Below are 71,377 nucleotides of genomic sequence, written 5' to 3'. Positions count from 1 at the left end.
TTTCAAAACATAACAAAATGGACATGGCAGAGACTGCCAGTTAGGGACTGGCATCAAGCTATTGGAGCCAGCAACAGCTCTGCCAGAGATCTGGGTATGAATAAGGAACATTCCAGATGTACTGACATGTTCCTATCACCATGGCCTTCAGCTGATATTAATTTCATCCTACATCAGCTGTCAGCCAGCAGAAGGGGCCCTTTCCTGCAGGGATGACAGCTTTGTGGCAACTAAACACTGAAAGTGACTTCAAGAATTCATCCAGGCCACTCTTCCACTCTTTGCATCAAAGTATATCACTTTAGGTGATCTTAGGTGAATGGATGTTTCTTCCAACTTGCACATCCACTACACAAGTCCTGATATTTCCTTCATACCTTTACTTGGTACCACCTTAAGAGAGTGTGTTTCTAACATCTACCCTAAATCTTGCTGGAATTTTAAGTGGTTCATAGAATCATAGAATCATTTTAGTTGGAAGGTACCCTTATAGGTTATCTAGCTCAACATCCTTGCAATGATCAAATACACTGACAGCTCAGTTGGGTTGCTTAAAGACCCATCCATCCTGTCTGTTGTCCCTCTACTGTCCTTTTTTTGCTTCCAACTTAAACAGTGTCATGTCTTTCACCCTTCAGTTCCCTCAATCAACTTTATCCCACAGATTCTTTCCTGTCTCCCAGTCCAAGGGCAGCCAAGCTCCCTAATATGTCCAGCAGCTTGCTAAAATAGTAGGCTAAGAGCTGAAAGACAAGTGTCTTGGAAATACAAGCAGGGAGGGACAAAATACTCTGGTAATGAGTTGCAGTGTGAAAGGGTGTGATCCCTATGAAGTCTAGGATTCCTGCAAAAATCTGAAAATCTGGGGCAGCAGTTCCAGTGAGTGACTCAGTGAGCGTGATTTCTCTGTAGCTGGGAATCTGGATTATTCAGAAGCCTTTAGGCAAGTAAATGGTGATGTGATATAGCCCAACTATGAGAAACAAACAATTCAAGAGCAAGATTCTGCCCATTTCTGCTTAAAACATCTCCTTTCAAATCCCTTAAATGAACATCTTTGGCAAGAAACAGCATTGCCACACACGTCATACAGACATTTTCATCCATATGAATGATACAAATGTGTCTGCACTAAGTTTAACTTTTCCCTTCCTCATTAGGATGATGGAAATACCACAAACACACAGTTTTACCAGTGGGGAATGGAATCAGTCCTGCATGTTATCCATAAGTGTGTATAGAATCAGATCTGAATTAACTCAGCTTGATTTTCAAACCTAGACCCAGGGAACATGTGGTTTGTGTTTTGGAGAAGTGAGGTCTGGGCAATAATTTCATTCTTCTCTAATGTTTTCGTATGTTCCCAACGCCAATTGCTCATAGTTCTGTCTTTCCAAAAAGCATGATGAGAACAAATTCACAAAGTTAATTTCAGCCTTTCCCCACTCTGTTGAACTCCTTAGGTAAGATTTCATGCTGATACTAGTGAGGTCCCAAGCAATCAAAATTGATCACAGAAAGTAATAAAACAAGGGCTTTAATGTGTTATAAGACTGGAAAAGTTCCAAAATGCAAAACCTCATAGATACTCAGAGTATGAATGGATTGACGTCTCCCTAATACTCAAGTCCATTAGGAACATGTCATGTTGCCAAGACAGAGGTTACAGCCTACCTAAAAACTGACCTTTGCTGCGTACCTCACAAATCTGCACAAGCACAGATAATACTGAATTTTAGCAAGAGTGACATTCTGCACTTAGCACACAAGTGTCAGGTTAACATCTCTGTTACTATGTGAGTTATAGTTTCTTTCTGTGGGGGAAGAAATTCAGTAGACAGTATGATAAGACTTTTGGTAACTCAAATTTAACTTTGAATAATACCATACAGTTCCTAGAAACCTCATTCTTCAAGGAAGGCAAAGATGGAGCTGACCTGCAAGAGGGGAAGAATCTGGTGTGTGTTGTATGTATGTTTATTTAATTGTGCTGGTTAACATTTATACATTTTATTTAAATATAGGATAGAGCAGAGTTCAGAAACAGCTGCCAGCTTTTCCTAGGTGAGAAGGAAACAAAAACCCAGAGCATTGATATGGAAGGCTTTGAGAGCAGGATAGGGCACACACAAACAGAACATGGGCCAATAATGAATGGGTTTGACTCGAGGAGGTCTCTGTAAAGCTACTGTCCTAAGAAAATGGGATGAAGCGTAGAAGCAAGTAGAGAAAATAAACTGCAGACAGTGCATGTAAAAATTCCATTGTCTTGTTTAGATGGGAGTTATGTGTCTATGCTCCAATACTGCTATAAAATCTCAGAGGGAGCAGGGCAGGTCACTCTGGGTTTTATCTCAAAGAAAACTACTTGTTTTTCTATTGATTTGGGGAGGGGGAAAAAAAAGGCTTGACATGAATCTTCCCTTTTGGATATACACCTTTATTTTGAGTATTAATCTAAGTCACTGAGTAATGGTTCAGTCTCATTTCATATTTCCATTGATGTTAATCCCATTGAGTGCTACCCAGAAAACAACAACAACGACAACAAAACAACAACAACAAATGGTAATATCATTTTTTGAGCAAAATCCAGCAGAGACAGCAACACCTCTAGCAAAGCCAGAGGAAGGAGAACAAGGATCCCTGATGTGGAAAATAAATACATAAATAAATAAATAAGCCACCTAAACTTGCACGTTTCAAAGGTTCTTTTAATCACACACAACAACTTTCCCTTTCCAAATCCAGCTTTGCTCAGATGTGGAAATGCTGAGAAGTGATGCTGGGGTAACCTGCTCCTGTGGCTCTCCCAGCGCAAGAAAATCCAGGCAGAAATCGGCAGCCTTTTCCGCTAAGCTCAATTCATGTCTGGGAAGAGTAAAGGCGCACTGAATTAAAAGCCGTGTGCACTGCCCTAATTCAAGAAATGTCCCTGGAGGAGATGAGCTTCCCAGGATGCCCGCCTTGCTGCTGCGCACACCCGCTGCCTCCCGCACACCTCCCAGGAGGACACCTGCTCTGGCAAACCCAGCCAAAAAAATGTCAATAAAATAAAAATAAAATAAGGAAAAACGAATTACTAGGAACAATTCCCTTCGGGAGGGTTCTGCAAAGCTCCCCTCGCACTTCATCTCGTGGGATCTGCGCTCGTTTTCAAAACTGGTCACTGTTTTAGGAGGGATAGGAAGTGATCGAATGAACAGGCTCCGGATGCTACTTTCCCCCAGAAGCCCGAGAACCTGTCCCGGTTGGGGCGGAAGAGAACGGGGGAAGTGGACGGGCGGTAGGGCCGGCCGGGGTGGGGGAAGCTGAACGAATTCCGCTCCGAGACGGTCTCAGAAGCTGCTCTGGGGCGACAGAAATGTGCTTCCCTGTGTGTCAGCATCTCTTCAATTCCCCCCTCGCCCCCGTCCGGTTCCTTCACTGAACAGCCTGTGCCCATGTCCTGGCTGCAGTTTTTGAGGGCAGTGCAGGGCTGCACTGGTCCCTATTTGCCACTGGGAAAAAGGAAAGGATAGGAAAGGATGAGAAAGGGAGGGAAAAAGAAAGGGAAAGGGAAAAGGATAGGGAAAGGAAAAGGGATAGGAAAAGGAAAAGGAAAAGGAAAAAGGAAAAGGAAAAGGAAAAGGAAAAGGAAAAGGAAAAGGAAAAGGAAAAGGAAAAGGAAAAGGAAAAGGAAAAGGAAAAGGAAAAGGAAAAGGAAAAGGAAAAGGAAAAGGGGAGAAGGAAAAAATGAAAACCTTTTAGCTCTTGATTATTTCCAGAGGTGTAAATGAGTGCTAGGCTCAGCGTCCCAGCTCCAAGGGATGAGGAGGGACGGCGGGCACAGACACTCCCGGAAAGGGCTTTTTTGCCCCGACAAACCCCAGACAAGCTCTGTCTGGGCCGGGAGAACCCAGGTCTGGTCCCGAGGATGGGGTCATCCTCTGCCCCCAGCCAGGCTACGACCCGCCTACATCCTGGTGCCAGCCCTAGGCGCAGAGGACTTATTGTAGGACTGTGGGACGTGGGACTGACCGACGGAGTGGGCAGTGAGCCACAGCAGAGTCCCAGGAATTCGGCAGTTCCCTTCTCCGTAAGACGGGGCGGTTTGGGGCTGGGCCAAGCATCTGTCTGCTGATGGGTGGGGTAAAGTGGAGTCTGCTTTGCCCTTGATGACAAAGAGGGTGCCCAGATGCTTTCCCAGCCTTCCCCTCCCCTCCCGGTCCCTTATAGAAGCCTCTTCCGTCTTAAATTAAACCACAAAGGCTATCTCTGCCACAAAAGTAGGGCACAGGAAACGTGGAAAAGTGGGTGAGGGGGAGTTCGGGGAATTTTGTCATTGGCTCTAAGGCATCGAAAAGTCCCTTCATTATTTACGGCTCAGCTCCCCTTTAGGGGACCCGCAGGAACTCCGGGATTCTGCCCTAGGCGCACCCAATTCCTTCCCCGCCCCCCTGGCACAAACAGGGAGAGGCATCATCCAGACCCGTTCCCCGAGGCTCCTCGCCCGGCCTCGTCCCGGCTTGGCAATGCTGGGCATGGAGCTTCTCCCTAAGGATAAACATCATCCTTCTTTTTACATGGCTACTGAGCACAGATTTATCTGTAAGCGTCTTTGCTGTTGGTTTGTCTATTGTCTACAGGAAAAGAAAAAAAAAAGAAAGAGAATAAAGAAACAATCTAAATGACATTTATTTCGGGGAAATAACAGTAGGTGGTTACGATGACCTTATAAAGTGTACTGAGTGTTTCTCGTTGTGTTTTCATTTGATCATAACACTCACCAAGACCAGATTTATGCCTGGTTTACAAATGAGACAAAGACAACTGCTAGAACCTATTAATTTGTGCATTTCCTTTGACTTAGCTAGATTTTTCTTGTACTATAAACTTATATTCAAGTCAAGTAGATAATAAAGAAAATTGATCTAGAGATCTCCTGATTTCTCTTTTAGATTTAAAAAACATGGACCTGAGATATGCTGGTGATCATATCAATGAACACAGACTAGGTTGTGAATCCCATAAATTTCGCTGGGGAGACTGAAAAAGCAAAAATGCAGAAAGAATTGAAACTAAGAGTGTGGAACAGATCAATCAGTGAAACATTATAAGGACCATTTAAAAGTTCTTCTTTGGAAAGTTCTGATCACAAACAGTGTAAGTGGAAGTAGGTTGTAGCATCTTATTTTGACAGTGTATTTTGGCAAGTGTCAAGACAGAAAGACAGTAACCAAGAGAAATAATAGTGGTAGGAACTCAATTTCAGTGTGAGAAAAAGCCACGTTCCCAATATGAGGAATGACCAAGTCGAGGTGGGGAGATGGAGACACAGCATCCCAAATTGTTTAGTAATTATCATATGTTTTGTTCTACTTTCTGTCTCTATATTTTCTACCTGCAAAGTTAGAAAAACTGGCAGCTACAAAAGAGAGGAGAGCCGTTTGTTCCTGAGAGGTTTGAAGTCTTGCCTGAAGATGGTGCTGTTTAGATGGCAGAAGCAACGTCTCAGAATGCTACAGTAAAATGGCATATGTTGGGAAAAAAAATAATAAATTGTTCACTTAAAGCTGAATCACAGCACAGTGATCAAGCACCAGTTCCAAAGCAGAGGTGCACTGAGAGAGGGCTAAGCAAACAAGTCAGTTTTGGAATAACTCCATGGTGATAAAATGACTTCTGGTAAGGAGAAATGCTGGTCCCAGCGCTGGTCTGTGCACCGAGTGCCCTAAAGAAAACAGAAGGAAAATACTACCCGTGGCATTATTTTTATTTAACAGATGGGGAAGGAATTCAGAGAGAAATTAACCACCGTGCAAGCTTTAATGTTATTAAGCTTTGATTTCATGTGAATGCAAAACGATCTGCTATAGTTTATGACAGTTAATTCTACTCTCTTGGCCAAACTGGGAACAAGACTTTCTTCTGATGGTATTAATAGGAGCATTTTCTTAAAGGAGCTCTGGGACATCAACAAGTAGATCCAAAAAGAAGCACACCAACATTTTTAAGGCACTTCCCTGCAATTAGCAGTAAGTAATCTGAGGAGAAAGACAGCTTTCTGGCAAAGGAAAGTTTTTGTGGAATTTATGTTTTCCCCTAAATTGCACAATGATTTTTAACACCATATGCCAATCTGGGAACCTCAAGCGTAGTAATTAGCTTAGAGTTTTTGGAACACTTAATAAGGCTTGGATTAGTCCCAACAACTGTATTATCTGGTGAGAGTTACTTTAAGATGGAGACATGGCATACCAAATTACCAGCCACTGAATTGTGCAGTGCTGACCCTATGCTGTGTGCTATTCTGTGTCTTTTCTTTATATATTCTATATTCTATATTCTATATTCATATGTATTTATATATTCTTTACCTGTAAGCTGCACTTGATCCGGTTAAGGGCAAAGTCATGTTTGTTCCTGGTGCAAAGCAAAGCATGCTGTTTTTTGCATAAGGCTGATGTGCCTCAAATGCAGACGTTAAGTTAACCCCCCACTGGACCATTTTAATGAAAGACATCTTGCTTTTAAGAACTTTAAATTAACTCCTTCTTGAGAAAATGATTTCCCTAGATCTACGTAAGGACCAGCCATGGGACCTTAACAACCTGCAGTGTCGCAGTCTTGAATGGAAGTGCAACTCTATCACAGGATAGGGATTAAGGCACCAGTATGCTTCCCCTTGTCATCCCCTGTCTTCCCTCACCAGAAGAGCTTTAGCTTTACTTCACCCATTAAAGTCCTTGATCTGTGCTGCCATTTGTGAGTATTCCACAGAGCCATAGAAGACTCCACTTGAAGAGTTAAGAGCATCTGAGAGACATGCACAGGAGCTTGCTTGTGCCATCTAATGGGAATTACAATACCTTCCTTACACTTGCCCCCAAACCAAGTCCAAGATATCAGTGTCACTTGTAAACTGAAATCTCATGTCCATGACAATTGGTTGCCCTCTTGATCCACGACTACATGCCAGGGAAATGCTGGCAGAACCAAATCTAGAGAGAACACTTGTGTGGGATTTGATTAATCACTTTGTTATTTAGAGTGTCATTTGACATTAATGATAATATTTGTCTCATTGGTCTTGCAGGTGAGAGTTAGAAGAAGGTTCTACATTGTCATCACCTGTGTCTCTCCCAGAGGTTCTGTGGCATATATTTGAAGTCCATATATTGGAATATCAAAGGGTACTAAGTCACTATGTTTAAGCAACCCAACTGTGTTCTGGTCATGAATTGGAAAGAACCTTTAAAGGCCATCTAGTCCAATGCCCCTGCAATGAACAGGGGCACCTACAGCTCCATCTAGCCTGGCTTTGAACATCTCCAGGGACAGAGCATCATCCACCTCTCTGCATAACCTGTCCCAGTGCCTCACCACTCTTACCGTAAAAAACTTTCTCCTTATATCCAATCTATTCTATTAAGATTAGGACATCTAAGCTAGCTGTATTATAAATTATACATGATTTCCACTCCAAATAACCCAGGTTCAATTTTTCTGCTTTGTGAAGTACTAAAAATGAAGGGGATGCTGGAAGACGAAGAACATCTCTGATTCTCATCCTCCAAAGATTCTGTATGGGAGGGAGAAATCAGTTTTTCAGAAGTTATAAGAATGTTTTCTGAGAATGTTATGATGTACCCAAAGCATTAAAAAGGGGAAAAAATATATATAAAATGAAGGATGAACATAGACTTGTTCTTTCTGAAGAAGAAAGTCAGCAGTGTGGTGTCCATATAAAGCAGTTTACTCTGTGTTGTAGTGTGGCTTCTGTATTAGTTCTCCTGTTAAGCACTCAGTAAGACAAAATCCTGTCAGAATTATGATGACTTAAATTAAAACAACCATGAATGAGAGAAACATACAATATTTGGATTATAAACAGAGATGGAGAAGGACAGGCAAAGTTTGTATTACCCCAGAATCAGAGTTCATTCAAGGTGGGGTCAGAACTTAGCACAGGATTCCTCTGTTCAACCATGGTCTGTTTTTTTCTGGCCAACAGATTTGTCTTCATTATTGTTGGAACACAGGCTTTTAGCAATATGCCATGTTGGATTTTTCAGCTAGATGTGAAATTTTAAGCAAGCTTTAAAGCCAGATACTGTACTTACCACCACCATCACCCCTTTTCATATTTTTCTTTCTTTCTTTCTTTCTTTCTTTCTTTCTTTCTTTCTTTCTTTCTTTCTTTCTTTCTTTCTTTCTTTCTTTCTTTCTTTCTTTCTTTCTTTCTTTCTTTCTTTCTTTCTTTCTTTCTTTCTTTCTTTCTTTCTTTCTTTCTTTCTTTCTTTCTTTCTTTCTTTCTTTCTTTCTTTCTTTCTTTCTTCCTTTCTTCCTTTCTTCCTTTCTTCCTTTCTTCCTTTCTTCCTTTCTTCCTTTCTTCCTTTCTTTCTTTCTTTCTTTCTTTCTTTCTTTCTTTCTTTCTTTCTTTCTTTCTTTCTTTCTTTCTTTCTTTCTTTCTTTCTTTCTTTCTTTCTTTCTTTCTTTCTTTTTTAATAAGCAGAAAGACCATGTGAAGAAATCATCACTTGGAAACACTCTTGCTTGAGTTCAGTTGTTAATTTCTAAATCATTTTAAAACCAGCTCTGCTTCCTATTTTTTCCATCTCCAGATATAAAATATGTCACTGCTTTGTCTTGTGTGTTAAGATGTTAGATCAATATCTGAATAATTAAATGCAGCAGGACAATGAACTGTTTAATTAGCCTTGAGGTTTTCAGAGTATTAGCTAAATAACTAAATAGGAAAATTGGCTTGCGCTGAACCTCTTTATTTATAAATTGCAATTTGGCAAAAGCACAGATCTAAGTTTATTATGCATTTGAATTGTGAAATACAGAACTGCTAGGAAAAATTTTAATCCATCTAGACCACAGCAATCATTTTTGCTTGAGATCTATTACAAGCACCATGCTCTAGCAACATCTGTAAACATCCCAATGAATTCCCAAGTACAAAGGCTGTTTTGGAGCTGTTTAACACTACGGACCTGACCCATGTTTCACCTCCAACTTGTAGCAAGAGAAGTGAGAAAACCCGTTGTTGTGGGTGGAAGGCTCTTTGCAGATATCTGTGCTCGGATGGGCTGTGATTTGTCCTGGAGGTGGCACTGATAAGGGACATTTGCTCTGCAGCAACACTGGCTTACCGCAGGAGCTCCCTGCCCTGGTGATGTTCAGATATTCTGTGTCATAGACATGCTGTTTCACACGTAGAAAGTCTGGCTAAATGTGTACCAAGGAGAAACCTCAGACAACGCTGTAGAATAGGAATAAATCAGGTCTAGAAGAGAGAAACAAAGACCGTGCTGCCTGTAGTCGAACTGGGTTGATGTATTAAAATAGGTCAGCTCCAGACAGTGGCTCAGAAAGTTAAGGATTTTGCATTGATTTCCTCAAAACTCGTCAAAAATCAAACTATTCTTGCAAAATGAAAGCCATATAAACTCAAGTACCAATTAATAATTTCCCCATATTTATCCACTGTGAAAGAAATGTTTGTATTTCTTTTCTGAAATATGTTGGTTACAAGTTTAAATAGTTCATGTCTACATATCTGATTTAACCTCTGGTTATGTACCAATCATACCTTTAGGATTCTTTAGATTATTAGTCTAAATTTAAGTTGAATCTCCAGAGTTTGTAGGTCCCCTTCAGGTGTCAGCAGGGCTCCCACAGTTCTCAGGTCTACACTGGGGGTCATTTAGGCTCAATGAGTTGCAAGTACTTCTTAAATCTCAACTAATCCTTTTTGTGCTTCATGGAAGCTGCAGTTAGTCCTTCAGTCTTGTTCCTTACATAAAGTTCATATTATCCAAACTCAAGCTTCTCAAGGATAATCCAAGCTTAAAGTGTGTTCCTCCTTAAGCTAAGGTAGCTATTTGTGTGCCAAATCTTTATGAATTTCACATTTTGGAAACTGCCTTAGCAGATGTACCACAAGGGCAAACACTTTACAGTATCAATACAGATCAGAAAGCAACAAACCAACATCACATAAGAGATGCTGCTGTTTTCAACTCAGAATGAATTCTCCTTTTGATCCCTGAGGTGCCCACAAAACTTCACTGACCATGATAAGATCTAAGGGAACACTTCATTGTCCCTTCATCCTTTTCTTTCTGAACTGAAATTGAGGTTAAGATATACAAAACAAGAATAGTTAATTCAGAATAATCATTGAATCATACAATTATTTGAGTTGGAATAGACCTTTAAAAGTCGTCTTGTCCATCTCCCCTGCAGCGAACCGGGAAATATACACTTGTTGTATAATAATATAATAACTGCTTAATGAAGCAATTAAAATTATGGTGGGAAATACAAGTTACAGAATAATCAATTGTTTTTTGTCCCTGTGGACTAAAATAATGACAAATCTAAGACAACACTGTATTTTTATCATCAGTTGAATTTGGATTTGAATTCAGTAGACAGTGTAAGAATTTGGTCACAAACAATCAAAATTTGCCATTTTATGCAAGGGAATGGCTGCTGTGCATCTTTGTATGGCACAGTATTTAGGCTGTATGCATAACTTTTTAAGGGTAAGCAAAAGATGGGATGGTGAGCCAGGTCTTTGGTCTACTGCTGTACTTCACTCTTAAACACACAAATGGAGGGAGAGGAAGAAGAAGGGATTATTGTAGACAAGTTAGAAACAGACAGAAAATCAAGAAAAAAAAAAAAGTTATATCTTCAGTTTAATGTCATTGTCGCTTATGGTGTGTTTCTTTCTCACTAAATGCAAGAGGACAGCTTCCTAGGCCTATCCAAACCTGGATGACCTGCTGGGCTGCTGAGGGGATTGGAGCTCCCACACCCTAAGCAGGGAGCAAGGCAGGGTCAGGGAAGCTCTGTGAAAGGTGGAGACAGGGCACATAACATTTCAGCAGCTCAGAGATATACAACAGGGTGTGTTACCTGCTGACAGCTCCAGAGCATGGGGATACGCAAAGACCCTGCTCCAAGGGGTGCTAAAAAAAAAACAGTTTGCTGGCATGGTTCTGAATATTTCCCCTCTGCTCTTTTTCCTGCTAAACAGTGAGACAGTAGATGTGAATGAGAGAAAGACTTCTTAGCATGTTAGGTTTTGTTTGTTTTGTTTGTTGGTTTTGACAAAGTAGAGAAATTCCTTCCATTTGCTGCATAGGAACATTCAGCCCAGGGAGGGAACACAATTTCTAATCACCTTGAGTAAAATTCCCAAGGGTTCCCTTCAAGCATCTCAACTTCACAGCTGACATGAAGAAGAAATGCAGATATTTATGCTCCCTAAAAGCAGCTCTTGGTTGTGAAAGATGTAGCTGCCAGCCTCCCACCCCAACTTGCCAGAAGTTTTCTTTTCCTACACAGCAGCCCCATTCGTGCACAAGCCTTGTTTGCTTATTTATTAAGTACATATGTTTTATGGAGCCTATGATCTGCAGAAAACATTCCAGCTTTTGCACCCAAGGGCAAAATCCTTCTTTCAAATCTGCACAGCCGATCTTTATGGTGATATTTCGCTTTTCCTTGGGGATTTCCATGCAATGAGGGAAAGCAAAATATCAGAGCTCAAATCCACCAGGTGTATCTGAAAGGAAAAATTGCTTTGTTGTCCCACTCCTTAAGTCCCTCAGCAAAATGCAAAATGCAGATATTGAAATGCAATAGAAGAGATGATGGCAAATATTGCTTTATGTATTTATACTTAATAAACTGACTGTTTCAAACTAAATCTAGTGGCTTTTTTGCAATAAGTCATCAGTTCCACCAGCATTAGTAGGACTTCAACAAAGGAACTGAGATATTTGTCTCACACTCAACTTAGGTGTTTTCTGTTAAAAGATTAACACTTTGGATAAGTCTTCCTTTCCACTCTTTAGATGTGTGTGATCTTGAATCACTCCTCTAGTTTCTCTTCCCTTTTATTTTTTTTCAGCAAGTGCAGTCATTTCTAATAAGGTTCATGAAGGGTTTCTGCTTTTGAAGGTCCCAAATGGCTTAAATCACTCCTAGCACAAATGCACTCTCTATTGTGGAAACTGAAACCTGCCACACCATAAGGTGATCTGTATATTAGAACCAGATATCCCTTCACATCTGCATTTCCAAGCAGCAATGTGGTATGTTTTGAGTTAGCCTACTTTTAAAGAGTGGCTCATCAGATAGAGATATAGCTATAAATACTGCTAAAGGGCCTCTGTTTGCCAGGGCTGTGCTTTTGCAGGGATGGTGGCTGGGAAGAGGAGGACAAGTAGACCAAGGCTCTGCTCCATTGCAAAACACACACTGCCTACCCAAACTCCTGTGCCTCCATGCCACAACTATAGGTCACATTGTCTCCCTACTGGTTTTGGAAGACATTTTCCCTTCCCAGAAGAATGACAGTGATATGGATGTGTTGGGTTGAGCCTGTGCTGTCCTGACCCTGAGGTCAAGCGTCATGGCATACCTTGTGTCCCCAGACTACATCCTCTGCTCCTCCAAAACAGCATCCTGATATCTACCAGGAATAGTCCCCAGTCTTTGCTATCTTCATGAGTACTCATTCTGCTAGAAAGTGAGCTGACAGAACTACAAACAAGCATTTGCCTAAGCCAGTCTGTTTGACCTTGCTAATATACACAAGGCCAAGAGTGCCAAGCCATGGGGAGCATCTGTTCTGGACAAGGGAGTGCCACAAGCTATCTGTGATCTGGTGCTGAGAAGCTTGCAGAAGAGAACAGTCCCACCTCCCACTGGTTGTCTTCCCTTACAATATCCAGTTAGCTGTGTCCTCTTTGCTTCCCTGTAGGTCTGTCCTTTACCTGCCTGTACCACTGTGACGTGAAACAGCAAAAAAGCCCTTCCAAGATCAGACAGTTGGAAGAAGACACGGGCGATGGATCATCTGACCTACCTGATATGACAGTTATCCCCTGAATGCATGGATATTGTAGAGTTGATATGTAATGTCTTTAAGGGGACCGTGGGATACAAAGGCTTGCCATAGATGTCTCTACTTAGTTTGATGAATCCCTCCCAAGCAAATGTGAGAGGGGAATCTTGCAGGAGAGGAGATAAAAAGAGCACTGAGACATTCGGCTGTGACTCACCTCAGGGCTACCCCTTTAGCTCTTTTAGCCCAGCTCTCCAGTAACCTCTCAAATTAAATCAAGACTTCAGCTTCCTCTGGGTTTACATGGATTTGCTAAGTGTGATATGGAAATTTTCCTGCAGCAAGTCCACTTATCGCTCCAATTTCAGTTAACTGCAGTTTAGATTTTATTATTCATAGCCAGAGGCCTGCGTACATTTCTAGGTTGACTTCTTATGTCTTCATGAGGGCAGAATGTGGGCTGCAGTGTTCAGGTTTCACAAAGAATTACTGTGGGAACTGGCTTGCACCCTCGTAACACAACTTAGGGAGTTCACTAAGTCAAAGGGGGATCTCATGAGAAGGAATTGATATGGCTGCATTTCCTGCCAAGCCCCACTGAGATCCCGAGGAAGATAGTACATCTCCGTGCTGCATGCTGAGAGAAAGCGAACAGAGCTCTACCACCGAGTTCACTCCATGTCTGATACAGTCTTCCTGCTGCTTCAGGGTTTACTAGGGCTAATTGGACTTGATAACAAAATGATTCCGAGCAAAAAAAATGAATGCATTTGGGGTTTTCATAGATTTACATTAGGATCTGTGTTCACTACATGATTCATTTTGACTAGGTCCAGTCCTTTCTAAAGACATTTCAACACTATTTTCATGCTATGTGCAAATGCAATTTGTGTGTACCATAATAAACATACTCATATGTATGTAACTGTATATATCTCCAGATATGTATCTCCACATATGCTGCAACATTGCGAAACCATTTATAATACATCACAGAACCATTTGAAAATTGTATTCATCCCCGGATTTTAATGACTCACATGAAGTCTTACTACTCACTGATTTCTATAAAGATTATTTCTGAGCTGATTCAAAAATTCATGTGCTTACATATGTATATACATCATGGGTGACAGAGTTTTTTGGGGGGTGAGGGGGAAATATATGTTTCATTCAAATACCATTAGCAGACGTATAGTTTTCGCATGACAGTGAAAAATACTCTCCTTGATCTAACAGCAGGTTTAAAGTTTGGTTTGTTGTCCTCTGATATGATGGATGAATTACAGGTCAGTGGGAAGTGGATGTTTTCTGCTTCCTATCCGTGGAGAGCTCACTTGCTTGCTTCTTATTAATGTAACTCTCAAATATGGGAGAATTTATGTAGAATAGGTGTCCATGTAATTTTCACAAGTTTTCCTAAAACTTTACCTTACAGTACACACACTTTTAAACATTTTATTGTCAAAATGTAAAAGCTAATATGACTTTTAGCAGTACTGGGGGGATAACATTGATCTGTGCATCAATTTTCCTTTTACAGCAGTGTAAAAATACAAAGAATGTTTTGCGCTGTACAGCTCTTAATACTTGCTTTGGTTGAATTTGTCTCCTTCCTGGAATTAAATCTGAAACTCTTGAGATGGTCAGATTTGAGAAGGTGGGAGCTCTTGCGGAATCCATTGAGTTCCATTAGCTGTTGAAGCTGGGTCTAAGAATCCAACCTATCGATGCATGGAGGAAGTTCACTGCAGTCCTTGAAAATGATTTATCATTCTACTAGAATCATTCAAGATTGGGTGACAGGAGGAGAATAATATTTCCTCTACATTGATGGGAAATATTCAGTTTCAAGCTGTAGGTAGACACAAACCGCATCTGAAGGCTGCCCTGGCAATTAAAAATAGTTCAGTCTTCTCACACTGCGTAACACAAACACAGCACAAAAATGGCTTCAGAATGGAAACAGCTACATTTTGTTGTGACAGTGCAATATTTTTCCCCTTCATCTTTTGTTTTGGGCAACATCAAAAGTCATGTCGTCTTTCATTTCAGGAGACATCCGTTTTATAAGGGAATTTAATTCTAAAAGTTTTAGGATAATAGGTTAATGCCCAATGGCTCTGCAAAGTCCCTTTTTTTTTTCTTAGCTGTGTCTCTCTGTTTTCTGACTTGATTGTTAACAGAGCAAAATATCCATGTTTAGGTCTGGTAAGGATCCCTTTCCATCGTGTTCTTTTGTCTGTATAACAATAATAAAAGCTTTATTGGCACCTATTTCACATGACCTCCATAATTCTTCTGTGGCTGACCCTGACAAGTACCAATAAAACCATGCATTCTTATACTGTACATAGGAAAAAAAAAAATAAACCAAAACACCCTCATGTTAAAATTTTATAGTGAAATCAATGCCAATGATCTGTCTGGAAAAATCATGTTTGAACAATTGTTATCTCTTTTCAGTAGGGACTATTTTATTTATTTATCTATTTATTTTTAATATATCACATGATTTGTGGATGATCCATTTTCTTCCAACCCCCAGTCAAGAAATCAATACATATTTTGGAATTTTAACATGAGGATACATATCCCCACAAATCATTCCCAAACTTCCTTCCTCATTTATTTATTCACCCTGCCAGGGACGTTCCCCCTCTTTGATCATTTATTGTGGATTAAAATTTCCTTCACTTAAGAAGGAAACAGCGCTAAAACCATGAGATTCGTGCTCCCAGTGGCACGCCATCCGTAACGAACACTTAACAGGCAACAGTGAGAGTCAGGACATGCGATGGACTGGAAGTTTCCACACAGAGCACTTAGTGACTCTGTGTGAATAATGAATACATTCATGGGAGTCAGAACGAGTTATGCAGAGGTCTTGAAATAGGAAAACTTCTCTGCCAGTGTCACTAACAGTGAAGAAATCAGTAAGGGAGGGGTTTATACAGTTAAAATTCTGTTAATAAAAAAAGACCATAATTATAATTCATCTCACCTCTGGAAATCCCTTATTGTGTTTGTCACTGCGAAAGGAAAGGCACACAGTGTTACCGAACTCAAGCACTGTTTAATCCACATTTGAAGGGTTTTAGGGCTCTCAGGTCTGTACCTACCTATAGATTAAAGCTGTATTTCCTATAGCTTGGGGGCTACAAAACCTGCGGGCAGAGCAACTCGGGGTTCCAACGAGGCAGGATCGGGGCTTCCCGCACAGCGTGGGGCAGTGTCTGATCCTCGTCCTGCCACCCAAAATGAGACACCGTCGTAAGATGCCCTCAGGATCCTCACCCCGACGGGGCGGGGCCGAGGAGGCATCTCTTGCAATAGCCGTGGGGACGTGAGCCCCGTCCCTCAGATCCTGCTCTGCAACCACCGCTTATGGGGGACAACACAGCCGGAGCTGCACTGTCGGGGAGGTGGGAGCATCGCACAGAGGCCGGGCAACCAATTTCAGGTCGATCATTTGTTTTATTTTATACTTCCTTTAAAGCGAGGCATCCGAAAGTTTGCACCACCTTCACTTTTCTAAGGGACCACCGAGCACGGAAAAAAAAACTCGGGAAAAAAAAAAAGGCTTCCAAGTATTTCTCGTAGAATTGTTAGTGGTTGACTGAGGATGCATACAGGGTTTTTCACTAACTTTATTTTTATAGTTTAAGTGAACTGTCTGAAAACTTTGCATAAAAAGATGTTTTTGCATTCATACGTACATCTCTATCAACCAGAGGCGGGTGCTGGCCCAAAACCCTTCCCCGCTGCCGGGAGGACAGTAGGCAAGGAGACCTTCTGTGGGTACGGAGGAGGGAGAGCCCTTTCCCACTCCCGCCGCAGCTCTCATGCAAAGCTTAGGACTCTAAACCCATCGCGAGCTCCTAAAAGCGGAGCGGAGCAGAGGTTAGGGAGCGAACGCTCAAGGCTGCCTTTCATTTCGCTTCTGTTTTACGACTTACCGAGGCAGCGCTGATGGAGGGAGAGTAAGGGAAGGGCATCAAACGCAGGCGGGGTAATTGCATTCATATTGCAGGCCCCCTCCGCTCCATGGGGCCGGTATCCCGCGCTGGAGATGTCGCTTGTGGAGCCTATTATCACCCTTTCCACCCCAAAACCTGCTCTGCGTCCTCCGGTTCTTCTCGAAGCTCGATCCCTCGCTCCTCCCATCCCCTCGCTTAGTGCGTTGAGCTTGAGAAGGCTCAGGAGCCGACAGAAGTAGAGAGGGAACGAGAGAGGGTGGCCCTGAGAGACTGTCACCTGCCGGCACCCCACCCAGTGCCCGGCTGCGGACCAGGATGGAGATGCTCAAAGGGGCGGCCCCGGCAGTCTCCAGCTCCAGAACACACAGGAGAAACACTTAGACCTGCAAAATAAAGAGAAATATTTTCTCGTGCACAGAGACCGGAGAGTGTGGAACTTGGGAAAGGGAATTTGAAGGGTCCTGTTGTAGCCCTGTAGCCGGGGCACAAGGGACACTCCCATCCGCGGTACCCCGGGCTGTACAGGGAGGAGCGTGGCATCTGCGGGGCTTCACCTCCGGGTTTCTTTCTAAAAGTGAGTGTTGAATATCTCTGGGTGTTTTTCCTGCACTCTGTACAGAGCCCTGTCAGTGGTTGCAGTGAGCGCACACTTTCTTTTCCTTCTTCTGTCATTACAAGAAGTGAAAAGATTATTCAGAACGTAGTGGCAGTGGTCGTGTTGCTACAGCTGTGCTAAAGGTGCATAAACACATCAGCAAGCTTAAAAGATGCTTCATACTCACGGACATGTCTGTGCAAGCACTTTATTTGCAGGCATAGAATTGTACACCATATGAGTTTGGATGTGTCAGGGTACCTGACTCCACAAACACAGGTCAGGGTTGTGGCACACCAGACTGTCTTAAAGAAAAAGAAGAAAAGAAGAAAGAGTGGATTTATTTCTATTGATTTTATTACAGTTTTTCTAAATGGAAAGCAAGCAATATTACGTAAGTTACATGACTACACTGTAGGAACACATTATAAAATATGGGCACGGGCTGCATGCATATTGTTTGCACATTGGATATAAAACATATAGGAGTAACCAGCATCCACATTCTTCTCTTTATTCCTGTAAGCTCTCATATATTTTCAGAGCCTGACAGTGAAACAGAGCAGACGGTTTATAGATTCTTAAGACATATTGGTCAGACCCATAGTTCCTATATATAGGAAAGTATGGGGAGAGCGTAAGGGTGATGCCCACAAGCATCACTTCTGTGCAACAAGTGACCAGTGTGCTCTTGCCTGGTTTTGCTCTTCAGTCTGTGTCAGTAGGACAATAATCTAAACATGGCACTGTATGCTGCCGCTCTTCCAGATGTCAGTTCAGAGCTCTGCATTTGGTTGCAATCTTCAGAAGAAGAAATCTTCATTTTCTTTCCTCCTTCCCATCTTTCTTTCTTTCCTTCTTTTTCTCCCTCTTTCTTCCTCTCTTTCCCTCTCTCCCCTCTTTCTGTCTCTTTTCTCCAGATAGGCCTTGAACTCAGAGCTCTCCCACCGTCCCCCAGGATGGGATCAGGCCTCCGTCCCCAAACAACAACGTGGAAACGGGCGGAGCTGGCCCGGGGTTGCCGGGGAACTGGCGGCAGGTGAGCACCGCCTCCGAGACAAATTTGCACCCACAGCCCCTGCAGAAGCAGAGGGCAGAGACGTGAATGAGGATGTTCAGGGCATCGGTGTATTCATCCCACCCTCGGTCCCCGTCGTGTCCTGTCCCGTCTCGAGAAAAAAGGCAGAGGGTCACCGTTCTGCCCCGCTCTGAGGTTTACTGGGAATCCCTGCCCCATCCGGAAAGCCTGGGAGAAGGGTACAGGCAGAGGGGAGATTTAGGGCTTTCCGCTGTAGCTCTAACAATTAAAAAGTCGTAATGCCCAGAGACTGGGGCAGGAAAGGTGGGATCAGAGCGGGGAGCTCCTCAGGCAGGGGGCAAAAGGCTCCGGGGAGCAGTGAGCATGGCTGTGCCTCTGCGTGAAGTCATGTCTGAACACCTCGAGGTTTCATGAACACACACACATATATATAAGGAGTAAATAAATAAATAAATGTGTATAATAAATAAATAAATATGCCCACATATGCTAAATAAATACACAAGTGTATAACAAATTTGGCTAGAATAATCTCTATATATCTATAGATATAGATATATGTACATATATATAGATAGATATATCTATATATATACACACACGTGCAAAAAGGAATAGGTTAAACAGGACTCAGCACTCACCGTGCTATGAACACTCAGGCGTCCTCGGGAGACCTCGCAGACAAAGGTTTCCCTCTCTCCGGTTCTCGGCCTCGCACATTCGGGTGCTCTCCAGGGCAGAACACCCCGCGCCCGCACCCCGGTGCCCACCGCCCCGTCAGGTGATGGCTGTAGAGCCCGGCTGCGGAGGTCGCGTCTCGTCCTTCTCTTCCATCCATCTCCGCAGACATGAAAGCTCGGTGGCTGCCGCGCTCGTAGGCCGGGGGGGGAGAGGGGGCTGGTTGATTATTATTAATGATATTAATATAACCTCGATGTTCGCCGAGCCTATTGGCTGTCCAGGCTGCCCGCTCAGCCTTCTGCACCCAATGGCAAGGCCGGGACTAGCAGTGCCCCCCCCCTCGGCCGCTGCCCGTGTGCCGGGGCCGGCACCGCCGCTCCCCCCGCTCCGGGATTTGCTCCCTAATTGACCTAAATAAGGAGCTCGTGAGTGGCAGCCCCGGGGCGGCGCACACACGGACACACGCACGCACACACACACACACACACACACACACATCAGCGCCCGACCCCGGCTCCGCTCAGCCATCGCCCTGCTCTTCCCCCTGCGGAAATCCCATTTGCCGCCGCTCTCCTCCAATCGCAGGATCCCCCCCTTCTCGTGTACAGCGTTTAACTCGCATGACATTTTTATTTCGTTATTATCGTTTTCGCGCAGAATCTGGCGCCTCCGATGGGTTGTCGGGTTGCTTTTTTTTTTTCTTTTTCTTTTTTTTTTTTTCTTTTCTTTTTTTTCATCCCCATTCCCTTCCCTTCCTCCTCCTCCCCCCTCCCCTCTTAGCTTGCAGGAAATGATGGCAAACCGCGATCTGAAATGATTACTCCGGAAAAAAAACCTTTTATACCAGGAGAGCATCCACGGGACTAAGCAGAGGCAGGAGGCGGCCGCGGGGCAGCGGGGAGCCGAGGAGCCATCCTCCGGTGGAACCGGGACCTCCCCCCCCCACCTCCTCCTGCAGCTGTTTTACCGACGATGCCGGACGAAGCGACGGAAAACGCCGGCTCCACATCTGCCCGCGTCTCGTCCTTTTTCATCGAGGACCTGCTGGGCACCGAGGGCGGCGGAGGGGCGCGGAGGGCGGCGGTAGGAGGCGGAGGTGGGCGCGGAGCTCCGCGCTGCGGCCCCCACTCCCCGCTGCGCCTCGGAGCCTCGGGCTGCCCGCTCCGCGACGCCGCCGTTGGTTGGTACCGCCGAGCTTTCTTGGGTTGCACCAGCCCCGACAGTAAGTTCCCTTTCCCTACGGGGCCCTGAAAGAGATGGGGGGTGCTGCTGTCCCCTCCCCAGGGGGTCCGGGGTCCCGTCTCGGTCCCGAGTGGGGAGGGAGAGTGGTGCTGCGGGGGTGTCCTTCACAGCTTTCATCCATCTTCTGTCCGGAGATTTCGGCTGCCCAAATTTCCGGAAATGCTCTCAGGGTGTTGGACACCTGGAGAGCCTCCGCCCCGCCTGCTGCTCGGCCCGAAATATCAACAGCGGGGGCTGTTCTCTCTCTTGGATATTTTTCCTTTATTTCCTCCTATCCTTTTTTTCTTCTTTTTTTACTGCTTGACGCTTCCCAGTAACCTCGAAAGCCGGGAGCACCGACCCTGTAGAAGAGTTCCGAAGCAGCCCTCTATAGTACCGGCCCTATAGCACCGGTCCTATAGCACCGGCCCTTCGGTGCAACCGAGGCCCCGCAGCTCCTTCCCCGACGCTCTCCGCTCACTGCGGGGCTCTGCAGGGAGAGACTTCTCCTCCCACCCGAGCTGCGGGGCACAAATTAACATCTGAAAAAGTTTACGGGCTGCGATCAGCGGTTATTTTTATCCTGATAGAAAAAATATTGTCCCTCTGCGCATCCCTTTGATTCCGTGCTAGTCTATAGGGTTCACACGCTTACTCAGTTCTGAGTAGAGGCGTGATTTATAATCCAGAGGTTTTCTTTTATAGGGATGGGTTTATTAATACTCTTAATTTCTCTCTAAAATACGTCTAGAATACGAAAATGACCACCAAAACAGCTGCTTGGTTTTCCTCGCTTCTTTTCCTGTCTTATTTTCTGCCCTCTATTCTACAAATACTAGGATTTTTTTCCCTTTAGAACTCTAACTGGAAAGCACACTATGGGCAACCACGGAGACATGCTGGAGGCGATGTCCCGGTATTAGAGCAGCTGATCCCATCGATGTGGTTCATGCAGCTGAGAATAACACGAAGCGAAAGCATTTGTTTCCCCCCTCTCTTCATACACACACACTCACTTATACACTTACCTCATCTATACACACCCCAGCATACTTACATATGTTCTCGTAAATGTATATGTACATAGGTGTGTAAATAAGTTGCTATAAGTGTGTAAATATATATACGTGTATAAATGTGCAAGCACAGAAGTGCATACATTTAAATATATATATAGTTATATGAATATATACGTGTGTTTATAAATGAACGTGTGTATGCTGTATATACTTGTGTACATATGAAGTGTACAGATGTTATATACATGCATAGATTTAAGCATATATGGATGTTATATACATACATACATATGAAGACAGGTATATGCGTATAGGTATATGCATGCATGTAGATATGTGTGCACACATATATGAGTATGCACTCACACGTGTGTATATGCATGACATATATTTGATGTATTTACATGTCACTATATGGGAGTCCTTCACAACGCAAGGAGCACTAGCAGCGGCCTCAGCCCCAGGCTCGCTGCCTCGGCACCGCGTTGTTTCCTCTCCCAGTGCCCGGGCGGGGGGAATCGCTCCTCTGAGCTCTCCCCAACCCCAGCGCTGTGCCTCTCTCCGCAGCCAGCGACCGAGACTCGCCGGAGCTGCCGGAGGACACGGAGCGGGCGGGCGGCGGCGAGCGGGCGGCGGCGAGGGGCCCCGTGGGCGGGCGGCAGAGCTCCGGAGGCCGCGAGGAAGAGGAGGAACGCGGCGAGGAAGCGGGCGAAGCAGAGCAGCGAGCAGCCGGCCGCAAGAAGAAGACGCGCACGGTGTTCAGCCGCAGCCAGGTCTTCCAGCTGGAGTCCACGTTCGACGTGAAGCGCTACCTGAGCAGCTCGGAGCGGGCCGGCCTGGCAGCCTCGTTGCATCTCACCGAGACGCAGGTGAAGATCTGGTTCCAGAACCGCCGCAACAAGTGGAAGCGGCAGCTCGCCGCCGACTTGGAGGCGGCCAACCTCTCCCACGCCGCCCAAAGGATTGTGCGGGTCCCCATTTTGTACCACGAGAACTCGCCGGCCAGCGCCTTGGGCTTCGGCCTGCCCCACATGTCCCCCCCCTTGGTGGGCTTCTCCGGAGGCGTCAGCTACCCCCTGGGCACCTTCCCCGCCGCCTCCCTCCCCTTCCTCCGCTCGCAGATGACGGGACTCGTCTGAGCGCCCACCTGTGTCGGGACCGCGGCCCCGAGCTTCCAACTTCACCCTCGGACTTTTTCTTTCCACTTTCACCATTTTCCGCTTTTCGACTTTTATTTTTTTTAAAAAAAAAAAAAAAAGAAAACGTGCAATAAACTTACCGCTGGGGTTAACGCGGAGCGGCGTGGGGCAGCCGGACGAAACCCAGAGGAGAGCAGCCATGAGCCGGGGGCCATTCAGCAGCCCCCCCTCTCACCCCCGCCACGCAGCCAAAGAAAACCCGGCCTCGGCCCCGCTCTGACGCGGAGCGGCGTTTTCCCGGGGGGCCGCAGCCCCTCAGCTTCCCCCCGAGTGTGAGACGAATGTACGGCAGCGTCAGGCCCGGGGGCTCCTCCCGACCCCTCCACTCCCTCCCGCCCCACGGACGGCGAAGCCTCGGGGTCCCCCACCGCGACCTCCGGACCCCTTTCCCCGCTGCTCCGCTCAGGGCTCGGCGGACCCCCGCCTCCAGCAGCTCCTCCAGGGCCCTTTGTTTCAGGCCACTTAATTGGTACAGATTGGGGTTTTTTTTGCCTCTCTCCATTGTTACTCATTTTCATCCGATCGATACCCTCGAGCATGTGCGGTTCTTTTTTTGGTTTGAAGCAAATCGAAGGCAAATTGTTGGAGGGAATGTCGCCCCGCCGAAGTCAGAGCTGTGAGGATTTGTTTTCTATGGTTTCGGTTTATTTGCCTGATAAAGCAGCCCCTTAAAATACTCGGTGGGAAAAATAAAGAATAAAAGAAAAAAAAAAAAAAAGATAGGGAAAAATAAAGGGGGGGGGGGGGTGGAATGGGGGGGAAGAATAAAAAAGCAGAAGGTGGTTTAATAGCTGGGTTTGCCTCCTGTTTGGGTCTCCTAATAGAGGCTGAGGAAAACATACCTCCACTTTCCAATCTCTTACGGGCTCTGTTTGTTTAATTGATTAATACTTCTCACTGGCAATTAAAAAAAAAAAAACAAAAAACAAGGAAAGAAGGAATTCAGATGGCAGCAGACCGGGGAGCTGTACGGCTAGTTATGCAAGCTGGACTGTAATGTGATATTATATGAAGTATTATGCATGCCAAGCTTATTTTTTTCTTTTAATAACTGTTTTGTTTTCCCCTCTCCGAGCTGCTAAAATGAATTTTGGGTCCCTTATTGTTTCCAAAGGTTGGATGTATATATATTTTTCTTTTCAGAATATTAAGGGGAAAATGACCTTGCAAAACTCAGCCTTGACGAAAGGTCAGGCTTTGATCCCACGTTTTAGGGCACAATCAGCCGCAATGTAAGCGGACAACACTCGGGGTACCAGTGAGAGCAGCCGAGTCCGGGCTCCATAGGGGTCCGCTCCCCGGAGAAGGAACGGCGATCCGATTCTCACTGTTCCCTCCGCTTTGCAATGCATTGGGGGCGATCTCACGCTTTCTTGTTGTGAAATCGATCGGCGGAGCTTCGGCTTTGATACGAAACCCGAGAAGGGTCAGGGGCGGATTACAACCTCACCACCGTTACTTTTTTTTTTTCCCTTTCTTTCTTCCCCCCCCTTCCCCCATTCCCTTTTGGCTTGTTACACGGCTCTGGACATCAGCACTGTTAAAGTAGGGACGCTAAAAACCTCAAAAGCACTCGAGAATGAAAACAAATGTAATAAAAGTTAAAGCATACCGCGGATTCCTGCCGGGATGCTCGCTCTCACCGGAGCCCCGTTTTTAGGAGCTGTTTCTCCACTGCTACGAAACCCTTCGTCTCACTCCGGGAGAGCTTCGCCACGCTGTTTTCTTTGCATATCTGTGAAACACTTGGGGTGAAATGACCCCAAAGCGGTGATGTGACCGCGCGGAGAGGAGGAGGACGGGCGCGGCGGTGCCCCCACGGGACGCAGAGCCTCGGGGACTTCGGCCTTTTGGAGGTGACTTTGGGTGACGCTCCTTCCTCTGGGCTCAATACTTGGGTTCGGTGCCGCTCGGAGCCCGGATCTCCTTGAGGACAGAGGGCAGCACGTCAACACCCCCGTCGGACTCAGCTCCCGCCGGGTTAAAACCGGACTCATCGCGCTTCTACGAATGAGAGCAGATTGTAACCCAGCGAGCAACGTAACGCCCTCCTCTCTCCACATGCCTTCTCTTTGGAGTAACATATGAGATTATTATACTTCTGATTCTACTAAATATTATTATTTTTTTTCTTGAAGTTAAGGGACTGGCAGGGCTCCACGATCAATCGGATTTTTAAACTGTGTTTTGACATTAGTTTTTTTGGGGTTTTTTGTTTGTTTGTTTGTTGTTGTTTCTTTTTAAGACTCGCTGATTATATCAATAAACCGATTTTTTTTCTTTTTTTTTTTCATACACTGTATTTGTAACTTATGATCATAGTAAAATATTAAAAGGTGCAAGACGTGAATTCGTCTAAGAGCAAAGTGCTTCCTTATGCCTTATTCTGTACGCGCAGGAAGTGCTTTAGAGTGGATTATTAGAAGTGTGTACTGAAAGTGGGAACGTAGGCACCTCAGGATCCTTTACCCCGTAGACTTTTAATGACTCCCTTCACTGCACCGATGGCACGAGTATTTTGCAGCATGTAGGCAAACAGTAGTCATAAATCGGCCATATTCAGCAGGCCAAAAATACTAAAAGCTCACCCCTAAAATAACAGCAGCAGATTCTCCGCAGTTTTCTTCCTTCCGCATATCTTTATTAAGCAAATTAAAGAGGTAAGAGCCATGTTTAGTGCTTCAGCAGACAGAATGGTCTAAGAAATACGTTGGTGGACTCTACAGCTCCAAGCAGTTTTGCGAAGGCTGTTTGCGACACATAGAGACATACGTTGCTGCTTTATAGATCAAAGCAATCTCAGAATAGCTTCAAAATAAATCCAGTTATACTACAGCTGTAATATTATTATGCAGCATAAATCCTCGTCTGTTGACATTTGCTTAATGAATGCTGCTACAACAGCTTAGCTAGATGGCACTCCAGAGGCGAGGAGGGGGAGAACCTTGCCAGGCTGCTCACAAAGGTACCTTGTATTTATTGAGTGCTAATAGAAATAATTAGCGGAAAGGTGGCCTTTTTAGTATTTTTTTAAGCAAAGCAAAAGAATATCAGCACATGATACGAAGTTACCCTCTGAAATAAACTAGCTTAGCCGCTGTAAGATGTTATTATTAATTACACTTCAAATGAAGGTGATCGATATGCTGAAAAGCACCTTCTTACATGGCTGCACTGCAAATGGTACATCGCTCACCCCCCGAAGATGGCCTATAACTTTTCTCGTAGGCATGGGTCTAAAATATTCATGCAAATCAATACTTAATAAATCTCATAGGTGCGCGCTGGCTCCACTGTTGAACAATATATTTAGATCGATCCTTTTTTTTTCTTTTATGCTGCATTACCTTGGGAGAGGCTGTCTGCACCCCTGCAATGTGTCGGGCCGGGGTTGCGCACCCTGCGCTGTGCATCAATTAGGGCCGCGCTCCTGCAATAGCGCTGCAGGGCTCCGTTACCTCCGGCTACAGCCGGGCAACGCCACTGCTTCCCCCAGCCCAAAGAGCCCAACTGCACTGCGGAATTCTTAGCGCTTCATTTAACCGGCCTGAGGTTCTCAACTCCTCTTACCGATACTACGTTTTAATTTCTATGTATGGAAATATATGCATAGCTATGTGTGCCTTTTGAAAATCTAAACTTGGGAAGAAATCATAAAACCTCTTCTCTTCTCTTCTCTTCTCTTCTCTTCTCTTCTCTTCTCTTCTCTTCTCTTCTCTTCTCTTCTCTTCTCTTCTCTTCTCTTCTCTTCTCTTCTCTTCTCTTCTCTTCTCTTCTCTTCTCTCTCTCTCCTCTCCTCTCCTCTCCTCTCCTCTCCTCTCCTCTCCTCTCCTCTCCTCTCCTCTCCTCTCCTCTCCTCTCCTCTCCTCTCCTCTCCTCTCCTCTCCTCTCCTCTCCTCTCCTCTCCTCTCCTCTCCTCTCCTCTCCTCTCCTCTCCTCTCCTCTCCTCTCCTCTCCTCTCCTCTCCTCTCCTCTCCTCTCCTCTCTTCTCCTCTCCTCTTTCTCCCATTTTCCCATTCTCGTTCTCCTTCTCTTCTTAACATAGTTTTTATTTGCTCTCCCTTCTCTCCTTAGCAGTCCCAGCCCATTGAACAGCCAGGTGTTGCATTATTCACAAATCCCCTCCAGGATTTCTCTGCACACCTCTTGTAGCATGTGCAGAAGTTGCATGGAGGCGATTTAGCCGACTTCAAATTGACCTTAAGGGCTGACTAAAGCTCTCCAAGCAGGATGTTCTGTCCTGGGGTCACAGAAGGCCCAACCCTGGCTGTGTCCAGCACTTGGAGGTGAAGGGTCTACTTTCCCCCTCAAAGCCCGGTTCCGTTTGACACTTGCAGCTGCTCGGTTTTTAATTTATGTTTTATTATTACACTTCTTTTCCTGACAGCACTTCTCTCTGGGATCCACTCCCCTGTGCTGTGTCCCGGAAGAGGAGAAGGGACGACTTCAAGGCTTCTGCAGAGGGGCTGTGGGCACTGGGGCGGGAGTGTGTGTGTGGGGGGGTATTTACTGCCGGATGCATTGGGGATAAAGCGATCCCGATCCCATAAGCCAAGTAAAGGCGGACTCTCGCTTTTCTGTAAAACCTAATCAGATTTCAGTTCAATTAGATTTAGTTCGAGAGTAGCCTATTTTTTTTTCTCTCTGCTCTGAGCTAAAATGGAAATATGGGTATATATGCCGACGGATCACTTGTAAAAAGCTTCTTCAGGTAAAAAGGATTCCATTCTGCTCGACTCGAGCTTTTTAATAGAGGAATATATTATTAAAAGCAAAAAATCTGCCCCTCGGACTCGGAGGCTGGGCGAAGCAAACGCGGGGTGAGAATATTCTGGTGGCTGAAAACCTTTAACTACTGTAGGAAAATCGTTGTATTCAAGCGGTGTGCACCTCGCCCGAGGCCTTTTGGGGCCGGGAAGTGAATTGAGATGGAGCCTCAAAAACCTCTTCCCTCCCCCCACCCTCCTCTCCATCTCTACCCTGGGCTGCTTTCCCTATTCTGAAAATTCATCTTTTCAGCTTCTTAACATTTCTCCCCGCTGCTTCCCGGCCCTCCCCTCACACTGTCGCTCCTTTAACGGGACATTTCCACCCCACCGGCCCCGTCAGCTTGCGCAAGGCATTGCAAGACAAACGCAACGACTTCAGGCATTTGGCCAATGACCGCGTTAATGGAAGAGGAGGTTTTTTATTTTTGTCGCCTGGTGGGATAAATCCAGCTCTGCGTCAGGCGGCTGCATTAAATCTGAGTGCACTTCTAAAGCCTAACAAATTTTCATGAAAAAGAGCTGCAAACCGCTCTCTCCAGAATCACAGCTTTAAAGATTAACGCGGTCCGAATCCTTAAGAAGCCCCCATTTCAAATCACAGAATCTCCGGCATAACGATATTTAAGAGTCTGTCAGCACTTCTATTGTCTTTTTCAAGAGCTGTTCGCTCGCCCTCAGCAGTTTTCGTGGTGGAAACATCGCGAATGGGACTAAAAGGCCTCTTAAAAGCCGGTGACAACTTTCCCCTGGCTTTGCACAGGGGTGCAGGGGTAGGAAGAGCTTGTGGCACCTCAAACTCAGCAGAACACAGAGCCTGGTATAATGTAATATGTTTTTAAGACGATGTTGATAGGTGGTGGGAGCAGTTTTCCGGATACCACACAGCAGTCCGAGTCCCGAAGAGCACCTGGAACACTTGCGTTAATAGCTCAGTTCTTTCATCCTCCGAAAGGTGTGCTCCCAAGGGAGGGCTCGGGGTGCCCCGGAGCCACAGGGCTCACCAGCAGAGAAGGGGTCCCTTCTGCTCGGAGCACTCTGTAGACATGCGTTGATTGCTCCCCTTGCTCCTCTGCTTACACATTTCTGCATTTCTTAGAATTAAGTAGTAACCCGAGTTTAAAGGAAGCCACAAAGACCACCGAGCCCAACCCCTCGTGTGTCATCTCCCACTTCTCAAATGCGCTTTCCCATATCTCGTCTTCCTTTTCGCTATTTTCGTCCCTCTCCCTCCACTCAGTGCCTGTTCTCTGCCTCCTCCCTCTTGATGACAGCTCTCTGTCATACACTCCTTTGTCACTTATGTCCTCTGTGCAAAATTTCCCTTCCACCTCTTTACTCTTCCAGATTCCAAACCCTCTTCTCCCACATCCCCCCTTCCGTTCGCCCTCTCTCACATCCAGCCCTACTCATCTCTTTCTCTCTCAGCCATCACGCCCACATTTCCACCCTCCTCCTCATCACCTTTCCCTGGCTCCGTGAATCTATCTGTCCCCAAGTGAAGATGCTGAGCAGGGCACTCAGCCCTGCCTTGCCTTACTCCCCCCTGCTTAAGGGACCTCATTCTCAGAATAAAATAACATAAAAATTAAAAATCCTTTCCTCCCCGCTTCCCTCCTGCTCTCTCCTTTCAGCGATTCCTCACAGCCTTTCCTTTCCCTCTCCTCCTACACCGCTTCCCAAGCCCTCAGCCCTTTGGCTCCTTCTATCTACATCCCCACCCTCCTCCTCCCGACCCCTCCTCCTCCTCCCCCTGTCCCCAGCCCTCCCTCCGCCCCGGCTGCTGCCTTCCCTCCGCCACCACTCCTGCGGCTGGGCACGGAGCGCCATGGTGCAGCTCGGGAGCGGCCGCGGAGCCCCACCGCCTCTCCTGGCCCCACCGACGGCCTTCAGCATCGACAGCATCCTGCAGCCCGGTCCCCGCTGCCAGGCCCGGGAGCAGGGTAGGGCCAGCTGCGCGCTGCCGGAGGACGAAGAGGAAGAGGAGGAGGAAGAAGAAGAGGAGCCTGCGGAGGAGCAGCCCAGTAAAGGTTCTACCGACTCGGGTACAAAGCAGACAGATCCGCATGTCCGGTCCCAGCCAGGCACCCACCCAGGACGGAGGTTTAGCCCAGGACCTCCAAACGCGACCGCGCCCAGGCTTCATTCCCTGCAGCAGTTCGAGATAGCCAGGCTCCATGGGAGGACATGAACCCCTCTAGAAACCGCCTGCTCCTAGAGGCCTCTCCTGGCCTCCTTGGTCGTTTTTCCCGAGTCCTGGAGCTCCCTCCCACTCCGGCTAACGGGGCAGAGAGACATCCTTTAGATACTCACTGCGAGCTCCTCTCCCTCCTCCCCACGGAGGCTGGAGGTGGAGGACGGTGATCAGACCCCGGCCTTGGCCCCTCTCCCCGACCACGGGTGCGTGCATGCGGGGCGGGGGCGGCGGCGGCGGGGTGGGGGGCTGAACGCTGTGCTTTACCATTGCAGGCAGCGAGCGGCTGCGAGAGGAAGGGCCGCGCCGGGCGGATGCTGAGGCCGAAGGCTCAGTTTCTCCTTTTTCCACGGAGAGGTTCCGCGGATGCCGGCAGCCGTCGCCGCGGGACTCTGGGGGTTGCAGCAGGGAGAGTGGAAGGTGTTCAGCTGCCGGAGGCAAGAAAAAGACGCGGACCATCTTCTCCAAGAGCCAGGTTTTCCAGCTGGAGTCCACCTTCGACGTGAAACGCTACCTGAGCAGTGCTGAGCGGGCCGGCTTGGCCGCCGCGCTGCACCTCACCGAGACGCAGGTGAAGATCTGGTTCCAGAACCGCCGCAACAAGCTCAAGAGACAGCTATCGGCCGAGCCCGAGGGTCCGGGCCAAGTGGAGCCCCCAGGGGAGCCCCTGCCGCCTCCCGCCGCCTCTTTCTCCTTCCCGGCCCTATACAAGGACAGCGCCCTGCTCAGCCGCTGCCTGCTGCCTCTCCCCTTTCCTCTGCTGTACCCGGGCAGCGCCATCCCCTACCTCTGCCTTCCCGGCCCGGTTAAGCACTTCAGCCTGCTAGACGGGGACGTATAGCTTTTCCCCTCGACCCCCGCCCTGCCTATTGCAGGAGGGCGATGGTCCCTGTGGCCCAGCCATGCCACCATCCGCTTTCGCCCCGACCCGCGGCAGCCGCTCTCAGGCCCGGGGTCCCTTACACGCGGTTGTGTGCCGCCGTGTCAGAGCTTCAACAAACTCTGCCTTCTGCTCGAGGCGGAGAAGACGGAGCTGCCAAAGAAACCGGGATGCGCTGTGTCTCCCTTCCCTCCGCAGCCCTTCCGTTGCCGCGGTTTAGGAAAGACAATATTCTGCCTCAGTCCAAGGGAATGGTGTCATCGCGGCTGCCCCCGCACCGTGCCTCCACCCGAGAGCGCTGGGTACAGCCCCATCCACTCCGTACGCTCCTCTATCTCACATTCTCCATCTTTAGTACCCCTCTAATTAACATTTCCCCATCTCTGACACTATCAAAATGCAGAAACATTTCTAAATCTCTATAGCTTCTCTGAATTTTGAATTTTCGAACCAAACAACTCCTCTATCACACTTCGTGCTAACCGGTTCCCAGATCAGGACCCATCTGATGTTTTGCACACAAGTTACTCTAACAAGTTATTCTAACCCCGCCCCCGACAGCTCAGGGGATTATTTTATCGGCTGCCCTACCGTAATGGAGGGCTTTCTTTTTTCTTTTCTTCTTTTAAACCCACTTAAAATTTCCAACCGCATTTGTCTTCTTTTGGTTTCCGAGTTCACACGCTTTATATTACGAACTGAGAAATAAAACTTTTCTATCAGAAACCCGAGCTGCATGCCTATTCCGTACAGCCGCTCCTGGGAAGTGTCCAAAGAAAGACGTTTCCTAGAGTGCATCGAAGGGTTTTTGTTTTAAAAATAAAGGTTGAAAGTGTAATCGTGGTATGGCAAAATTCAGAAACGCTTGCGAAAATGGGCGACTTGTTGAGTTTTCCAGAAGGGGAAAAGAAAAATAAAATTAAAGAAAAAAAAAAAATAAAGAAAAAGAGAACGAAAGAGGTATTTGGATTTGATAAACATTAATTTTCCTTCCTTTCCCTACTCTCTTTCCATGCGTATTTCAATGGTCTGCACCGAGCCTCTATGCAGCGTAATCCCGAGGCTCAGGGCAGTCCTGGAGATTCCCTTCCCGGGCGGGGCTGTGGCCGGGTGCCATATAGGACACAGCGGTGCTAATGCAGCCCCTGTGCGGAGAGCTTCGGAGCAGCTCCTTTGCAAACCCAGGGTGAAATTTCCTCCTGGTTGCAATCCTCTGCGCGCCTTAGTTGACCTGTCCTCCTTCTTCTTGGGTAGACTTGAACTGGGGGTCAAGCATAAGGAAATGTATCAGTGTATTCAGAGTCAAACATCTCATGGTGTTCCTGTTCTAGGAAAAAATACAAACGAACCAAACAAGGAAAAACCCCGGAAAGAACGGTCGAGGCCATAGCACGGAAAACAACGAATTGGATAGGCGAGGTTCAAACGAGAGCTGCCAGATGCTCAGTGCATCTTTGGTTTGCACAAAGCTCAGCATTCAGGTTCCGGTCCCCTCTTTTCTGCTCTGAGTGTTTAAGGTTGGTTAAAGCCACTGAGCTCACCTGAGTCTGTGGGTTAGTAGCAAAAAGCATTTGGAGACGTATTTCAGCTAATTCCAAGGGAGATGCTGTTTCTCTCTTATTTATTTATTTATTTAAATAGTTGACGGTCCACATCGGAGCCTTCCTCTCGTTGTTATTTCTACTGTTTCCAATGCCGACATACGCTAACCTGGTTGCTGCCCCGATTTTAATCTATTTCGATAGGGAGAAAATCCGTAGCAAGGGCAGTTTCATCACATGCAGCAACTATGTGCAAAGGTCTCTTTAGGCCTTTAACATGGAACTAAAATTTGGTCAAATAAACTATTTATATATATATATAAATATATTATTTCCACCAAACTTCGGCCTCAGATGTGTCCTTGGAGAAAGATAGTAATGTAAAAAATATTGTTTTGGCAATTTGTTCTTCGCCGTATTTATCAGATCATTTCCATTCCCATTTTTTTTTCCTCTCTCCTACTTATTTGCCTCCGTTTGCAGTATTTCCCAGGTGGCTGAAAGAAAACGCAGTCCCAAAGCTTGGAACGAGTTTATTTTATAATAATAATAACAGAAAGAAATCTGCATGGGTACTTCCAGTGCCTAACCCGACTTCACACTCTGCTGCCCAGCTAAGATTAGGAGTCAATAGAGCCATTAGCAGATACTTGAAACACCTGGTGAGAAAGTAAATACGCATCCCTAAACATTCATCCCTTTCAAGACAGACTTGCTAGTGCTGCGATCACTGGTTAAAAGTATCCGTGCTATTGCTACTGAGTTTAACACGTCCAGTATCAAGCTGGCTTTCTCCCAAGAATGCCAAGTTCGCGATGAATCAGGATTGCCAGCTGTCAGTTCTGATCCCACTGAATGCTACAGTCTTTTAGACTTAAAAACTTGTGTATTTGCAATTGTAAATTGTTTCTTACTAAACCAAGAGATTGTTGCTAGCTACCTTGCAGGAGATTAGTACTTATCAATTCACAGAATTCTAATAAAACCAAAACACAGAAAATTAAATCAATCAAACATTAGGTAATGCATATATATGATGTGAGCTTGCCCTCAAATACTAAACTAAAAAGAAGGGAAAGATATAAGCCTTCTAAAATAAGGACAGTAAAATAGATAACCATTCTCAGCAGGAAAATTTGCACTTCCTGCTTTAGGAAAGGACTGAACTTACTGCACCATTTGCATGTTGATAAATGGAAGGACTTCATCTATCTAGGGTAAGGCTTGCAGTGGTACTGGAATTAGGCAGAGAATACAGAGTTGTAACCTTACTTGTCAGAACACAATCCTTTGAATCTTGCTGCAGTTAATCAGATTTAAGGAAAGTAAGAATTTATCACAGCATCACTTTGGAGATTCTTCTGATTTTTCTATATCCTACAGGAGATTTTTGAGGCAATGGACAATATATATAAGTGCACACATCACAGGTAGATGGGAGCACATTATACAGGCTTATTTTTACCACTGAATTCATTTCAGATAGGAAAACTATCCTACTTAGTATGGTTCATCTGATACCTGATCATTTATAGAGTACTCAGGAAAGGCACAACTTATTCTCTGAAAGTATAATGGACAAAGAAACATTAGTTATGAAGGAGACACAGTAAAAATGTTTCCTATGCACCATATATACAATGGAAATCCAATCATTCTTGAAAAGCTCAGAGTCCCTCTTTGTCTCTCTATGTATGTAGTGAGCTGACTGCAGGTTAAACTTGGCTTGGGCCTGTTTCTGTTCTCCCCATATTTAGAAGGCACAGATATGACCTCTGGAAAATGTTGGATTTGGATATGAATTTTCCAGATTGAGTCCTCAAAATCTTTTTCTATGTTAAATACATGAGGTAGTAATATCCTCATAGATATAATGTGAAATTGGAAATACAATGAAAAGAAAGAAGATATGAATTGTATGGAGAAGTTTGGAAAAGGGTGAAACTCTTTGCATCTCTGTGCATCTACATTTCCCTCAATTCTAATATTGAACACACTCTTATATCATGTGATGAGAACATTCACCAGTTCATCTGCCACACCAAAGTAAAGCTCGTAAATAAATTGCTTAGAGTGAAAACCCAGGAACTGTTTATTTCTAAAAAATAAATGAATAAAAAATGTAGTGTCAGGAATATTTATCTCGGGCCCCACTCATTGCTGTATTATCATGGGAATTTTTTTTTGCCTCTAAGAAGCAGGAAACATTTTATTCCAAAGAAGAATTCAGAGCTGAAGAAAATAGAGTGTTCTGGCATGGGAAATGGTAATTGTAACATAATCAGCTCATGGGGGGATCATCACGCTTTGCCTCTTCTCTGCTCACAACAAATCAATTACATCAGTGCTGGTCTTAATATAAAATCCAACAGATATCAGAAAACATGACCAGAAATTCTGAGAAAAATAAAGGAAAATCTATTGTAAAATAGCACAAAAATCAGAATCAGTGTGTGGGTTTGAGGTCAAACACAGTGGTAGAACTTTGAGTGAAGCACTCATTGTATGAACTCACGTCTGCATCGCAGTTCTCCACAGTCTGCTGGGGTCATTAATGTCCTTTGGGACAGTGATGCTGAGTTAATCTGGTTGGGGCAGAAGCCATCTTTGTCTACTCAAAGTTCTACCGTGAAGTATTTGTGAACTGTTAGGAACAAATGATGTTTTTTAAGCAGCAGATACTTTCCCACAGTTTTGAGGCTTTCATTACTTTCATTCTTAGATTTATAGAGGTCAGAAAGGCGAGTTTTGTGAAGGATGCACCCATGTGAAATGATAACTGAGAAGCTTATTCATAGTCTTCTTCTATCTTCTATTTGAGAATATTGAATCAACATTCCTCTTTTCAAATAAGGATGACATCACAGCAAGTGATAAAGATCAACTTTTAACAGGATCAGTTTCCACCCTGGCTCTTCTCCACAGATCTGCCAGATCCAGTTCTTCATTGCTTTTCACAGCTATCTGTAGGGCAGCTACAAGAACCACATTTAACAACAAACAAACAAACAAACAAACAAAACAGCAACAACAAAACCCAGTCCCTAAATACATATATATTAGCTAACATCAATATTAAAAGCAGAAAGGAGATTTAGCCTCCAGCTAATCATGTTTTTTGAGTTCAAGACCTCAAGGTGATGTATATCATTACACACATGTGGAGACTATACACACTATGAAATACATACTCCAAGTTACTCCTGAAAACATAAATATTTCTTATTTCACATTTGGGCAAATAAGTGACCATTCTAGATTGATACTGCATGTCAGTAGTTGGGATGCAGAAATTAAAGTCTTTTTCCTTAGGCTTGTGATGTCTACTGTACCCTTTCACTGTTGCTGAAATTGGAGTGAACTCTTTGTGTGATTTGATGAAGGTCTGAACATTCTCATGTTCCTCCATGCAGACTGAGATTTCTAATATATCTGTAAAACTGAATAAATAAGGGGTGCTCATATATTTTCAGACATAAAACTATTATTTAGTTTGGTCTGTAACTTTTTGTGCAGACTGTTTGACTTCTCTGACACATAATGTGATGCAATTATTTCAAGGGGGAGGGTGAAACTAGATGCTCTTTGAGGTCCCTTCCTACCCATGCCATACTATGATTCTATGATTTCGATAACTCTTTATACAACAGAAGTGAACTGTGCTAGATTGGTTATGGAATATCATACTATGAATTCAACAGTTGGTTAGAGTCATTAACATACAAATTATTGATGCAAACAAATCTAATTACTCAGTAGGAAATGTCATGTGGTAGGATTCACATGTTTTTAAAAGAGCATTAATTTGAGGATTTGTAATTAAATATTTGCATTCAGTTTCAGTTATTAAATAATCACTTTGCATACCTGTCTGCTTTTGCAGACTTAAACCTGACTTTTTAATCAATATGAAAAATGGCATTAGTTTATATAGCTTTCTATCAACAAGCTTTATACAAACTTATTACACAACCATCAAGATGAATCCCACCCTTTATGAAGATTTCCAGTAAATGAAACCTGATTTCCCTCACAATTATTTGTACACAGAGCACTTTTCTGTCTGAAGCTGTCAGAAGTACCAGATGGCTGATACAGTTAGGACATCAGTATGCTTTGCCAAGACATTGGACTCTGATCTAATCAATGGGGAAAGGTCCCTCATGCGTCTGCTTGTCCCTTTATTGTATAATCTTTTGACCTTGGTCAGATGACAGGAGCAATGGATTGTCATTCTTTCTGTTGATTTCACTGACTTCATATCATGAAGGGGACTACTTAGGACAGTGACAACAATAGCGGTGGTCTGCACTTGAGTTAACTGAAAGTGCCTTCCACCATAAGTCTAGCCTGGGATTACTGTAAGCAAACAGTGAGAAATGTTGTCAGTGAAAGCAGTATGGGGAGAGGCCCTGGGAACTTCTGAAAGCCGTGCATTTTTTAACATATGGCTTTTCACAATGAAACTAAGTTTTGACAAGTGATGTTGTCAGAATTGATTAGATTACTCCCACCCTCACAAGCCTTCTTGGAAGCTGAGGAACACGCCAAGCAAGCCTGTGGAGGAATGATACTAAGTAATTAAATTAATTAATTAAAAAAAAATAATTTTCCTCAGCAAACCTTGTAGCTCAAGTCCTTTTCTAGTGTCAGACAACACTGATTCTGCAAAACTTAGCACTACAGCAAGTAGGTCTGTGAAAATGCATCCAGCCTTATCCCCACATTGAATACATGTAGGTTTTGGCCACCTTCAGGAGTATGTACATTCCACTTCAGATTTTAATAAAAATAGTACTATCACCTGGCATCATGTTTTTCTAGTGATGGAAGAATAGATCTATAATTGCAATTATTCTCCTCCTGGGTGATTTAGCTCAACTCCCTGCATCATGCAGGATATTCCCCTACATTATTTCAACTACTTATCTAATCTATTATTGAATAGTTCTGGTGATGGTGCCTCAATTACCTCCATTACCTCTCTTCCAATGCTTAACTGTTTTGTCTAGTATGATTTTCCCCCACCCTAATGAATGGCTCAGATCACTTGACGTGCAATCTTAGGTGAAGATCCTTGGCTTGATCACTTTCACATTGTTTGAAACTTCTACTTTGAAGAGATTTATGATGTCATCAGGGCTTATTCTGTAATATCTTCCCCAGACTTATGAACTGTGATCCTACCCAATCCTTCTATCTCTGTTGTGGCTTTTCTTTACTCCTTCCTGAAGTTTTATTGCGTCTGTTCTGCTTTGTTTTCTTCCAAAATGCAAAGACAAGAAATGCTCACAATATAGTGAAGTAGCGTGTAAGCTGGTGATGCATAGTTTAAACAAATTTTGCTCTACCTCCTTTTCTTCATATTTCAGTGACTTGATATAGTACAATAACAGTGCTTTGTATTACTGTTGCTTGAGATCAACATTTTAATGTAACAGTTAGTTTATTTATTGGATCAGCCTTTTTACCTACCCACCTACCCAGCTATCTGTCTGTCTCTCAACCTATCTATCTCACTTCCACTTCCACTATGCAATGTAACCACAGTGTATCAATAACACCACATGTTTTTGCTTACAGAAGCAGATCTATGGCTCCTACCCTTATTTTCAAGTAAGCAGTACCTCTCTCAAGAGCATTTGCTGATGACCCCACTGCCCTGAATATTGTGGCCAGGGGAAAATGGTAAAGAAGAAATATAATTTATGACCTATTTAACATAGCAAAATGGGACAAGTCTTGGCTGTGATCCTGGGGATGAAAAATGGAAGTGCATCCAGTGTGATTAGAGCTCCTCCACTGAATAAACATTAACTTGAAATGGGTGTGAGGGGAACATACATATAATGAGAGCTGGCAAATCTCTAGAAAAGATGTTGGCTGGACTCACACTAGTGCCAATTTCCTTATATTTGGGGAATGATCAAAAAGTAATGCTTCCTATTTTATGTTGTCCCGTGATAACCGAGATGATATCCCACCAATACACCATTACATTTTGTTTCTGTGTGACAGATGGTAGCAGAGGGGCATTCAGAACAGTGGTGCCTGACATGGAAGTGTGGATGAAGCAAAGCAAATAACGTTTTTGTCTTGCTAAAGGCAAGACCCAGCCTTCTTCTTAATCCAGTGATTAATATAATAAATCCAATCCTCTTAATACATGAAAGTGGAGGAGGAACTCTTTATCAGGGAGTACAGTGATAGGACATACATAGGGTAATAAATAAAACCTAGAAGACAGTAGATTAGATTAGGTGTTAGACAGAAATTCTTCCTTCTTTTTGGAGAAAGCTGAGGCACTGGCACGGGCTGCCCAGAGAAGCTCTGGGTGCCCCATTACCAGAGGTGCTCATGGCCAAGTTGGATAGGTCTTTGAGCAACCTGGTCTAGTGGAAAGTGTCCCTGCCCACAGAAGGTGGTTGGAACTAGATGGTCTGTAAGGTCTTTTCAAACCCAAAGCATTCCATAATTCTATGAAAATAACCTTCAGAAATGGAAAATTACAGGGGACAAATAACTGATCATAACTGGTTATGTGGTTAACCTGTGTCAGAGTAAAGACAAAAGGCCAGGCCTACAGAAATTTGATATCCTATCAGGTGAAAGACAACTTCAGTACCTATTTTAACTAGAATCTCAATGTTCACTACTTCATTATGTTTCCCTTCAGACAGGAACACTGGCTGCAGACCTGGTAAGAAATTCTGCAGTAAAATTTTACTTTAATTGCAAATGCTGATTCACCCAAAACCCATAAAGGGAAAGGAAGCCTTTGGCTGAATTACTTGCCTCCAGGGCATTCTGAAAACACTGCAAAATCATCAGAATCTTTAGGTGAAACATTTTCAAAATGATACAAATGCTAACATCATAATTTGAAATAAAGCTTCTATTTTTTTTTTTCTTTAAAAGAGGACAAAAAAGTTACAGATCTGCTGACTACATTTACAAATGTCTAAAGTAGAAAAGAATTCCTGACAAATTCTGATTTTCTGGTATTTGTGATGACACTTTCCCCCATTTTTTTGATAGCTTTGCTTAAAGATAAGAACAATTTTTAAACGACAATGTTGTGGGCATGGAAAAATTGTTTAATTAACAAATTGGAAAAAAGGTAGTAAAGATTAGAGAGGAGAAAAATTTAGAACTGCTCTAGCAATCCTTTATGAATTCAAAGAGGTGTTTGGTCCTTGGATTTCATTTGGACTAGCCCAACAGAAATTCACATTTTGGGCTCAAACAGTGGGCACACCTGTATATTCTCAGAATTCAGTACCCACTTCCCCAGCCCCATTTCATTGCACAAAGCAGTGCATATGGATGGTTTCAGCACTATTTCCAATGAATCCGTATTAATTTTATTTATATTTTGGAAGTACTCCATGGATCAGTTCCAAAGCAAAACACTGAGGAGTGCAGCATTACATGTGTGGGTGTGACAAATGTGACACGACCAGCAAGAATTAGCTGTGAATAGCCCAGTTTTGTGCACTTTGACAGACTTTCATGACCACTCTCCGGAGTATGAAATAAGTCTAAAGTATGACAATAGCTCTTCTAAAAGTGCATGTGTTTTACCATATTTCCTTTATCATTCTCCAAAAGGAGTGAAAAATAATGCAATTTCTCCATGCCTTTTGTATGCCTACACACTTGCAACTTTTATAAATAGTTGAAACAAGATAGGTTTTTGAGAACTTGGATTACAGAAACTGAACAGATTAGAAGCTGCCATAGTCCTGAGGAGGAGATTGAATCCTCTTTGACAATATTTTGGAATCTACAAAAGTCAGAATGAGTACCATCTGAGTTCAATTTGTGCAACACGTTGTTGGAAGCCAGAACACTTACATGGTTTGACGATAGTCTTTTCAGATGAAAAACTCCTATTGGAGTCGTTTTGAGAAACGTCTCTCAGAATTTGGTCCTGATTTGCCTGCGAAAGAAAGTAACACATACAAACATGAAAAGTTAGCGGTTACACCAGGAACCAAGAAAAGAATGGAAACACAAGTCAGATATTTACATTTTTTGTTGCTTCTGTAAGAATATATTGAGAAGCAGAGGGAGAGAAAGAGCACAGATTTGTCATTTGAAGAAAAAGAGTTTAACAAATCTGATCTTGCAAGGATTTTTATTTTTTATTTTTATTTTTACCCTAATTTCTGGTTAGATTAGAACAAACATATTTTATTTACATGATGACTTATATATTGGTTATTATCAGTGGTGAGGCTGCTGTTTTAAATTAACAAGATAAAAATGGATGTATTAGACCACCTTCAGAATAGACCTTTGTACAGGAAACATGGAGCCATTACGGTTGGTTGAAAATGTATGAAGTGGGTTAAAGACTATCTCAGTGTGATGGACAATAATTTACGATCAGGTTCAATAATAAATTATACAGTAGTTTTGGTTAACTGCTTCTGAGTTACAGCAGGATTTATGATGACCCAAACTTCATTTCTTTAGGCTGTGTGCATCAATAACTATTATGATCCAGATAGCATGAAAACAATTCAACTTTATAACTAGTTTAGAAATTCTGTGAAAGTAATTACAGATAATTTGGTACCTGAAATCTATTCAAATTAGTTAATAAACTCTTAATTTTAGCTATCCTGTGACTTTATGTGTCTGGCTGTATATTTTTATGTTGTCTGCTGAAGGAAAAATCTATACAGAAATAAACAACATCTGAAAAACTTGATAAATACTTATCTCCTGGCTTTGTGGGTAAACAATTAGTATACTCAGTTTCTGATTATGGAGCTAATTTCTGCTGTGGAAAAGAGGCCTGAAAGGTAATTTCATCGTCTGTCTGGGTACTTTCTGGTGAAGAAGACTTTGTACTTCAATGTATTCCATCTCTCTGAAGTCTCCAAAATCAGTAGAATTTAAGTTATAAATGGAACAGAAAACAGTATAAGAGAAGTCTTGAGGCTGCTGTCACATAACACCTATGGAGAAGTGTTCCCCGATGTCTTCTTGATTTCTGTCAGTGAGGATGTAAGACTGACTAACAAAGATCTTGTTCTGCCCAGAACTTGGCTGGATCAAAAATCTAGTTTGGTGAAAATTTGCCTAGAAGCATTCCTAACTGACAGTTGTACTTATCCAGTTTATTCATAAATCAACCAAGGAATACACATATGCATTTTCAATTTATCCTTACAAAAGTATTTCATAAGTACTTACAGGGAAAAGATCCCTGCAGAGTTGGTTAATCATTATTTTGAGAGCAAAGATTAAAAAAATGAGAGCTAAACTATAATTATAACCTTGGTGATAATGTATGTAGGAATCTTTCTTAATCCAGGCTAATCTTGTTCCATGTTCTTACCTACTATAAAAATCTGAATGATTTTTGACAAGATCCAAAGTTTTGTCAGTTGTTAAGAATTAATTGAAAAAATTAGTAGAGCACAGCAGCTATTTCAAAGGGACTGACCCAGAACCAATTAGAATTTTGTAACAATTGACCATTCACCACAAAACAGTTATCATGAGCTTTGGCCTCTGAAGTGTGGTGTTGGGGGTGGGGGAGAATCAGATTAAAGAAACTTTAATTTTTTTCCCCTTTAACTAAAATATCATTAGTAGCAGCTTTCTCAACACAACTATCAATCAACTTATCTGAGTTTTAAAGGCTATGCTCAGCTTGCAGGAACAGCAGTACCGAGTATAATGGATGATTATCCCCTGTCTTTAGATGATACACAATATAGGTTACTATCTTGAAAAAACAGGTCAGACATAGGAACATTCTTTATCAAATTACTGTTGACAGCCCAAACAAGAGATTGAAGAATACCACAAAAAGGTTCTTTCATCTAAAGACAACAGAGTTTATAATTGGTCATTCTTTCCTCCTTCATCCTCTCCTTCTCAGCAGAAAAAAATAAAAAGAAAATTCCTAATGCAGTTTCTTGAACATGGTCAGCATGAGGGTAGACTGGTGTACACGGAGAAACAGACTCAGTGTTCAGTATTTCCTCTTGATATTCAAACTCCTGAGGGGCAAGGACAAGGCAGTGTCAATCTTCAATGTTGAAAAGGAATAAAAAAGTAGAACTTTGTACTGGAAGTTCAGTCATACAAGATGGCAAATATATAATTACTCTGAAAGGGGACAAAAATCAAAGACAGAAATACTTACCAGACAGTTACCTTCAGCCCATAGTGAACATACATAGTATCTTACAAATATATGATATCATATCAGACATTTCAATCCAAACTTTGCAAATGTATGCACATGGGTCTAAAACATAATAATATTAGATACATTGAAAAGAATGCTAGAGTTTGTTATTTAACATTTAAAGTTTTTGTTCCAGAGGATGACTGTGTTAGAAGAATCAAACACAAAAACAAACAAAAAACCCCTGAGAAACAATGAGATCTGATAGCTTGATTCTCTGCTTGTTTCAGGTGCTTGTCTTCATCCACATACCTCCCAGTAATTTGTCCTGGAATGGCTGAAGCATATTTCCAGGAGAGCTTGCAAACTCAATTGGAAAATACCAGAGAAGGAAAATTTACTCTCCTCTTTGGTGGGTTTCTCTAGCAGTTAATCCTTCATGAAGAATAGCTAAAAAAACTGAGATCAGACCAATTAAATCGCTGTCCCATAAACACACTTTTGCTTACCCTGACACATGTGAGTAGTTCCACCAAACTCAAGATAAAAAGAAATCAACAGAATTGCTCATGTGTATCAAGTTAGATGCATGAATAATTGTTTTTAGATTTGCAGACTGAAATTACCTTCAATAAAATTACCTACAATAAAATTTTTGTGATTTTTCATCCTGAAGAAGGACAAGATTCATAATATGAGGAGATTCATAGTATGCATAAACCAACCCAACTTTTACTCTGCAATAATATTTACCTGAATTCATGTTTCTTCAACTCTGGCTCAGCATTCTGACTGGAATCAACAGAAAAAAACCGTAGATTGCACAAAATAAAACTTCATATGAATCATGTATGACTGCTTCCTAAATGAAACAATGACCGCAATTGCTAAATGTCTGCAATAAACTGAAGCCTCTACAGATTCTTTATACATCTATATGATCTCAAAAACCTCTCTGGGGACCGAAGAGCATTTGTAATAACATTCTAATGAAAACAGAGCGTAAATCATCACTGCTTTGTTAGGAGTTCCTACTGCAAGAGAACTGAAGAAAGAAAGTTTGTGGCAAAAAAAAAGAAGGAGTCTAAGGGATTTTTATTTTTATTTTTATTTTTATTTTTATTTTTATTTTTATTTTTATTTTTATTTTTATTTTTATTTTTATTTTTATTTTTATTTTTATTTTTATTTTTATTTTTATTTTTTTTTTATTTTATTTAAACAAAACTTGTGGACTATGTTCGGCCTTATTTTACTGTATTCGATTTGAGTAAAGATCATTTTAAGAGAGTGAAGAATTCAGACATCTCTTTCTTATGCAGTTCAGGAAGTTAAAAGCCAGGAGAGGACATGAAGTCTCCTTTGAAGAAGACAATTAGGTGATGTTTGTAGGCATAGCACTGCTCCAAAACCCCAATGGATCGGTGGAAAGGAGAACTGCAGAACAAGGACATCTTGGCTTGCTTGTTTATGCAAAGATACTGTGTGGGAGTCTCATTTAAGCTTGGTTTCTAGATGAGTGTAATTCCAGTCACTTCAGTGGATTTATTTCCAATTCATTTAATGTCATTGTGAAAAGAAACAGACACAGAGTTTGCTTTGGCGCTGCACATTGTGTTGCGTCACTGTCTAGCAAGCTTCCCATTGCATATTTTTTCGAATGGATGCATCTGCCAGCCCAATACAAACAAAAATAACTTACATGTGTCTTACGTTAAAGCTGAATGAGAAACGTGATGCCACATCTATGTTGTTAAAGCCCTAATGTCTCATTAAGAACATCAGAGAAAGTGTGTGCATGTTTTTTCTTTGCTTCTTAATGCATAAAGGATGGGATCAATTCCTAAGCAGCTTCCATTCAGAGAACTTTTAGAAGTTCCTTTATTTTTGCATGGCATTTATACTCTTTTGTGCAACTGTGTCATATTCCTCTGAATAGCACGCTGAGTCTTGCAGCTGTATCTGGCCTTATTTTCCTCATCACAATTCATTGGTAGCTTGAAAGTCTCAGTTCACATGAATTCAGAATAACTGAGGCTACATGGACTCTCTGAAGTTCTTGCTTTGACTTAGATGCTCATTTCCCCTTCTCTTTCTTTCTGTCTAATCTGATTTATGAGTTTATCCCCAGACTAAATGCTCATTTTTCTGTTGCTCTTCTCTTGTCTCTTAAACCCATTAGAAGCTCTCCTCATTGACTCTCAAACTTTGGAGGAGAAGCTCTTTTATGTCCCAACACTGAATGCAGAGAGCAGTTATAGGGCTTCCTGATTTTGCTCTTGTCCTATTCAGTGTAACACTTTTCGTTCCGTCTCCACCTTCCTCTCCCTGTGTGCACTGGACTGTGCCCTCCTGGGCAGGCAAGTAGTCACCTCCATACAAAAGTTTCAACTGGAAAATTGTCTCAAAACTCAACATACCACAGTAAAATGTGTTTTGTATGGATAATTTGTCTTCTGTGGTGCTTTCAATGAAGTGGTAGCTTGGTGGCCTGCACCATTTCTATCAATCTTTCCCTTAATATTTTGCTCATTGTACAGAAGAAACAATGCAAAAAAATAGTTTTTGAGGCTTTCAGGCTTGCTATTGCTCTTGGAAGATCTTTCATATGACAGCTGCTGCTGCTGAGTTCTGGCTTTTAACCACCTCACTTGTATTTAAAATATTTTGTATGTGCGTGTGTGTTTAGAGCAATATATTTTTATTACATCATATCTAAAGACACAACCCAAGGGATCCATTGTGTGGCTTTGTGTTCACAGTAAAAAACTGATTTTAATATTTGTCATAGTTGATCTAAATAAGAAATACAAATATTGTGTTTTCTTTATTCTTTAGGGGAGATGGGAAGAAAATTTCTGCCAGAACTGGAAGTTGAAATGAGCTCTATGAATAGCAAGCAGTGTCTTAATCTCTAGGCCACTCTCGCCTTCAGGGTTGTTATTTGTAGGTGGCATTTTGCTTTTCATGAATGAGGAGAATACTCTTCAGTTGAATTTTCCATCCTCTTTTTTCTGTAATTTATTATTTGCCAGAAGTCTTAAAGGTTGTGATGGTTTGCCTAGCATGCTGAAGTTACTTTTTCCGCTCACAATGTCATGCTTTGAGATAATGAGAAGATTAAGTTCATTCATAACAAAAAATTAATATTCTTTGTCTCAAATTATCATTCCATAATCTACTTAACAGCTGTTTCTGATGCTATATATATATATTTTTTTTAATTGAGGAAAGATGAGTCAAAGTATTAGGACAGACATTTATCAGGGAGTCAGTTATTTCTAATATCTGTGAGCTAAGACTGATTTTTCACCACCATCATCAACTTTTCTCAATGACAGTCCTTCCATCTGTAACACTGACTGTAATAACAATAATAACAGTGAATGAAATATGCTTTTCATACAGTGTTATTCTGAGGAACTATTAAAGCAGACAAAGTTTGTGGGTTGATGCAACTTGTAGCCGTCATCATTCCTTTCCTTTTCACAGTCCTTCTTTTTATTGTAATTAATACAGTGTTTATACAATTTATCAATACATGGCAGAAGTTTTCCCCATCTGTCTCTGCTCCTGGAGGTCTGAATTATGGGATGAAGGTGTAATTTGTATATTCCACTACATCCTCATGATGTGCTTTGAACTGTAATAGAAAACAACTCAAAAATAACTCATGAGAGTTTACATTCTTCCTTTAAGAAGACTGACTAGAAAGAGACTGTGATTTCCCCAGTATTCACTGTAGGAAATCTGTTGTTCTCATCTGAATAAACAGTACTTGGAGGGTTTATGTGTTGTATTCTGTCCACACATACACAATAATTCTCCATGGAAGTTGCTCTGACTGGTGTTAGTTGCTTAGGTGAATAAAATAATACTGAACCCATGGTTGCATATGTCAGTGAAGATTTATGAATGTGTATAGGAAACTTGGGTCCTACAAGGACTTGAGAGTCTCAACCTTTGTTTCCCTAGTGTCTTCTAATGAAACCTGAAAGTATAGAATTTCTTACAGTGTGAGTGAAGTCAGTGTAGTGGCTGCAGTGACACAGTACAGCACTGAAGATCCAGTTTGGATAGTCAACTGCAGAGGAAACATCACTTCTGGAGAGGTGGTAGCTGGACCCATGTTACTTGATTGTGCCGATACCCCTGTCAACAATAAGCTAATTCAGAAGCAAAGGAAATTACAGGAGAAACATTTTGAAATACCATCTCCAAGAAAATGTGATTCATTATATTGCATGTAAGTATGGAGCTGCATGAGAGGAAGAAAAGGAAGGAGCACAAGTGGGCAATCTGGTAGTTAAAAAATGACTTGAAATGTTAAAAGGACAGGACAAAAGTGAATTATATTCATTAACATACTGATTTCCAGGTGAAGCTATTTAGCAATTTGAGGCTGAATTATCATTCCTTGTATGCTTTCCCAAGACAGTGGCTTTTTTGCATCATAAATAACAAGATAAGACTGTAATTTTATTTTATTTTATTTTTTTAAGTTTGGTAGAGTTAAAATGAGAAAGTTTGGAGTGAATGACTCCGAGGAAAGTATTTATTCAATTCAACTGCAATTTCTGCAGAATTTAATGAGACTTTATTACTTTCGTTTCTGAGAAACAGTTGCTACCAGAAATGAAACTGAGATGGAATTTGATATGACACTGAATTAAACCAATAAATAATTATGCGAGGAAAGCAATTTCAAAAAGTGATTCAGCTTCTTTTTCCGCACCCACATCCCATGGGACAACTTTGTTTCTTTATTTGCTTGGCACAGTGGGCGTAACTGCAGGTTTAAAGACAATTTGAATAAAATAAATTACAGATTTCTCATGTCATAGTTAGAAAATCATTTTCTAGACATATTCTGGTCATTTAGAACCACCTGACAAGAGGTAATGGCCTTAAGTTGTGCTGGGGGAGGTTCAGGCTGGATATTAGGAGCTCTTTTCAGAAAGAGAGATGAGGCATTCTAACAGGCTGCTTGGGGGGTAGTGGAGTCACCATCCCTGGAGATGGTCAAGACATTTGTAGGTGTGGCACAGAGGGTCATGGTTAGTGGGCATGGTGGAGAGGGACTGACAATTGGACTGGGCGATCTTAGTGGTGTTTTCCAACTTTACTGATTCTCTGTCTAAGATGAAGAGTTTTTTGAAAATAAGGAGATATGTCCTGAATGATGTAAGAGTTTAATAGTGCAAAATCAATACATCAATAAGAAAAAACAAAATCAATCCAAAATTTAACTGATGTAGAAGAAAATTTGACTTTACACTAAGAAGTTTTCTCCATATCCCATCAACTACTTTTTGAGTGCAAAATTTGGGGAACTGTGTAGCTGCAGTTCTGCTTGTCCTTTGGGAAGTTCTCCAGTGGGGCCTGCACTGATCCAGGGGCTTCTGAAGCCCATCCTTTGGAATGATCTGGAGGTTAAAGAAATCTTTCATATTGTGTTACAGCTATTTTCTTCAGTTTCTTCATCATGAAGAATATGTTAAAAAGCATATAAAAGGGTAAAAAACTGGGCAAACAAAAAAACATGCACACACAAAAGCAATAAAGACAAATGCTTGTTAAGAATATTTTTACAGACAGGGACCTTTCATGTTTGTGTGCTGTCTGGACAGCACATAAATAACTACAAATGCACTTGCTTTCAATTCTTCTCAGTGTGCCTCAAGGAGTCAATGTAATTGGATGAAGTGAGCTTTCCTGTCACTTGCTCAGTTCTGTGTTATTGGCTACTGTATCCTTTTTTATATATTTTTTTAATTTTTTATTTTTATTATTATTATCATTATTTTTGTATCTGATATATAGCCAGGCAGGATGATTTCAACCACAGATGAAAGCAATGGAAGATATCCAACTATACTGTTATATGACATTACTAGTTTCCAGTTTTCCTGAATGCCTTAGAACAATCAAGGGTTTGAGGTCTCAGACTAAGGTATGTGTAGGTAACAGCAGAGAGGACTTCAGGAAGTAAATACCGTGGTTTCAACTAATATCATTATATTCTGGATTTGTCATCCTTCTTAATAAATGAATTTAATCCCAATAGACTTTAATGTACATTCGAAAAAACAACAACAGCAACAACAAAAAACTCGCCTAAGTTGTTGATGTGCATGAAATACTGGGAATCTTCATATTTGGCAAAGAGCTGATTAAAATTGTCTACTTCCTCTTCTACTTAATTGGCTCTGTGTGCCTAAAAAGTCATCTGATCGTTGGGTCTAGCAACTTTGGCTATTTGCTTTTCTGGTGGAATTAGTGGTACCTCAGAGATCTGAGAAAGGATTCAGTGAAATCCGCAGGACTAAATATCCTCTGGTATTTTAGTCTGGAGGTAGTGACTAGGTTGTGGAGTTCACGGTCCAAATTCTGCTTCTTAAGGGCAACTAAATTAAGTCATTCCTGTCTGAATGAGGAGGAAGAATGTGTTCCTGGTGTATTTTTTCCTTTTTAGAGAGAAATATCCAAATTAGCCTCATCCCTACTAGAAGCTTGTAAAGCAGGTGAGTAGTTTGCTGTGACCTAATCCTTGCCTTCAAGCTGTGACTAAAGAAAAAAGAAAACAAGCTCTGGCTGCTTCCTTGTTTTCTTTCCTTCTTACTTTCTAGAGACCCAGAGAACCAATAGGTTTCCAATCCATTCCTGAGGAAAAAATTCCCCACAAAGACATACAGCCTACAAATGCCAGTTGTGTGCCCGGAGCAACACTATGAGGTGCAGCGAGAAAAAGATGGTGCCTTTCCTAATGAACTTCCATTAATGGATAATTTATAGTGCAGATAATGAAAGTATTGATCGGGGCTCTTTAACTTTGAAATAGTACATTTAGCTCAAGGCCATAAAGATTGTTTATTATGGTGGTGATAATGACGCTCTGTGGAAGCAGCAGTGCTCACTGGGTTTCCACAAAAACTATGGGAAAAGTATTCTGTAAGGTTGTTGAGATGTGGAGGACTGGGGATTCTTTGCACAGGAGAGTAATGATGGCAGCTGTACAGAAATCCCTTTCTTAATCCCAGCTAGGGACATAAAGATATGCTGAAATGCATGGCAGATCTGAGCATTGAGGCCATGTGTTGGTACACTATCTTCTTGTGAAAGCTTCCTATTTGAAAGAATTTGAAAAGTACCTCAATTTGGGAATGAATTTGGATATAGGGAGTGTACAGAGCCCCAGGCTCCTGCCTGCAAGCTGACATCTGTCTATACAAGGCACTAGCATTTATCTTCACTATTTGATGGGAATAAAAAAGGAGGGATACCATTTCTATAAGCTCAAATGTAGGTAGATGTCTTTGGCAAAATGAATCATTCTGCTTCAAGTGACTTAAATATTTCTCTGATTTATCTAGAAAGTCTGCTTGGAAGGTGCATTTTCTGGTGTTTGTAAAATTATACAAAATTGAAGCAACTATACTGAAGTTGGCACTGTACAAAAATGTCTCTATATTAAATGTAACTGAGTTCTCATTATTTTCCCAAATGTAGCTTACAACCTACTAATCAGTTTTTTTTTCTTCCACTCCAATGCACAGAACAGCCTTATACAGCCAGAGTATGAAATGGGGCAGCATCTTCTACAGATGCACATGGTGGAGAAAGCTGAAGCAGACTGTACGTGGATAGAAATCATGCTGGCCATTAACTGAGAATGGCTAGATTTATTTCCATCATGCAGTCTCCTAAAGTTTTGACATCTTCATCAAACTAATGAACACAAAAGTGACAGACGTATTGGTTCACTAATATTAAGTTACCAATCTTTTCCTTAAGCCCCCATTAACGCTTCTTCCTTTGCCTGCTAATGCTAGGATAACAGATAGCAGCCAGACTTTCTGGCTCTACCCATGTGCAAAACTTCTAAACATTGGGCCATTTTTGTCTCCCACTGCACTCTGCTATAAAACCACAAGGTTAACACGACCTTCTGGCCCATTCCATTTTGTGTCTTGTTTTGAGTTGAGCTTTGTTAGGGACAAAAATCTATGTTATATTCCATCTGATCAAAGTACTTCAGATGAAGACATGCCATCTGTATTCATTTAGTGATATCTAAGACTATAGAGCATTATAGTGGTATTTTGTACATGGTATTGATTGACTTCATTTGTAGCTATTATAGACACCGGACACTGTTCACTTTTAAACCTGAGCGTCGGATTTCCCATCTGCAATCTCCAGACACTCTCTTCCCACCCCCCTGCTTCCACAGTAGCTTTCAAAAGCTCTGTTTGAACAAGCTTCCTTTAAAACTAATGAAATAGCATAGCATGTTATACCTTGCATTCTTGTCACAGTTTCCTATATTGTTATATTTGATAAATGTTCCTACCTCCTGTGGAGGAAAGGTGCTTACATCAATAATTTAATTCCCATTTCCCAGAGGAGTCTGTTTGCTCTTGGTTGCTATTATTAGTAGCAGCAGTAGTTTTTACATTTCTGTAGTGTTATTATGGGGTTGATCTCTATGAGCTAAGCACTGTATTTTTGTCCAGCTCTTGTTCAGCTCCTGCTGCAGAGTGGCAGCATTGCCACAGGCCCATCTACTTAAATCTTGGTATGAGTGAGTGCTCAAAGCCATCCTCCCTGACAAGTTTTCAAGACGAGTTCTGGCCAGGGAAATTCACGTCAGAAGAAAAGGAAAAAAATAATAGCTGTACACTTTACAGCTGAGCAGACCTGAACACAGGGCATTTTTATCAGATGTGGATTTTGCACTAGGTTGTGTCAGCTAAAAATGTAATCTGTTATACTAGTTATAACCAAGAAGATGATGCCAATTGGTTTTAGTAGAAGTTGTTAAAAAAGTTATAGAATGAACCAAAATAGATTAGTGGATTTTATTGCTGCTTCCTGTTGCCTTTAGCAGAACTTTCTGCAAGAGTCAATCAGAACCTGGCCTGGTAAATTAGGTGTGAACTGGAGTATAGATAAGTGAATATATACATTTCTGTTCCAAAAACCAGATCATCCACACTGGGAGAAAAGAGGTGTTAAATCTATAAGAATCTATTTGAGGTTTCAAAATAATGAGACAAGAAATCCAGCATGAAAGCTGAGAGTGATAATGTAATCTCAGGCAGGATTTCTATCTTTGACTTTGGTGGGTACACAGTACCTGTACCAGCAAAGTCATGTAGATTGCCACTGTAAGCTGTGTTTTATAAGAGCAGGGGAAAACATCAACAATTCCCAGCAGCAGCAGGAACAAACTGATGGTCTCAAAGCACTCAGCACATTAACCCCCACTTCCAAATCAGTGAAAAGAAAACAAGTTCCCACATTCCTCTGCCTGCTCTTACTTTTGGGAATAACAGCTATTTCACTCAGTTCCTCCTGTCATGCTCAAGTACCTGCATGCACACTGCAAGGTGCAGCGCTGTATGTTTGGGAAGAGCCAACAGGAGTGAATGGGGAGGTGAGAATGGCTCTGAAAACTCTGTGATAGTGGTGAATTCACATGCTGATACATGCAATATTAAAAAAAAAAAAAAAAAAAAAAAGTTTCTTTTTTATTTTTGAAGTAAGTGAAGTAAATGAAAACTTTCCCTGCTGTGACAGCATAAGTAGAAAGCATCTGTGCTCGTAATCTCTTGCTCCCTGAGATGATTCTGCCTTTCCTCCCATGAGAGGAGTATGTCTGAGCTCCTGCTGTTACCAATCTTCCTTTTAGCTGATCCTGATGAGCAGCTTCGAGCCAGAACCACTTCCTTCAGCAAAAGGGAGAGGACAGCCATGCCTATAAATCTGCTGCCTCTAATGCAACTCTGGGCAGTCACTTGTGGAGCATCTGTAGAAAAGCCCATCCAAAAATGAGCAGCGGATGTTGTGCACAGAGTCTGCTTCCAGCACTGGCTCCTCGCTGCCATTCATGGCTGATTAAAAACCCACTGGAGTATGAAGTAGAAATGGCAAGTTCTCCATTTGAATGGCTTGAATGAGCTTCAGGATTAAACAGCTTAATTTTCATAAGAAAAAAAAAAAAAAAAAAAAAACAAGAAAAAAGGAAAATCAACTGAAAGATTTAGTGAAGATTTGATTTATTAATTATTGGGCACCTGGACTATAAAATGAAATTTAGAGCAGGCAGCAACCAGATGCTTCCGCTGAGTGAGCTGTCTAGGTAAAAGCTGGATCTGTGTAACAGAGAGCAGATCTTGTTCTCACTGCTGCTCTTTAGAGGGGGGATGGAAGGCAGGCGGATGACTTTACAGCAATAAGTCATTGCTACTGGTATGTGTTTTAAAGACCTTTAACACAGTAATGAAAAAAACAAGGAACAGATCTTCAAATACCTATGGAAAGATTAATTTTTCCCATAGGTGTGCTGCATCATTCTGTAAAGAGCAAAAATACATAGGGTAGATTTGCAGGATTTGTCTTCTGCAAAAAGACAAAATTTAGTAAGGAATGACGACTAACAATCACACCTTTGTTTTGATACTGTTGATTTCAAGAAGACATAACTCATAGCACGTATTTAAAGATCTTCCTGGGCAGATGAGACTCCAGACTCGAGTGTCAACTAAAAATAGCACTCAACGAGTGCTCTGACACTTAAAGAATAAATCAGGCTACATGTGCCTTATTGGGAGTATTCAGTAGTGATATTTTGCAAGGAAATGTCTTTTGGATTCATACAAACCATTTACAACTGTGAAATCAGGCTCTGTTTCTGTTGTCAGTTCCTCCCTTACCCCCCTTCCCTCTTAATTCTCGAACTTCCATTAAGAATTCTTCAATTTTCTAAAGTGATGTTTTGCACAAGGGGTAAAATTTCTAGCAAAAAATCTGGAGAAATCTAGGAGGAAAAAAAAGAGGTTACCTTCGCAAATGTGAGCTTATCATAGCAAATAAAGGAACCAGAGGAAAATACTCATCCATCTGTGCAAATATTTGTACTAAAGACTCAGTATTCAGTTCAAAACACATAAAATACTGCTTATGGCTTCAAGGATTTTGTTTTGTATCCATACAAAACCTCCACACATTTACAATGTGGTGCTCAGAGATATGATTTAGCACAGGGTTAAAGTTAGGGTACTGTGCTTAGGTTGTGGTTGGACTTGATGATCTTCGAGGTCTTTTCCAACCTGGCTATTTCTATGATTCCATGATTCTATAATTCTATGATTCTACAATTCATATATGCAATGGAGTAGATGTGATGACATGGTTTCATTCTACTTGGACTCATTCTTCCCCTCTGTTGACCACCAGGAAACAATCTCTTAAAAAAACCTTGAAAAGAGATGGCTGCACCATTGCTGGGGCTGAGTCACTCTGCAAAATGAAGGACTTAAGCAAGTTACCTTCTCAAAATTAGCATCCTCTCAAAAATAGTTTCTAAGAAAACTCATCTTAAGCCTGCATCTCCCTGCCTTGCTGAATATAAATCTTTGATGTACTATAACATTGCTCAGGTTTATCTCAAGCAGGGTGTTATGACCAAGATATGGGTGGTTACTTGGGGTGAGAATAAGAACTGAAACCCCTGTGCTATGAGATGTATGAGGAGAGTGTGTCCCATCTGCCAACTTATACAACCTCAGTCTGTTTATTAAAAGACTTTTGTGACTTTGGGCAGACATGAAAGCTAACCTTACCAAAGGATTCAGTTTATTTATTTATTTTTTTAATTTTTACATGGAATTATAAAGGTGCAAATTAGGAAATCTCCTGTGAGCAACTTTTCTTTTTCTTTCTTCTTTCTTTTCTTCTTTTTTATTCTAAGGAAATTTTATCTGTGGAATCAGCTGAGAGGACTACTGAGTGGTTAGGACTCGGCTATAGTGCAGATTGCAGTCTGTGGTTGGGAGTGATGCAATAATGCACTGTGCCAGTGATAGCCTTGAGAGCATTTTTTGGTCTGAGGCTTTAAGCTGCAGTACTTTTACATTTCTGAACCTATTATAGGGAACCTGCTTTAGCAGTGAGGTTGGATTTGATGATCTCCAGAGGTCCAAACCCTATGATTCTGTGATTCTGTTTACCATCAGGGAACTTTCCAGGGCCTTTTAAAATAATGTTATGGACTCTGTTCTTTCAGTGTAGTGTCAGAGTAGTTTAAACATTCAGGAAGCTTTGATTTAAATATGGAGTCATGTTAAAGAGATGTTCTAACATAGATTGGCCATCTACAAGGATTCAAGCACAGGGAGATGCCCTGAGGTGTGTTTCTTTCGGAGCAAAGAAGGTGATTGAGAAAGCATCAAATAAATCTTGTACAATAAGAATAAAACATGTACATTGCATATTATCTGTCCATGGTTTCTGCATGTTTGTACAAAATAAATAAATAAATAAGATACTATGCAGAATACTACAGCACATACCCTGAGGTCTTTCAGACATTATCACCTCTTGAAAGAGGAAAACCAACTGGGGGAAAGAAATTTTGAAGTGAAATACCCTGGTTTTGAGTCTGACTCCCATCTTTGTCTAGTCCCTGCAAAGAAACTTTATTGCATTTATAGCCATTCTATATTTACACTGAAGTCAAATTAGGGAGGAATTCTCTGTAGTCTGCCCAGAATTGCTTGACTGCATTTTTTCACTGAACAGCCTGCAAGAGAATACTGTGCATGTTTAAAAATATGAACAGTTAAAGTGAACAGAAATGCTAATATGTGACCTTGGGAAGACAAGGGAGGGAAAAAACTAGAAGTAATCCTCTCTGTGGATTCTCCTGGATGAAACAGGCTCATTCTGTTATCTACCTGGAAATGTAATTGCACCAATAAGTGGTGGTAGGAAAACAAACCAAAAAAAGAACCCAAAGAAAATTGCATTCATTTGCCATCTAATACTGTTTAGATATTGAAAAAGAAAGGTCATCTGCTTCACTTCACCATTGCTTGTTTGTCATCATTGAGGGTTCTTTAAAGATCCATCTGGGAGCCAGTTTTCCAACAAAATGAGAAATGAGAGCAATTAAAAATGGAAGTAGATGATTGCCTGTATGTTGAAAATCAAAAGGAAATTGAGAACCTCATCTTTGAGTAATAACAATTATTTTGGCCAGGAGCGTGGTATTTAACTTGGAGGAGACAGAAAGCCACTTCATCAATATTAGCTCAGTGCAGCATTTTTGGCTAAGATCTAACAAGTTATCAGCTATTATCCTCTGTGGAGCTGATGGAAAAATTCCTCTTAGGATACTAGCTCATTCTACATTGCCATAATACACATCCACTGTTTCTAATTTGTATTTCATGTTTTTGCCTATTGACTAGTTAGAAACTGATATGCTTGTAATAGGGTAAAATGCAGCGATGAACTTCAGGCTTTTTTACCAGTTGCTTCAACAATTTGCATTCTGAGCTTGGTTCTTAGAGGCACTTTTTTTGAACTGACACATGTAGATAAATGACCCTTAGCACTGGAAGGAAGGGGGTTACAAATAGCGCTCTTTAAAAATCTGGCCACACACTCATTATATTCACTGTACTCAGCATCATGTCACTTGTGATCTAGTGGGCTCCATTCAACTTCCATCCTAAGGCCTCTGCATGAAGAGTCACTGTGATCGTTTCTAATGCTGTGGCAGGAACAGATGGCAAACATATTTTAAAGCGCTAAAAATATGGAAGGGCAGCAGAAATCTACATGGCTGTCGACTTTCAAGCTCCTGCAGCTGTGACTAATTATTTTTTTAATAATAAATATAATATATAGAAGCCCAGTCCCTAGAAGAAAAGTCTCCTTTGAAATCAGGGTGAGTATTGAATTTGCCTGAGCTGCAGAGAAGGACAGAATAAACTTCCTCTTAAGGTTTATGGTCTGTCTCAGTCATACTGATGAAAAGTAAAAAATAAGTGTGGAGAAGGACAGCTGAACCCAGGCTCATTGTGACAGAGCAACATGTAGAAGGTAGCCCCCATAAATCACCCTCTCATGGATAAGGTGCTTCATCACACTGAATGGGTTCCTAATATGGGATTTTTGCAGTCTGCACAGATGTTTCAAGTTTCTGTCCATCTATCATGCTCTGTGAGGATGATTTCTCTCGGAAGATGCCCTGTGGCTCAAGCAGCAATCTGTACGTGTAGCTGTCAGGCTGAAAAGGCTAACGCCCATTTGCTCTGTCACATGCTGTAAGACAAGAGTCAAGACAGGAACCTCCGGAAAAAATACTAAGTATTTCTTAATGAGTTGCTTGTCACTGGTTAATGACAAGGCCCAAGGAGGAGCCTGAAGGACAGGATATGTTTCTTAACTTTTGCTGAAGAGGTCTTCATTAGAAGTCTGATTTATTCAGGAAGAGGAACACCTTGCCAGTCAGAGTTGTTCTTGATGAAAAATGAGGTGCAGTTCCTCATTGCCTCAGTGGAAGCAAGGTGTGGTTGGTGGCTCGTTTCTACTTCCACGATAGAGGAGTGTGATTTTGAGTAGAAGTGAAGGGGTTTAGGGTAGAATGTGGCATCCAAACCTTCACTGGGCAGCCTGCACCAGTGCCTCACTGCCCTCTGAGTAAAGAATTTCCTCCTAATATCTCATCTAGATCTCACCTTTTTTAGATTAAAGCCTTTCCTTATTGTCATATCACTATTAGATTGTGTAAAATGTTGGTCTCTCTCCTGCTTATAAGTTCTCGTTGAGTACTGGAAGGTTGAAATGAGTTCTCCCCAGAGCCTTCTCTTCTCCAGGCTGAACAAATCCAACTCAGCCATTCTTAGTAGCAGAGGTGCTCCAGCTCTTTGATCGTCTTCGCAGACTTCTTCTGGATTTGCTCTAACAGCTTCACATCCTTCTTGTGTTGGGGGCCCCAGGCCTGGGGGTCTTTCAAGGGCAGAGTAGAGAGGACAATCACTTCGCTTGCCCTTGCTGGCCCTTACTCTTTGAGGTAGCCCAGGATACTGTTGTCTTTCTGGGCTGATTCTCTCCTTCCAAATTCTGATGGAGTCCTAGCAGGCAGTACATCTTCCCATGGTGATACAATCCAATGAGAAACTTTGATGAAGAAGCCACACATCCATAATTTTCCAGGGATTAGTGCTAGTGTGTGGTGTCTGCTGTAGCCCAGTTGACTGAGAAAGGTTCTGGAAGTGATCCTGCAGTGGCCTTTGATGTGATGTGCGTAACCACCTGTCAGTCTCACATCTTTGGAAGGCAATGATTTCACCACAACTAGGGATATCTCTCCTAACTCCTCACCCCTCTGCACTAGAGGCACCACTTGGAAAATGGATGGCTCTTGCAGAGCAACCCCTTCAATCCCACAATTTTAATCGGGCAAAAACAGGTGGGTCTACTTTAGTTATCTGAAAAAGTTGAGTATCAAATCCAGGGCCTTTTCATTTGTACTGTTTTCAAAACAGACATTTCTAATTAATTTCACCTGGAGGAAACAGTCAGGAAGAGATATTTTCTGTGTAAGAAATAAAGAGGATTAGATACACAGAGGAGACAAACTTCAAGGGGAAAATGATCTGAACAGGGAATGCCAAACCGGGCCTTTAAGCTGCTGCTGTCTTTGTCAGGCACACACAGAGTCTGGCCTTGATGTAGTTTGGCTTAGCTGATGAATCCCAACACTTTCTGGAGGAAGCCTCCCAAACTAGGACATGGTCCTATCAAAGAGGAAAGCAGGACACCTAGCCCATGAATAACTTTATAGCTTTCCATGTTAGTTATAAACATCCTGAACTAACAGCTAACAAGTGGCTGGGCTTGAGGATGCTTGCTGATCTTTGGGGGAGAACTCTGTGACCCAGGTCTCATTGCTACCCAGAGCCTGAATGCAGGGGAGTCACTGTGTCAAGTGATAATGGGTAAGGCTCCAATGGCAGCTGCAGTACTGTGACTTCTGACAGGGCAAACCAGGGCCACATTCAGAACTACAGGGCAGTGTAATATAACTAATAGATATGCTACCTTAAGTCTTCGCTGCTGTAATTTTATTATGAAAAAATAATGACAGTAGAGATGTGCTACTCTAGCTAAAGGCAAAATATAAACAATTTATGTCACAGCTATTTCCAGTATAATCTTTTGTTCTACCTTTAGGCTCTGTTCTCATACACTTGACATAAGTATTTAATTTTGCAAAGATACATAGTCTCACTGAATTTGGGGAGGTGTTTAAAAAGAGCATGTGAAGAAGACTTTGACTGCACTAAGAATATTTTGCTGTACTGGAATACAAAATCATTGTGCTGGCAGTGCTTCCATTTTGCAGATGCAGCTCTGATGGAGTAAACCGGTTAGTATACAAATGCCAATAGAGGAAAAAAGATCCCCGGCTGCTAAACAAGCTTAATCACAAAGGCATTTTTTTTTTTTTTCAGCATCAAATTTGTTTAAGCTTCAGGGAAAGTCTTACGGAGATATACTGGTCCCTGTTGCAAGATACAGCTCTACACTACACAAAGAAAAATAGGTTTATAGGCAACATTAACATTTACTTTACCTAAACTTCTGGTGTGCTGTCTGTAGTTTCTGCGTATTTTTACCTTAGAGTTTCAGGGCTGTAATTTTCTTGTCTGTATCTGATTCTGATTCATGTAGTTCACATGAACGTTAATCAGTTTTACAGTTACCTTCATTATAGATGCACAGCTAACCTGTGTGGCTCCTCACATTTTAGGGTGCTGTCAAACGCTCATGTACCATCTCAACAAAAGCTGACAATGCTTTTTGGTGCTGATGGTCTATATGGCATTTACAGATGAATTTAATCTAAAGAGATGTTTTCTGCAGCCTAGAAATTTCCTAAATTAATTCAGATATATCCTTCAGATTGTTCTTTTCTTTTTCTTTTTTTTTTTCTTTTAGCTGCAATGTTCAGCATTTATGTAGTACTTTTTTTCTGCCAGTGAACCCATTGGGAACAGCATGTGGGTAGTGTAGCCAAGACAGTGCTCAGAGACATTAAACAACATGGCTGCAGTCCAGACCCTGCTGAAGAAATGGCAGCACTCCCGTGGACCCCGACAGGATCAGGATTTCACAGTTGTTGTGTGAGAGAGTTTTCCCAACATGCAGAATCTGCAGATATAGTTTATGATATTATTTTAAAAACTACATTAAAAATACTAGGATCCCCTGACTCGGTTCAGGAAAGGTGTTTAAAAATAGCTTTAAACTTAATTGAAGACAAGATGAGTCTCTCTTGTCTTTTCATTCAGGGTCAAAAGGCATGAATTTCATTCACTAAATTATCAACACTTAAAACTTTTTCTGCATGATTAAATTATTACTAAGAGTCAGGACAGCAGAGATCCTCCCACTGCATTGACCTGTGAACTTTGTTAAATCTTTTGACAGGGGTCATTGTCTATAGCATGATAGTGAATGACTTTCCAAAATGGAGCCATTCTTTAGTTGTAACATGAAGCTGGTGCTGTTTTCTAAGGGGCCGAAAATGTTAATTTACATTGATGACATTTCTTGTCAATTTACATGCCAGATGAATTTGCTGATGAGCCACAAATGATGGTGTGCTATTTATGGATGATTATTAATGTACCTTTACAACTGACTTCAGATACTTCAAATACTTTCAGAATTAGAACTGATCTGTTCTCCACTGCAAAATGTGCAAGAGACTTTAATCGAAAGCTAATAATTAAAGGGATGTGTTTTAAATCCTTTAGTTTGAGATGACAATTTGAGATACAGTTTCTCATCTCCAAACTCTTTCCACAGTGCCAGTTTCCCTCCCTTCTTCTGTAGCATGTATTTCAAATTTGCTGGAAGTATTTTGTAACTCTGATGGCAAAGAGCACATTTACAAACATCAGTGAAACTGCGCTTCTTTTGGAATCCAAGGCCCTTCTGTGAAATATGTACAGAGCTACTGTTCTTGTAGAACGTCTTTCCTTAAGACATTTCTTTTCATTAATACATACAGAAAACATCTGCCTTTTATTAGGTATCTGATATGCTGGGACCATTTCTTTCCATGATATTTCTTATGACCTCAGCGACATCCTCAGTCAATTGTGTCTTGATTTGTACACTGAAGATAATTTTGCACTTTCAGCACAGATCTATAACCAGCATGATTTTAGCTTGCAACTTAGTTCTCCAGTGCTTAAATGTGCCTGTTCTTGCAGACTGAGGTTTGAAGAAAATCTAAACAGGCCAAATTCTGCTGCATACAGCAGAGAATCTGAGAGCTTTATAGCTTTACTAATGTGTGAAGGCTGTTCCACAGTATAAGCAATTCTTCCTTCAAACAGAAGTGTGGATTAGAACCAGCTACACTTTATGGACATACTAGTGGACACTCATGCTGGTTACTTAGCCAACAACTCCTGGCGAATTGTAATGAATTACTATGGTATTTTCCTATATCAGCTCATCTGTGTATGGAACTTAGCATTATTATCTTGTAGATGTCCTCATTGAAATTATGGATGATTGCTATGTATTGTTGAAGACAGGTCTGTCTCATGTCATTATTGCTGACACTGGTAATAACTGACAACTCTGCTGACAAACTATGCCAGGGCAACCATTGCCTGCAGTGTGCAAACATTTTGCAACAGCTCTCATGGCAGAATATTTAATGTGACCCACGCATAATCAGCCACTGGGTTTTTCCTTCTGTCCTCCAGGCCTTTGCACCTTTTTTTTATAAGAGCTGGGAGATGGATGTTGCACCCATGCTGGTGCATGCAGTCCCAGCATCAGCAGTGGGAAGTTCTAGCAAGACTTTCCTAGACCAGACTATCAGGGAACACAGGGGTGCTTCAGCTCACTTGCATCCTGCTGTGGAAATGCAGGATACTTCTGGCTTTTTGAGGTACATGGCTATAAGCATATATCAATATGTTAATTCTTTTGATATGCTCCTGTTAGTCTCTTTTTTTGTTGTTTGTTGGCTTTTCCCCAGTGGATTTAGACACTGAGGAGTTAAAGTCTCTTCTGTTATAAGCTAAATAAGGGGAAAATTCTTCCTCAAATAACCTACAACAGAAGATCATCATTTGCAAAGTATCCTGCAGATCTTAGCATTAGTAAATATATATAAAAAAGAACAAGTGGTCCTGGGCCTTTGCTGTACTTAGTGAACAGAAATAAATTTAAACATGCACTGATTTGAGCTTGTGGGCAGCAGAGTGCAAATTTAGGTTAGTAACTTCTTAAAAGTGGCCCATTCCATCTCCTGGGTTCATTCCCTCAGTACCAGCATATTTACTTGTACAGAAGTACTATTTTAATCAACATGAGTACATGTCCTCTTCTCGTGGTTTTCCACTCTCACTACTGAAAAAACGTAGGACAAAGGCTCAGGTGTCACATGAGTATTTCTGTTGGACTGCTGGATCCTCTGCAGGTGCAACTTCAGGTCCTTCAGCAGTGATTCAGAAAATAACCTGTAGGGATTGTTTTTTCTCCTGTAGATATTTGTTTTAATAAATTCTGGTTAAATTGGTATAGTATTACACAAAACTAGATATCTCAAAATGAAGAAAGGTAATTTAAGAATCACTGGTGACACCAACAGTTATTTTACTTTATGCCGTTAAAGTTGGTACAGGAAACTACACCCGTATTATTTACAAATTGAAGGAAATGGTCAATTCAGACCAACAGGTTTTCCCATTAGTCTGAAAAAACAACAGTACTGAGGCTTAAGTTTATTTTGGTTGAAAACCAGAAGTGGTGATTGGGTAATTCAAGATGAAGAAGATCTTGGCAGAAGGTGACGGAAATTACACCTACAAGAGAACAGAAATCCCACCAGTATGAGTTGAATAATACTTTCAAATGTTGTTGTTTCTAGATGTGGGTAGCCAAATTAATGCTAAAATCAGATCTTATGACATCCAGACAAACCTGATGCTTGTTCTATTTCTTTTCAACTTCCTCTTTTGTTCCTCAAGCTCTGTTTTGGACTTTTGGACTCAAATCTCCTTAATATGTTTTTCAGTTGAAATCCTTTAATTACACTTGGAAAACTCTCCAAAACTAGGTATTTTAACATGGTTTTAATGTACAATAATTCTTCTTTCAGAATTGAAATATTTCCTGTCCAAGTGTTCTTGTGAAAACCAGTAATCCTTGTGCCAAATCTGTTTTAAGAACTAGATTAACACTCTATCTCAGATTTTAATAAAGATAGTGCTGAGCCTAAGATGGTAATAGATAACTAGAATGGAGGTAGAGAATACTTAATTTGGATATAATCAAAACTCATTAAATATACCCATCTAGAAGGAAACAAACTGCATTTTAGAACATGGAAAGGACTGTAAATCATTAAATTATTAAATTACAGGTCCAGTATAAAGGACAGTAATGGAATGTATTAAATAGGTTAACTGGAAATGCAGGAACATAAAAAAAATGGAAAGGGGGCAATTTTTGTGTGATCTCCATAGCATAAAGATTTTGAAAGGCAATTTAAAGAATATAACAATATGAAATGAGTAGTTTTAAGGGCATGTGAAGTTAATTTCTCTATCAGATAGGAACTTATCAGCCTGAAATGGCAGATGTGGAGGAAGATTCTTCTCCATTAGCTCATCATGAGTTGCGTCAGCGTAATTTTCTGAGAAAAGGCTAATTGTGAAATCAGGAAAGGTGTTTCTAGCACAACCAAGAAAATGTTATAATGTTTTGACAAGGTAGTTTGAATACTTCAACTTTCTGATTGCACATAGCTACCTCTGGTCCTTTGGACTATTTTCAGAAGAAGCCTTATCAAGCTAATCATGAGAGTGATGCATGATTTATTTCACATCATGAAATAAAGGTTGAGAAAAGATGTGCATGTACTGAGTAAATGCTTCCAGAGAAGGATAGGGGAACAACTGAAGAACAGTCTTGGCACAAGAAGAAATGGGAATAAAGTGATTGTTAGTAAGCTCAAACTGGAAATAGGAGAAGACTTCTGAGGCCTGGAAGGGTGATGTTCTGCGGGCATCCCCCAGTCAAAGAGCTGCAGCCAAGAGTCTGATTTATTTCAGTATAGAACTTCTTACATCTATTTTCTGCATTATGCAATTTCCTTTAGCAGCAGGAATGAAACTTCATGATGCAGGATGTTTGTGTTTAGCATTCCCTCTTACTATATGGATTCTCATTTTGGTAGTATTTCTATGTAATATTTGTTTTAACTTTAATTGTTATAAATCTTCCCAGGGAAGTTATTCACATGGTCAAATTCAGGAAAAAAAAAAGAAAAAAAAAAGAAAAAAAAAAGTTTTTTTAATGGTTTTATAAATGATTTTATAAATCACTTTTTAAATCTTAACACTATGGTCCAAAACAGGTGCTGGAATTTTTCAAAGAAAATTGTCACTCACATTTATTGAAGAAAGATAAGTGCTCATTTTGCTGCTACATGTTACCCTTCAGCTTCTTTCCCAGAGATGTCTGAACTGTTTTGGTTCAATTTTTTTCTTCCAATATTCAGGCTTCTGATAACATCTGACATGGAAAATCTTGGCTTTAGGCATTGAAACCTTTTTAAGTTTAGAAAAGAAAAACAAGGTCTTGGAATAGGTGACATTAGTCATAAATAATATTCCCAGTTCCTTCCTTCAGTGCATTGATCTACACCCATGGTTGAAACTATATACAAATTTTAGAAATGGGTATTTCTTTTGTTTGTTGGCATATACATATATTCAGCAGACAACAGAACTATTTCTGAGAATCACTACAGAACGTTCACATAAACAGAAACCCACTGATGACCAGAAAGCAGGAACTTATGGTTTGTTTCAGAGCTGGAAAATTTCTATACTATTTTATACACTAAGATTCCTGAGAAAAATACAAAGGACTGTGAGTTTGTTGGATAACAGAGAATGAAAAGCATTTTCTTTGTGAATAATTACAGTCAAATAATAAAACAGACAAGTAGAATTCAATATAAAAAGAACAATAGTAAAATAAAAACATGAGCATTTTAACTCAGATTTGTTTTAGACCTGCATATTCGTTGGTTATTTTTGGCATGTGGTCAGAAATTTATGAAAATATTCACAAATTATGATGTTTTATTAACTCTAGCATTCATCTAAAATCTCATAAGCCAGCAGAGAACATGTGTGAAAACTTGTTATTAATTTTCCAGAAGCTGAACTTGGAACATGAATTGGGAAACTGAAATACAAAAAAGTTCCTTCTTTAAAGTGTATTAATAATGCAATCTTAATTTGAGAATATGTGGTGCTTAATCCTCTACTACTTATAACCTTATTCTAAAATTTATTTACAAAGTAGGGGCAATAGTACATGCCTTCTGGAAAATCCTAACTGTGAATACTGGAACACATGGGGTAAGTTAAAGATCTGAAGGGTGAAAATGCAAGGCAAGTAGATTAGACATTTCATTCCAACCACAACATTTTTAAGTCTCAGATTTTACATTGAAATTCTCTGATAGGTAATTTGCCAGAAGATATTTTGTATAATGCTCCAGTGCTAGTGATGAACATTATTCACGCTGAACTGTTTGATCATGTCTGTTGTTGGAATAATGAGTATGATCTAGGAAATTACAACAACACTATTCTGTGTTCTGTTTGAATTTGGATGCTCATTTGTGTGATCTGGTTGTTTCCTTGGTGCTGTGCTATTCTACCTCAATAAAGCTGTTCTAGTACCTTGAAAAATAGTTTCCACAGCTGGTGCGGCACTGAAAACAAACAATTTACTTCAAAATTATGTGAACATTCTTTTGTCAAACATAGTAGACTGGGAATAGTTTTCTGTGCATGTGTACACACAGATTGTTAAGTTGTAACAATACTATAAAAGATTGTCAGCTTTTGAAGTGATATGTACAGCCCAATGTCAGGCCATGCAATAAGCAAAATAGTTACCTGTAACTCTGACTCACTATAGGAAAAAACAACAAATCAAATGGTTTTTTTCTTCATATATCACTTAAGAATAAAGTACTTTGCAAAACCTTCTTTGTGTTATGTATTACTCATTGAACTGCAGAGTGGCTTGAGCTGAGAGTCAGTTCTCACCCTGTCAGGCTGACAGCAGCCAGACTATGTTCAGTCAATATAAGGAAAATTATGCCAAGCTCAATTGCTCTTTCCATACTCTCTTTCCATTCTCTCTTCCATTTCTCTCTTTTGGGATGGTGGGAGGGGGAGGAGGTCAGGTCGAAGAGAATTAGAATGTTATTATTGCCTGCTGTTTGTAGAATTAAAATCGCCGGACAAAACTAACTTTTGAGATTCCAATTGAAATAATAATTAGATGTTTCTAAATTACCCAGGCAGCAATTCAACTATTCTGACTTTTTACATAGATTATTTGCTGATTGCAAAGTTTGATTTGAAACAACAGGAGCGCATGCATAAAAGCTTTCAATGTTGTCACCGATTATACCCATTTTTCACTATTTTTTGTAGTCTAAACAGTATTTAGGTGTGTACCTAGCCATAAAATACAACTGCTATGTGTGGCCATGGTTTCTCCTCCCTCTGACCGTCTTGGAATTTGTGTAGAGAAGGCATCATTCTCCACTTTTGTTCCTGTCAAGAGATGAAAGTTAATAGGACAAAGCATGACAGTGCACTGTAACAGGTTCTATTTTCTGTATGCTGTTTGGATAATTTTGTCCAAATTTTGTATAATTTCTTGTTCTGTGTACATATATGTTTCTGTTTCAGATCTAATGGTACATGAATGTACGTGCAAAATAATGCGCTCATGCAAATGATCAGAGGTTGCATTTCTAAAACCCAGATACTTCATTTTGGTTTCCTAGATGCTCTGCTGGGACAGTCTCAAGGTGATTTATTGTAGAAGACACTGTGATCAGACCAGGATGTCCAGTCACCTTACACCAGGCTAATTAAAAGGAATGATAATTTACCTCAATGTCTTTTAAAACCTTAGCAAAGAAAGCATGCTTCTTGCTTGGACAATATCAAACTAGTCTGCAACCAAGATGATGGCTGTCTTGTTCTCAAGCTCCATTACTCTGTTTGGGATCCCAGGACACTTTAAAGGCCATCTTCAAGAAAATCTTGAAACAACAGAAACCATTTTTACTAAAATATGTCAACTACTGTACAGGTTAGAAGAAAACCCTTCACTTTACATAAATGTGTTCAATAAAGCATCAAGTTTCTTAACCAGGGTCTGGGTCATGCTGCTTAGATTTCAGAGGTAGTGGGATATTTAAACAAAAGATGGTGTGAAATTCCTTTATCCCTTTTGTGTATAAGCATATGTGCTCTTAAATAGTATAACCAGATGGAGAAGTTATTTTATTAGCTAATAAGTTATATAGGGAGTACCATAGTGCTACACTCAGTCCATAACATTACAAAAAATCTTTTTCTTGTTTTTTTGTTTTTTAAATCATGACTGTAATTTAGATCTTGGTTACGCACTTGTAAGACATCTAGGAAACTCTTAGATCTAGGAAGATCTTGCTTCTGCAATGATACTGCTTCAAAGGTGTCTGTAGTAATGTGTTTTTCATGGGTGAAATAAATGTTTTGCAAAGTTGATGTGACAAGAGTGTGATGATTTTGTGACCAGAGCAGTGATAAGATGTGACTGACAACCAGGGAAAGTCAATTTGAATCCTGATTCAAAGCTTTCATGTGTGAGTTGGAACAAACTGTTAAATCAGGTGAGCTCCTGCACCTGTGCTAGAAGTCAGCAATATCTCTCACCACATTTTGTCTGTCTGTCAAAACTCCTGAAACTGTAGATTCCCATCCAGAAAGGGAATGAGAGGCACTGTCACAGCAGGATCCTCTGAATGAAGTCTCAATATGTGAGATTAATGGGAGTTTGACCATTTAGGTATCCACATCAACAGTGTCACTGCAATCAATTCAAGCATTCTGTTCAAAATGAAATGATTGTATTGAGTTATTAACTGTTACAGCTTGCTTAAGTAGCTCAGGTGAGTAAGGGTTTTCCACATAAAGAGGCATCCGCCTTTTCCCTTCTGTGCTCTTACTGCGATTAGTGCTACAAAAACAACCTTTGCAAAACATGTGAATGCCTCCTGTCAAATGAATCTTAAATGCAAAAATGATACCCCTTATCTGAAAATGAAAGTTAATAATAAGAAGCAGCAAATATTCTGAGAGTGCTTGTTCTACATTACAGCTTCATTTCAGTGACAACTGTAAAAAAAAAAAAGAACCAAAAATCAAACTTGGAAATACATATAGGCTGGATTTACCCTCACCTGTGCCAAAAACAATCTTGCAATTAAAAACTAGGAAAGCATTAATTGTTACTCATTGAAAATGTAGTAATTATTAACCATGATTATTGCAAGCATCAGTTGCTAGCTTTCAGTAGAAATAATTCAAAGCAGCAGTGATTTTATGAAAAGTTAATCAATTCCAAACTTCCATATGTAGCCTATCAAAATATGTGCATAAACATCTTTATTCCAGAAATGAAGTTTCTATTTCTCATTATTATATCTGACAAGTTTTGGAAACACAGATCATGCATTCTCCCTCATTTAGTGTAAAACAATCACTTCTCTACTCTTCTGTCAAATTAATTTTTTCATTCCTAATAGCTCATGCACTTATAGGCTTTTCTGACAGCTATTTTTTGCAGCACAGCTACTCTCTCGTCTTACCACTGACATTTATTAATCAATTGATCAATAAGTCATTTGAACTCCCTTTGGGAATGCTGAAATACCCGTTGTCCCTCTTAGATTGCAGAACTAAATGATTGCATTGTTGTTTGTGTTGTAATGGGCGGTGTTATGGAGCTCTTGTTACAAACGAAGTATGAAATCTAAAGCACACTGGAGGGCTATCAGTTGCTTTTTTGCTGATGCAGAAAAGATGTTTCATTCTTCAGACACTGATCTTGAGAAACTTCCTCTTCTTACAAATACATCTGTAGGAGCTTAACTTACACGTACCAATAGCTAAAGAGACTTTGGAGAGTGTGAAACTCTAATGAGTATCTGTGAATATTTCTTCCTGTCCAAACTTCATCTTACAAAAAAATTCTCCAGAGGGCCCCTCCAGCAAAAGCAGACTGGGTTTCTTAGAAGTTTTGGGATGATTTTGTACATTGTGTACAAACAGATTTAGCTCCCCTGAGGTTGCTCACTTGCCCTAGAGTGAAGCCCTTTGTACTTTATGAAGTATAATTTTGGAATTATAATTATAAGTTCATAAATTATAATAGAACTTCATTGCTTGTTTTAGTTAAAACTCTAGAGACCTGCTGTTTTATTGCAAGTAGTGTCAGCTGCCAGATACAGATGTACTGTAAGGACACAAAACTGCAACAGAGATGGAAATACTGTAGATTCCTGATCTAACATGAACTTTAATCAATATTTAGGATAGCTGTATGTTACTTTTAGATTTTGAATCACTACAATTATCACCTTAAAAGACATTAAGATTACCTCTTTTCCTAGCAATGAGCTGTTAGATCTGCATACAAACACAAAGCAGGAGGATAGCTTTATCTGGTTTGCTTCTCATGAGTTCTGGGGTACTGCAGAAATTCACTGTCAAAGTGGCATTTTGCCACAAAGCACCACTCCAGAGTTTGCCATTGCCATAGTCAGCATGATACTATAAATACAACAGTGGTTAGAATATCATCAAAGAACAATCTGGCTTTGAATATGGTGAGAATTTATTTATTAATTTATTTTTAAATTTATTTATTTATTTATTTATTTGCGTTGGACAGAAATAGAGGTGGAATTGTAAGAAACTTAAGGAAAAGTTACTTCTCTGTCTAATCAAGAGATGAGTCTGGGTCCTGGATGCATAGAAAGTGCTTAGGTTGCTTAGAGGAGCAGACAGTGTCAACACCATATGTACATGGACAGCTGATACATAGGCTCATAGCAAGGCTGTAATGTGTGTCCTGCTGAGGTGACTGAGGAATAATGAGTTTGTCATAGTACAAACAAAAGAAAGGAGCACTGGAAAGAGTTAAGAGGAGGAAAAAAATTGCTATAGGAAATACTTGTGTGGTTTCTCTGGTGTTTTTTTTTTAATAGTAAAATGTTTCAGACTACGTCATAAAAGATTTGACACCATGTTTTCCCTCTGATGGACAGAGGTTTCTAGAAAATGAGATTTTAAATATTGGAGAAAGTTATTTTCATATAATCTTAGAACGATTTAGGTTGGAGGGGACATCAAAGATTATCTAGTTCCAGCCCTCTGCCATGGACAGGGTCACCAACCACTAGATCAGACTGCTCAGGGCCCCACTTGATCTGGCTTTCTCCACAGTGGGTTATCTTACAGAGAGAGGCTGCAAACTGGAAATATTAGTCTTCTATCAATAGAGGAAGAAAGGAGGAAGGGTGAGTGTTTCTTAGCCAGAGAACCTGTGAGTCCCTGCCTTTCTTAGAACATAAAAGATCTCAGTTCTCAGTATTGTATGTTCTGTCTCTACTGCCTGGCTTTCCTCTAATCTAAAAATAAAAAATAGATAGGTAGAGTTTATCTCAGTCAGGTGAAAACCTCTATTTTTCTTGCTGGAGCTATTTGTAGCTGTTTAAACATGAAGTATACACAGGTCTGTGAGGGTTGAGCTTCACCCTGCTGTTTTGCTTCCATGTGTTTCTGAGTGCCAATTGACAGTTGGCTCCTTCCAATAAAGTTCAGGCAGCTGAAATGCCTAGCAATCACAGCAAGGGAACCTGAGCCTGGACAAAGGTGTTCTGGGGATTGCAGTGCCTCTGATGAGACTTGTGAAAAAAAAAACAACAGAAACAGAACAAAATACATACCCAACAAAAACAAACAAAGAAACCCTTAAGTCACATTGCAAGGTTAACTAGTGATCCTTCAGATATATTAAGTATAAATTCCCCTTGAATTATTAAAATAATCTTGGGCAAAAGAAAAAGTAATACAGAAGTCTAATTTTTGGACCTCCAGTAGAAATTCTGTTAGTATCCTTCACTGATCTTCCCAAACATGAGCACAGATTGACAGTACATATACTTTAAAATCAATAGTATTATATGATAATATAGAAATGTGAGACTAATGGATGAAGAACTAAAATGCCAAACCAAAGGGTTCAAATTCATATTAATATGGACAGCTAGGGCCAAGCCATTCTGCAGAAATGAGGGCAGCAGGTCACTTTGACAGTTTGTCCACAGTTAATGGAAGATTATTGACTAAACTGTGTGAAACCACAGAATGAATATTGCATATCACTTTGTCATATGGAAAAACCACGTTTATGGATTTCTGATTCATCATCCAGAGAGAAAAATCTTTGTTGAATCCCTTTTTATTTATTTATTTTTTTAATCATTGTGGTCCCATTCACAGAAGGCTGCTGTAAGCACCTTGGTATATGTTCTTGCATTAGAAGCCTGGAGGTTTTTCTCATTTTAAAGCAGTCCAGGTTATGAGACCACCTCCATACGACTTCACATAAATTGGTTCAGCAAGGAGCTGAGTCTGCAATACAAAATGTGGCATCAAACCATAGAGGGAAGCTTCCAGTTGCTGCAGTCCCACTCACTAGTATAAAATTCAACAGCGTTCAGTACACTTGCACACTTCAGTTGTTTTTCATGCACTGGAACCCTCATGATTGGGGATTCACAGCAGAAAAGCAGTTCCTTTCAGCTGGTAAACATTAACTGTAAATGGCAAAGCATTGCACATAGCAGTTCTACATAAACATCACAAGTTTCCAATGCTGGGATATGGTGTCACCTGATTCACATATTGCACAAATACAGCATAAGATTAAAAACTTTCATTGGAAAGGAGATGATAATAATAATGTAATAATAGATAGGAAAGCTCCGACCTTCTGAATAATACAGAACAAGACTATCTTCCATTTTTTTTTTTACAGTCTCAATCTAAAGTGTAGGAAAATGTATTAAATACCAATTTATCTACAGGTTCTCTGAGAATCTTTGGAAAGATGGAATTTTTCTGATTTGATTTTTGTATAAATTTTTTGGCTTTTAAACAAACTGAACAAAGAAAATGTGAGTAGCCAGACTGTTTTGTTAAACACTGATTAAACAGGTGAAGTCACTGAAACATTCCATTTAAACTTCACAGCCAAGGAATTTAGATTTCATTATTTTAAAATAAACATTTTTAGTTGCCATTAATTTTGAGATATTGCAATAATGAAAGACAGTGAAAAGCTTCCACTTTTCTCCACTGAATATTGCACCGCATTCCTAAAAATCATGTCAAATCCAAACCTTTTTTATTTTTTTATTTTTTGGTAGAAAACTCTTCCACTGAATATTTTTGTCTCTTCTTATTGGGAAGCATTTATAAATTGCTC

At 41.2% G+C, this 71,377-nt stretch overlaps 3 protein-coding genes across 9 annotated transcripts; 2 read left to right on the top strand and 1 right to left on the bottom strand.

Annotated features, from left to right (window-relative positions):
* Positions 1–11,250: 11,250 nt before the first annotated feature.
* Positions 11,251–19,490, bottom strand: LOC146761149 (uncharacterized). 6 transcript variants are annotated; one of them, XM_085545754.1, is made up of 8 exons: positions 19,112–19,490; positions 17,619–17,732; positions 17,391–17,501; positions 16,816–17,219; positions 16,576–16,737; positions 15,979–16,104; positions 15,861–15,888; positions 11,251–15,098 (listed from the first exon to the last, which is right to left on the bottom strand). In XM_085545754.1, the coding sequence occupies exons 5-8, from the start codon at positions 16,701–16,703 to the stop codon at positions 15,036–15,038; spliced, it is 345 nt and encodes a 114-aa protein (XP_085401880.1). In that variant the 5' UTR covers positions 16,704–16,737; positions 16,816–17,219; positions 17,391–17,501; positions 17,619–17,732; positions 19,112–19,490; the 3' UTR covers positions 11,251–15,035. The 6 variants fall into 6 exon arrangements, 5 of the variants coding, with proteins under 5 accessions (XP_085401880.1, XP_085401878.1, XP_085401879.1 ...); XM_085545752.1 differs by having other exon boundaries at positions 17,391–17,736; XM_085545753.1 differs by having other exon boundaries at positions 16,816–17,501; positions 17,619–17,736.
* A 210-nt stretch (positions 19,491–19,700) lies between these two features.
* LOC107313844 (homeobox protein HMX1) lies at positions 19,701–25,022 on the top strand. Its single transcript, XM_015862526.3, has 2 exons — positions 19,701–20,373; positions 21,959–25,022. Exons 1-2 carry the CDS (start codon positions 20,124–20,126, stop codon positions 22,528–22,530), a joined length of 822 nt encoding a protein of 273 aa, XP_015718012.2. The 5' UTR covers positions 19,701–20,123; the 3' UTR covers positions 22,531–25,022.
* A 4,136-nt stretch (positions 25,023–29,158) lies between these two features.
* Positions 29,159–31,161, top strand: LOC107313875 (uncharacterized). Of its 2 annotated transcripts, none has more exons than XM_085545748.1 (2): positions 29,159–29,386; positions 29,826–31,161. In XM_085545748.1, exons 1-2 carry the CDS (start codon positions 29,185–29,187, stop codon positions 30,389–30,391), a joined length of 768 nt encoding a protein of 255 aa, XP_085401874.1. In that variant the 5' UTR covers positions 29,159–29,184; the 3' UTR covers positions 30,392–31,161. The 2 variants fall into 2 exon arrangements, with proteins under 2 accessions (XP_085401874.1, XP_015718037.2); XM_015862551.3 differs by having other exon boundaries at positions 29,159–29,401.
* Positions 31,162–71,377: the final 40,216 nt, after the last annotated feature.

Source organism: Coturnix japonica, chromosome 4 (assembly GCF_054131305.1).
Source record: "Coturnix japonica strain WE chromosome 4, WE-NBRP24, whole genome shotgun sequence".
Lineage (NCBI taxonomy): Eukaryota > Metazoa > Chordata > Aves > Galliformes > Phasianidae > Coturnix > Coturnix japonica.
The sequence above is the reverse complement of the archived record's forward strand: the minus strand, read 5'-3'. Positions and strand labels throughout refer to the sequence as shown.

What these genes read in the sequence shown, in the direction of transcription:
- LOC107313844 (XM_015862526.3), top strand. Translation starts at nt 20,124, where the DNA reads ATGCCGGACGAAGCGACGGAAAACGCCGGCTCCACATCTGCCCGCGTC. An exon ending in GGGTTGCACCAGCCCCGACA is followed by an intron (nt 20,374 to 21,958) that starts GTAAGTTCCCTT and finishes CTCTCTCCGCAG; the next exon opens with CCAGCGACCGAGACTCGCCG.
- LOC107313875 (XM_015862551.3), top strand. Translation starts at nt 29,185, where the DNA reads ATGGTGCAGCTCGGGAGCGGCCGCGGAGCCCCACCGCCTCTCCTGGCC. An exon ending in TAAAGGTTCTACCGACTCGG is followed by an intron (nt 29,402 to 29,825) that starts GTACAAAGCAGA and finishes TTACCATTGCAG; the next exon opens with GCAGCGAGCGGCTGCGAGAG.
- LOC146761149 (XM_085545752.1), bottom strand. Translation starts at nt 16,703, where the DNA reads ATGAGAGCTGCGGCGGGAGTGGGAAAGGGCTCTCCCTCCTCCGTACCC. An exon ending in CGCCTCTGGTTGATAGAGAT is followed by an intron (nt 16,105 to 16,575) that starts GTACGTATGAAT and finishes TTTGGGTGGCAG; the next exon opens with GACGAGGATCAGACACTGCC. An exon ending in ACAATAAGGGATTTCCAGAG is followed by an intron (nt 15,099 to 15,860) that starts GTGAGATGAATT and finishes ATTGTTATACAG; the next exon opens with ACAAAAGAACACGATGGAAA.